The 71,940-nt window shown below is 43.6% G+C and overlaps 2 protein-coding genes across 2 annotated transcripts; both read left to right on the top strand.

The window, feature by feature from the left end:
* The first annotated feature begins 18,388 nt into the window (after positions 1 to 18,388).
* On the top strand, positions 18,389 to 29,257 carry LOC116516344 (TLC domain-containing protein 5-like). Its single transcript, XM_032228772.1, has 2 exons — positions 18,389 to 18,584; positions 28,668 to 29,257. The coding sequence occupies exons 1-2, from the start codon at positions 18,389 to 18,391 to the stop codon at positions 29,255 to 29,257; spliced, it is 786 nt and encodes a 261-aa protein (XP_032084663.1).
* A 7,176-nt stretch (positions 29,258 to 36,433) lies between these two features.
* Positions 36,434 to 37,477, top strand: LOC116516370 (TLC domain-containing protein 5-like). Its single transcript, XM_032228801.1, has 2 exons — positions 36,434 to 36,629; positions 36,939 to 37,477. Exons 1-2 carry the CDS (start codon positions 36,434 to 36,436, stop codon positions 37,475 to 37,477), a joined length of 735 nt encoding a protein of 244 aa, XP_032084692.1.
* Positions 37,478 to 71,940: the final 34,463 nt, after the last annotated feature.

The raw sequence follows: 71,940 nt of genomic DNA, 5'->3' as shown, positions 1-71,940 counted from the left end.
CTATCCAGAGCCCCTGAGTAGCTGTTTGTAAAAGCTTCAGAAATATTTGTTTTGGGTGTGAGAAGGGATGGAGGCTTAGACATGCATCTCGTCATGAAGACATCTTCCTTCCTTTTTGAGCCTCGATAGCGCAGTGGTTAGAATGCAGTACTTCAGGCTACTTCTGCTGACTGCCGGCTGCCTGCAATTTGGCAGTTCGAATCCCACCAGGCTCCATGTTGACTCAGCCGTCCATCCTTCCGAGGTGGGTAAAATGAGGACCCAGACTGTTGGGGGGCAAGAAGCTGACTCTGTAAACCGCTTAGAGAGGGCTATAAAAAGCACTGTAAAGTGGTATATAAATCTAAGTGCTATTGCTACCTTCCTTCTTTCTTTCTTTTTTCCTTCCTTCCTTCCTTCCTTCCTTCCCTCCTTCCTTCCTTTCTTCCTTCCTCCCTTCCTTCCTTCCCAGTGGCTAGAGTGCAGTATGGCAGTCTACTTCTGCTGACTGCCAGCTGCCTGCAATTTGGCAGTTCAAATCTCACCAGGCTCAAGGTTGACTCAGCCTTCCATCCTTCCAAGGTGGGTAAAATGAGGTCCCAGATTGTTGGGGGCAAATAGGCTGACTCTGTAAACCACTCAGTGAGGGCTGTAAAAGCACTGTGAAGCGGGATATAAATCTAAGTGCTATTGCTATCTTCCTTCTTTCCTTCCCAGTGGTTAGAGTGCAGTAGTGCAGGCTACTTCTGCTGACTGCCATGCTAGCTAAGGAATTCTGGGAGTTGAAGTCCATCCTGACTCAGAAATTCTGGGAGTTGAACTCAATGCTAGCTCAGAAATTCTGGGAGTTGAAATCTATGCTGGTTCAGGAATTCTGGGAGTTGAAGTTCATCCTGGCTTAGAAATTCTGGGAGTTGAAGTTCATCCTGACTTAGAAATTCTGGGAGTTGAAGTTCATCCTGGCTGAGAAATTTGGGGAGTTGAAGTTCATCCTGACTTAGAAATTCTGGGAGTTGAAGTTCATCCTGGCTCAGAAACCTTAGGAGTTGAAGTCCATGCTAGCTCAGGAATTCTGGGAGTTGAAGAAAAGTTGCCCAAGTTGCCCTGGGAAAGACGCCTTGGTGAAGCCAACCAGAAGGGATCTGGAAGTTCTCCTTAGAATGCTAATTTCTTTCCTTGCGGGGGTCCCTCACCCTTCTCAAGTTTTCAAAAGGCCGCTTTAGAGTGAGATGCTTCTGGTGAGGTCTTGAAGAATGGAAAAGAGGTGGGGAAGCTGCAGGGAAGGCGGGGTGGGGAGGGGAAGGAGAGAAGGAACATGAATTCTTTAAAAATAGCTCAAGGGGAAGACTTCAGCAGCTGCTTATCTTCCTGTCTCCTGTAGTTGCTATTCATTAAAACTTCATCCGTCTGCCCCCTGCCGTATCAACCTAGCAGGAGATTGCTAAAGGCAAGCCTTCTCTGACTTCATACCTTTCAAACATCCCGGCCATGCATTAGTGTTTCTGTAAAGTTAGATACAGATTAACAGAGTTGGAAGGGACCTTGCAGGTCATCTAGTCCAACCCCCTGCCCAAGCAGGAGACCCTATACCATTTCTGGACAGATGGCAGTCCAATCTTGTCTTGAAAGCTTCCAGGGATCAAGCTCCCACAACTTCTGAAGGCACCTTCTGCTCCATTGGTTGATTGTTCTCACTTGTCAGAAAATTCCTCCTTATTTCCAGGTCGAATCTCTCCTTGATCAGTTTCCATCCATGATTCCTTATCTGGCCTTCAGGTGCTTTGGAAAATAGCTTGAACCCCCTCCTCTTTGTGGCATCCCCTCAAATATTGGAAGATTGTTATCATGTCTCCCCTGGTCCTCCTCTTCATTAGACTAGCCATGCCCAGTTCCTGCAACCGTTCATTGTATGTTCATCCAGTCCCCTAACCATCCTGGTTGCTCTTCTCTGCACTCTTTCTAGCCGAGGTGGCACAGTGGTTAAGGTGCAGTACTGCAGCCACTTCAGCTGACTGCTAGTTCTGCAGCTCGACAGTTCAAATCTCACCGGCTCAAGGTTGACTCAGCCTTCCATCCTTCCGAGGTGGGTAAAATGAGGACCCGGATTGTTGGGGGCAATTTGCCGACTCTGTAAACCGCTTAGAGAGGGCTGAAAGCCCTATGAAGCGGTATATAAGTCTAACTGCTATTGCTATTGCTATTCTAGAGTCTCAAGATCTTTTTTATAGTGTGGTGACCAAAACTAGATGCAGGATGCAGGATGCAGAAGGCAGCTTCTGTTCCATGGGTTGATTGTTCTCACTGTCAGAAAATTCCTCCTTATTTCCAGGTCGAATCTCTCCTTGTTCACTTTCCATCCATTGTTCCTTGTCTGGCCTTCAGGTAAGGTTGGAAAATAGCTTGACCCCCCTCTTCTTTGTGGCAGTCCCCTAAATATTGGAACACTGCTGTTGGCTCCTCTGTAGGGTGACTGGGAGGGGGGAAAGAAGGGTCCCAACCCACACCCAAAATTCCCTTGGTTGTTTCTTGAAGAAGGAAAGCTGAGTTGGACGATTCTCACTATATAAGGGTTTTTGTTGTTGTTGATTTTTATTTGAGCTAGCTCTTTGCCGGGGAGGGAAATGAGGGTGGGCTGGAAAATTATGCATTCTTCTCCCCACCCCACCCCAAAAATAAATTGTTGATTGATTCAGATGGCTTTTCAGCCCCTACTTTCAGGATTTGTTTAAAAGGAGGGAGGAAATTTGGATCCTGTGGGAAGAAATGTCATTCTGCGTTCAGTTCCAAGTGGGGGGAAAAGACACTGGAAACATGGAGGCTGTTTGGAAAGATGGTTTAATGGTGGACAGGATCACATGGCCTTGGAGGTCCTGGGGGTGGGGGAAGGGAAGAGATGCTGAGAGTCCCTGGATTTTATGCCCTCTCTGGGCTTTGAACTTCCTGGGCCACAGGAAGACTATCCTGATTGGTTGCTGCCAGAGGTCATAGCTACCTTTGTAGGTTGTGTGCTAAGTTGGGTTGAAACTTGGTGGGTGGTGCAATGAAGGGCAATGAAATGGCTCTGCCTGAAGGGGGTAGATCTTTGTTATGTAGAGTAGACTGACAAAGGTGGGGGGGCTATTATGAGTGAGTCTGTTTCCTGCCTAAAAACATGTTTCTCCATTTCTCATCTAGGGAAATACTCTGTTTCCCCCAAAATAAGCCCTCCCCGGATAATAAGCCCTCCCTGAAAACATTGCAACACAGCAGCAGCCAGGAGGTGACCACGTTGGCCACCTCCTGTACCTCAAAAATAATAAGACAGACCCCCCCCTCCCCCAAAAATAAGGCCAAGCGCTTATTTCACGGGTCCAAAGAAAAAAAAAGTTCCTGTCTTATTTTCGGGAAAACACAGGATAATATTCTGCCTTTTTAATAATTCCTAGGATATTTCATTTTCCTACGAGAAAAACCTGCCTATGGGGCTGAGTGTGAACTTCCTACAATACCTAAAAATGTAGATAAAGTGTGAAGGTCGGGCATCCTGGTTTGTGAAGGAGGGAGCCAGATCTGTGTGTGTCTGTGTCTGTGTCTGTGTGTCTGTGTGTGTGTGTCACTGAGTGTGAATGCCCTGCCTTTCGGCACACAGATCCTTGCCCAGAACTCTGAACCCTTCCTGACACTGGAGTGTCACTAATTTGCTGCCAATATCCGGTGGCATGATCTCAGGGTAGCTGGGAGGGGTGTAAATGGGAAGATGGACCTTTATGGATTCATGGTTGCCTTCTCTTGATTAGCAAGAAAGCTTTGCAAGAGGGCTCCGTTTAACGCTACCAATCCGTGTAATTTTAACATAAGCAGATTAATAAATTTCTGCACTTGCATATAATTGGACTATTTTATCAACCTTGGACTATTTTATCAACACTTCCAATTGAAGTCTTCCTCTCTCTTTTTTTTTTTAGGTTCAGGTTCGAGGTTCATTTTATTTATATGCCGCCCTATTCCCAGCGGGACTCAGGGCGGCGCACAAACCCAAAGGAGGGGAAGGGAAACACAAGGACTACAACAAAAAGTACAGGGAATTTAAAACAACCAACAGCCACACGATTCGAGAGGGGAAGGGAAACTCATCGACCCCAGGCCTGCCGACACAGCCAGGTTTTAACGGCTTTTCGGAAGGCCTGGAGAGAGGTGAGGGTCCGAATCTCTGCGGGGAGCTCGTTCCAAAGGGCTGGAGCCGCCACAGAGAAGGCCCTCCCCCGGGTAGTGGCCAGATGGCATTGGCTAGTAGACGGAACCCGGAAGAGGCCTAATCTGTGTGATCTAATGGGTCTTTGGGAGGTAATTGGCAGCAGGCGGTCTCTCAAGTACTGCCCTTTAATGGAGGGCAGACCATAAACAGGCGTGCCACCCTGTCAAGGACCTTGGCGTACTCATCTCTAATGATCTAAGTGCCAGAGTTCACTGTAAAAGCATTGCCCCAAAGGCATTAAGAGTTGTTAACCCTAATCTTGCTTCTTCTCCGGGAATATTGTATTGCAAACTAGGGCATGCAAAACCTTTGCTAGACCAATCCTCGAATACAGCTCATCTGCCTGGAACCTGCACTGCATATCGGACATTAATACAATTGAGCGAGTCCAGAGATATTTCACCAGAAGAGGCCTCCACTCCTCTGCTCGCAACAGAATCCCTTATGCCGCTAGGCTCGAAATCTTGGGCTTGGACAACTTAGAACCACACCACCTTCAGTCTGACCTGAGTGTAATGCGTAAAATTATCTGCTACAATGTCCTACCTGTCAATAACTACTGTATTTTTCGGAGTATAAGAAACATCTTTCCCCCCCCCACCCAAAAAAGAGCGTGGAAATGTTGGTGCATCTTATTCACTAAATGCAGCCATTTTTGGCCCCCCCCAAACCCCGCCCCCGCATCTCATTTTTGAGAAAAACGGGGGGGATGGGTCATTTTTTGCAAAAATAGAGGCCTTTTGGTCTTACCCAGCCCCCAGAAGCAGTCTGCAGGCTTCAGCAGGGCTGGGACAAGGCAAAAATGCCCCCATTTCTGCGAAAAATGAGTAAAAATGGGCCAATTTTTATTTTATTTTATTTATTTATTTTGCAAAAATGAAGGCGTTTTGCCTTTCTGCAGCCCCCAGCAGCACTATGCAAGGCTGGGGGAAGACAAACTGCCTCAATTTTCACAAAAAAAGTTTGTGTGGGGGGGTGTTTTTGTCTTCCCCCAGTCTTGCTGAAGCCTGCAGAGGGCTCCTGGGGGCCGGGGAGGACAAAACCTTTTTCTTACTTTCTTACTTCTTCAAAATCTTGGGGCGTCTTATATACAGTGTGTCTTATAGTCTGAAAAATACAGTACTTCAGCTTCAACAACAACAATACATGAGCACAATAGAGATACAAACTCAAGGTAAACCGTACCAAACTCGATTGCAGAAAATACGACTTCAGCAACAGAGTGGTCAACGCCTGGAATGCACTTCCTGATTCTGTGGCTTCTTCCCCAAACCCCCAAAACTTTAACCTTAGACTGTCTATTGTTGACCTCACCCCAGTCCTTAGAAGTCTGTAAGGGGGCATGCATAAGTGCACCAATGTGCCCACCGTCCCTGTCCTAATGTCCCCATTTATTCCTATCCATTTCATGTATTCATAATCTTGCATTTACTTATATTTATTACCTTATGCACGCTTGACAAACCAAACAAATAAAATAAAATAAATATTTGGGCTGGAGAAATCCCAGCAATGACACTAGAGGGCAGCGAAGAGCTACAAAGGACTCTAACCCTTTCTGCTTCCTTAGCAATGGTGAAGATTGAAAGAAGAGAAGATTTGCAGTTCAGGACTGAACTGTGAAGTCATTGGCGAGCTTGTTGAAGTTGGTTGTTTTCTTGCAGGCATTTCATGACCCAGCTAGGGAACGCCATCAGGGCTAAAAGAGAGTGGGGATTATGGGGGGGGGGGATTTCTCCCAGCACAGGATAACCATCACCGTAAGACAATCGCTTTGAGCTCCAAATGCAGAAGGGGTTCCAGATTCCAGAGTATACCTGAAACCAATCCATAATTTGACTTCAAATTAGTAACTCAGATTAAAATATAAACGTGAAGAAACATTTCAGCATTTCTTTACATCTTGTACTGAGTGGATCACTTAATTTACTAGATTAAAGTGGGGGGGGGTAATATAACCACAGAGGAACAAGGGTAACGAAATGAATTATGGATCTACTAATGCTCTGGCTCAAACCTGTTTTCCATTTTGCTTAGAAAAATATTGCAAAGGTGTTTTAGGGATATGTTCTACCACCTTTTCCCGAAAATAAGACCGGGTCTTGTTTTCTTTCGCCCACCCCCCCCATAAGCACTTGGCTTTATTTTGGGGGAGGTCTTATTATTTTTGAGGTGCAGGAGACCCCTTAATCTCAGCCCACAGCCCGTGGATCAGCTGATCCAGAGATGGCCAGAAGTTCTGTCTCTGTTTCCTGCACACTATTGCCAGCCCTAGCGTCACACTTTTTGCGACCGCCACTAAGAGAAGAGTTGCGGGAGCTAGGATTTGCAGGAGCCGCCTCCGTGAAGCCATTTGCATGCATGGCAGCTGCATGTGGGATGCGTGGAGCATGCTCCCTCCCTTCCTCCCCAGAAAATGGCGGGGACCAGCTGCGCATGTGTTTAAATGTTTTACGGGAGGGCTTATTTTAAGGGAAGGGCTTATTTTAGCGCATGCACTCAAAAGCCCATATGGGCTTATTGTCGGGGAGGGCTTATTTTCGGGAAAACAGGATAGGAGTGCAGATACCTGCACTCATAGGAGTCAGATACCTGCCCTCGTCCAAGTTTTGAAACCCCAAAGTGGGAGAGAAGGAATTAAAACTCATCTGAGCTGAAACTTAATCCTGCGCAATCTTACCCTCCCACACACCCACCTAAGACTTGAGGAGGTGGAGCTGGTGGTAAGATGACCTGTTCCAGATGGATCAGGATGTGACATGACCTGTGACATGACAAGATGCTGCCTCGATGCACTGGAAGCCTCTGTGCTTGCTTTTGAAGGTGTGCAAATACTTTGCAGAGGAGAGGGGCTATATGAGTCTAGCAATGGATTAGTGGGAGATGTGAGCCCACATCACTGAGCTGCAAAGCATGCTGGCTGGGGAATTCTGGGAGCTGAAGTCCACACATCTTAAAGTTTCCAAGTTTGGAAACTACTCATTTAGAGCTAGGAGAAAGACAATAGCAATAGCAGTTAGACTTATATACCGCTTCATAAGGCTTTCAGCCCTCTCTAAGTGGTTTACAGAGTCAGCATATTGCCCCCAACAACAATCCGGGTCCTCATTTTACCCACCTCGGAAGGATGGAAGGCTGAGTCAACCCTGAGCCGGTGAGATTTGAACAGCCGAACTGCAGAACTGCAGTCAGCTGAAGTAGCCCGCAGTGCTGCATTTAACCACTGCGCCACCTCGGCTGACATGAGCTTCACTCGTACGTGCTAAGCCTAGTTAGTAGATACCAGAGGTGATATTCAGCAGGTTCTGACCAGTTCTGGAGAACCAGTAGCGGAAATTTTAAATAGTTCGGAGAACCAGTAAATACCACCTTTGGCTGGCCCCGCCCCCACCTATTCTCTGCCTCCCGAGTCCCAGCTGATCAGGAGGGAATGGGGAGTTTGCAGTATCCTTCCTCTGCCATGCCCACCAAGCCACGGCCATCTTCAAGAAACCTACAGCAGCAAATGTCCACAGTCTGCTGGGTCATTTTCTAGAATCTGCAAAAAACTAAACTAAAAAATAAATTAGCACATAGACTTGTAAATCATGAATATTTGCTATAATTGTGAATGGACAATCTCTGCAGTAGAAATGTGGAGGCTTAATTGACCAGAATAAACTGGTAGTGGGCCATGCTATGTCCACAGAACTGGTAGTAAAAATGTTTGAAACCCACCACTGGCAGATACACCAATTGTCTGCTTTTGACAGCGAGTCCGTAAATTAGTGAAGTAAATGGAGCTAACCCTGCACATTCTCCCCCATCTCCCTCTCTCTCTCTCTCTCTCTCTCTCTCTCTCTCTCTCTCTCTCTCTCTCTCTCTCTCTCTCTCTCTCTCAATTCATAAACATTTTGAATACAGCATATTGTCAGGGTATATCATTTACAAAAGAAAGACAAAGAAAGAACAAAACAAAATATTAACACATATATACTAGAAGCAATAGTAATAATACAGCAGAATAATTTTGGCTCACTTTCCCTTTATATTAACTTATTTGTAATTCCGTTAATTATATTGGCATATTTATAATTATAAACCACCTTCATATTTAATTCATACATAGCAATAATCTTTCTTCATCTAATTTCTACCTCTTATCTCTAACCACTCTTAAAATCTATTCCACATCAAGTAATATTCTGTGTCTGTCTTTTACACTCTCTGTGTCTGTCAATACACTCTCCCCAGTGGTGGGATTCAAACATTTTTACTACTGGTTCTGTGGCCATGGCTTTGTGGGCGTGGTGTGGCTTTGTGAGCGTGGCTTTGTGGGTCTCTCAGGGGAAGGATACTACAAAATCCCCATTCCCTCCCCACCCCACTAACCTGCTTTCCAGCTCCGTTCTCCTGTTCAGGGCAACAAAAGAAGATCAGCTGGGAGGCTGGGAGGCAGCATGGGCATGGCCAGCCTATTTGCCGGTTCTCCGTACTACTCAAAATTTCTACCGCCGGTTCTCCAGAACCAGTCAGAACTGGCTGAATACCACCTCTGACTCTCCCCGTCTCAACCATAGCAAAATCCAAGTCTAACACAATACATTTAGACACTGTAGCCCCTTCTTTTGGTGGAGCATTGTATTATTACCGCCAAAGAAGGTGAAGGAAGAAGATGAAATTGACATTGGACATTCAAGAGAAGATGGTAAACGAATTGACCATTGACCAAAATTGACCAAAATGTGGTGTTTGGAATGATTCGACGCAATGGTGGGATTCAGCCAGTTCGCACCTATTCGGGAGAACCGGTTGGTAACTTTCTAAGCAGTTCGGAGAACCGGTTGTTGGAAGAAATCTCATTTTGTTTTTTTCCACTTTACAGGGCTAATCCTGTAAGGAAGGCAGGAAGGAAACATTCTGGTGGTGTTTCTAGCCTCATCTTTATTGCCCTCCTTACAGAAACTGCCTCTCCGGTTACCCTTATGACATTGTAACAGCTAAGGTGAAGCGCCCATCAACCTGAGTGATGTTGAGTTGGCCACAGCCACCCAGTCACATGACCACCAAGCCCCACCTACCCTGCTGGTCATTAGGGCAGAGAACCGGTTGTTAAATTATTTGAATCCCACCACTGATTCAACGTGTCTAATGTTGGTTTAGTAGTCATGTGAAGTTTAGTCTTACATTGCCGGCTGTTTTCTCACAACACACTGACATGCAAACATTAGCCAACTAGACTTGAGTGTAATCGTTTACTAGTGTGCTGTAAACGTAGCCCAGGTGACTTATTAACGGCTCACTGGATTATGCAAATGCAGAAAATTGGGTTACTTGAGTAAACTTTGGCCGGGCTCCTACAAGTCATTAAATATGGATTAATAAACCACAATTATTACAGTATAAAAAGTGATTATCCCTTTGGTCACATGCTCTGAACAACAGGCAGAGATGATGGTTGAAGGTCCACTACAAATCAAGGACCATGAATGGTAGCTCCAGGCAGGCAATCCTGGCCCATGATTCCATCCATCGGGGCTATACGTCCTTCAGATCTGCTTTCTTCTTTTTTCCAGACCAAACCAATCCAAGTTCTTTCAACTTTCTCTGTAGCAGCTTTTGCCACCATGAATTAACCCACCTTTGAAACACTTCTCTGTCTAAAATCTAGAATAGGGATATATCACTTATTGATTAAAGAAAATGTATATGGCCACCCAACTCATCCAGGGTAACTCTGAGTGACTTACAAAAGATAAAATTTCAGCACAAAATTCAGTAACCTCGCCTGGTGACAATAATCTGGCCAACCACTTGATGGGGTTCATATCACTCTAGGGCTGTCATGCTCAACCTATGGCACACGTGTCACAGGTGGCACACAGAGCCCTTTCTGTGGGCACTCCAGCTGACGCCCCAGCTCAGCTCCACAGCGCATGTGTGCGCCTCTCCCACGGGCAAGCTGATTTTTGGGTCTCTGCCCTGCATGCACGGGAGGGAGCGCATGTAGGAGATGCACGCACATGTGTGGGGGAGAGCACACACATGAGTGGGGGGGACATGGGGTGTGTGGCCCCCTCACACCCTGTTTTGCATCCCAGAAGGCTTCATGGAGGCCCGCTAGACCCAGAACGGGTCACGGGGGCCACGTGTGCATGCATGGGGGGAGCTTGTTGGGCAGTGGTGGGTTGCAGGCATTACACCCTGGTACGGGCATATCGGAGCCTGCCCAGAACACCGGATACCGTTCCGGTATGGTGCTCCGGAGGGTCCGCCCACCTGCCCAAGCTTCTTACCGTGTTTTAAAGCTTTTGGTGCTTCCGAGCACGTGCATGGCACATACAGCCCCTGCGCGACACTCCGCCGAGCAGCTGGAGCTTCACAGAGGCTTGCAGAAGTGTCGTTTGCAGCTACAACACATGCGTACACCACACGCACACATGTGGGCGACGCTGAGCCCGTTCCAACCATACTGGTTGGAACAGGATCCGGAACCCACCACTGGTGTTGGGGGGGCGGTCATGCATGCATGCACAGGGGAAGGGCATGTGGGGGGTGGCACGCATTGCATTATGGGTGTGGGCACATGTGCGTGCATTATCGCATGTGCGTGCTTTTGGCACATGAGGCGAAAAAGGTTAGCCATCCCTGCTCTAGGGTCCCCAGGTCCATTGACAGATCCATGTCTTCAGGGCTTTTCAAAAGACTGTCAAGGTGGAAGCCAATCTGATGTTCCACAGGGAGGGAGCCACCACAGAAAAGGCCCTTCTTCTGCATCCCAACAGACGGACCTCCTTAAGAGGGTGGGTGGGGTAAATGCCACTGGCTAAAGACAGTCCTTCAAATAACCTGGCCATAAGCCATGAGGGACACGGTGGCTCAGTGGCTAAGACGCTGAGCTTGTCGATCAGAAAGGTTGGCAGTTCAGCGGTTCGAATTCCTAGTGCTGCGTAACGGAGTGAGCTCCTGTTACTTAGCAATAGCAATAGCAGTTAGACGTATATACCGCTTCATAGGGCTTTCAGCCCTCTCTAAGCGGTTTACAGAGTCAGCATATTGCCCCCAACAACAATCCGGGTCCTCATTTTACCCACCTCGGAAGGATGGAAGGCCGAGTCAACCCTGAGCCGGTGAGATTTGAACAGCTGAACTGCAGAACTGCAGTGAGCTGAAGTAGCCTGCAGTGCTGCATTTAACCACTGCGCCACCTCGGCTCTTACTTGTCCCAGCTTCTGCCAACCTAGCAGTTTGAAAGCATGTACAAAATGCGAGTAGATAGATAAAAATTCAAATAGGAACCACCTTTGGTGGGAAGGTAAACAGCGTTCCGTGCGCCTTCAGTGTTGAGTCATGCCGGCTACGTGACCACGGAGACGTCTTCGGACAGTGCTGGCTCTTCGGCTTTGAAACGGAGATGAGCACTGCCCCCTAGATTTGGGAAGGACTAGCACATATGTGCGAGGGGACCCTTTACCTTACTTTACCTTTAAGCCACGGAGGGCTTCAAAGATGACAACTAACACCTTGAATTGGACCCAAAAGCGAATCAACAACCAATGCAGCGATCACAAGGGAGGAGAGGCATTGTGCAAATCTACACCTACACAAAACAACGTGGGCGGCCACATTAAGAACCCGTGGAAGATTCCAGGTATTTTTTAAAGGCAGCTCCGTATAAAACATATTGCGACTGTCAAGACAGGAGGTGACTAAGGCATCGGTGACTCTGAGCATGACTTGCTCTGGAGGAATTCTGACAAGAATCAGAATCAGCTGGGCATCTTATTTCTCGCACCTTGGAGATGAAGCTACTTATCAACCTCAAACAGGAGTAACGTTTTGATCAGCAGCAGCAATCTTATGAACTCATAACACATTGCAAAGGTTCACCGACAAATGCGTGCCCGACAAATGCACGCCGACGAAACCGTGGCGACAAAACCGCGACGTCGAAACCGCGCCCACTAAAGCGCGTCGACAAATGGGCGCTGACAAAAGCTTTTTCCCATTGTGTGCCAAAAGAAAGGAGAGTGCGGGGGGGTCATTCACGGGCATGCCCACACCCCTAATTCTATGCCTACATGACCCCTCCTGCTTTTGGCACACGATGGTCCCATTTTTCACCCTTCTCAGGCTCCAGAGGCTTTCTAGAAGCCTGGGGAGGGCAAAAACAGCCTCCCCACCCTGGAGGCCCCCCGGAGGCTTCAGGAGGCTTCCCTAAAGACTCCAGAGGGAGAAAAACAGCCCTACGGGCAAACAGGAAGTCAGTTCCCGAACTTCCGGTTTACACGTTGGGTTGTTTTTCACCTTCCGGAGTCTTCGGGAGGCTTCCCTAAAGCCGCTGGAGGGAGAAAAACGCCCCTACGGGCAAACAGGAAGTCAGTTTCATTTTTATATATGTTACTGCAGGGATGGCCTGCAGTAAATGAAATGTGTATTAGAGAACTCCTGGGGCATTCATTAGCCAAGGCTTAGGAATAGGGTCAGCTAGAGACCAATAGAACAAATTGTAGAATTACTACTGAAATGTTTATTAGAGGATGTTTCTTGTTATCTCACCTTGTCCCGCTTTCTCCTTTTGTGAAAATGGATAAAGCTCACTTAATCCTTTGTTCTTGGTTTTCTTGGCCTTTTGACCAGGAACCCTTTTCCTAGGAGTGCTCCAATAAAAAGCAATCAGAAAACCTGCACCTTGTGTCTGGCGTCCATCATTGGCTTTGGCATCGGGCTCAGACCCGAATTGGGGACATATATACACACATATACATATACTCCATGAAACGCAACCCCCCAACCAATCAGGACACACCTCCACCCAATCAGAACACAGCCAAGCTCCCACCCAATCAGCTCAAACCCCCACTGGCAGTTAAAAGGAAGAAACAGCCGAGATCTCACATTGCTCCTGGAAGCACGAAGCCTGAAGATGATGAATGAGACTTCGTCGAAACGTCGCCAAGACACCTCCAATTTTACGCGGGAGAAAACCCGAATAACCAAAGACCTACATACTAACACCCGCGAAAACCTCAGAAAACACATATACATATACATACATACATACATACATACATACATACATACATAATCTTAAAAAAAAAGAAATTTCAGGTTGCACTGGAATATTCGTCTGCTTCAAAAGGAACTTTCCTTTTAACTGGATGCAAATCTGATGCTTTAAATCTGATGCATCTCAGTTAATCCACAGGACACAACTTCACAACATGTTTGCAAGTTATTTATTTTTTAAAATTGTAATATAACTACCTCTGGCATAGTCGAAAGAGCGACATGGAGGTTTATTGTCTGCACTACACAATGGCAGCATTATTAAGTAGGATATATTTGGATAAAGATAACCATAATTAAGGACTATATGTGTGAACCCCAGCAGTTTAACAAGCTTGGCTTCCTTTCTTTAAGTTTTGCTGTCGTAGAAGTGATCCAGAGATAGTGTGTGGGTTGTAGAAGAAGCCATGGGATCAAGCTATCCTTCTGCTGGTTGGAAGGACACGAATCTCCCTCCAGCCCTGGACTCTTCGCCGTGACTATCTTGGCTGGGAAGGCTGTGTTTTGTAGTCCATGGCATGGAAGATGATGGGGATCACTTTACAGGAAACATGGGGCAGGATGTTCTGTCTGTGCGAGAGAAACAGAAACATCGACTTGATCCTGAATGGGAGGAAGGAGTGAAAAAGACACGAAGGTTGGGAGACTTTCACTGCCTTGGATAAAAACAACAGAATAAGGGAATAACAAGAGTTGAAAGGGACCTTGGAGGACTTCTAGTCCAACCCCCTGCTCAAGCAGGAAACCCATTTCAGACAAATGGTTATCCAATCTCTTCTTAAAAACCTCCGGTGAGGATCACCCACAACTTCTGAAGGCAAGTTGTTCCACTGATTAATTGTTCTAACTGTCAGGAAATTACTCCTTAATTCCAGGTTGCTTCTCTCCTTGATTAGTTTCCACCCATTGCTTCTTGTTCTGCCCTCAGGTGCTTTGGGGAATAGTTTGACCCCCTCTTCTTTGTGGCAGCCCCTGAGATACTGGAAGACTGCCATGATGTCACCCCCCCCCCCGTTCTTCTTTGCATTAAGCTAGACATACCCAATTCTTGTAATGGTTATTCATATGTTTTAGCTTTCAGTCCTCTAAAGAAGGAAGGAAGGAAGGAAGGAAGGAGTAAGGAGGGGAGGGAGGAAAAGAAAAAAGAAAGGAAGGAAGGAAGGAAGGAGGGAGGGAGGGAGGAATGGAGGGGGAGGAGAAGGAAGGAAGGAAGGAAGGAAGGAAGGAAGGAAGGAAGGAAGGAAGGAAGAAAGAAAGAAAGAAAGAAAGAAAGAAAGAAAGAAAGAAAGAGGGGATGGGGAGGGAGGAAAGAAAGAAAAAACGAAGGAAGGAGGGGGAGGAGGGAACAAGAAAAGAAAAAAGAAAGAAAGAAAGAAAGAAAGAAAGAGGGAGGGAGGAGGGACGGGGAAGGAGGAAAAGAAAGTAATAAGGAAGGAAGGAAGGAAGGAAGGAAGGAAGGAAGGAAGGAAGGAAGGAAGGAAGGAAGGGGGGAGGGAGGAATGAAAAAAGGAAAAAAGAAAGAGGGAGGGGAAAGGAGGAAAAGAAAGAAGGAAGGAAGGAAGGAGTGGGGAGGGGGAAATGAGGAAAAGAAAAAAGAAAGAGGGAGGAAGGGAGGAGGGAGGGGGAAGGAGGAAAAGAAAGAAAGAAATAGAAGGAAGAAAAGAAGGAAGGAAACCAGATGAAGGGAAAGGAGGGAGGAGGAGGGAGGGAGGGAGGAAAGGAGGGAGGGAGGGGGGGAAGGAAGGAAGGAAGGAAGGAAGGAAGGAAGGAAGGAAGGAAGGAAGGATTCTGTCAAGAGGGAACAGCTGTGCCATAACCATCTCAGGACAACTATAATTCTAACTAGACATCCTGCCTTTTCCAGAAATATTTTGAGTATTCAGCACCTGGTCCTGCACTAACTCTTGCAAAGTGCTTTCCCGGGAGTGTCATGGGAAAGCTATGGGGCCACCGATTCCTCAGCCGAGAAGGAAGGAACCTCCTATCACCAGAGAAACAGTCACAGCCAATCTGAAGACTCAACTCAGATGCTTCTGAAGTGTCATTAGGAAAGAATCTGGTTGGTTTGGACTGGTGATGGAGACAGATAGTCATTATATAAAGGAAAACAAGACAGCAGAGATAGCAACCCTCCAGTTTTCATTTCCAGAAGCTGATATCCTCCTCGTGAAGGGCATTCCACCTTTGTAGCAACTAGTTTGGAGGCTCAGCTGTTCTTGGGGTTGTGGAGGAAGGAAGAGGAGGGAAGATTTCCAGACAGACGGGTGTTCGGGAATTCCACAACTTTGTTCCCAATCAGCAACAGAAGAGACCACCGTACCTGACTGCTAAACCTTTTCCTGGATTTGTCATCTTTCTTCCGTTTCAAGGATTTGGGGTTTTGCTGGTGAGTACCTGGATGGAGGTACACGGTGGCTCAGTGGCTAAGGCGCTGAGCTCGTCGATTAGAAAGGCCGGCAGTTCTGCGGTTCGAATCCCTAGCGCCGCGCAACAGAGTGAGCTCCCGTGACTCGTCCCAGCTTCTGCCAACCTAGCAGTTCGAAATCATATAAAAACGCAAGTAGGAAAATAGGGACCACCTTTGGCGGGAAGGTAACGGCGTTCCGTGCGCCTTTGGCGTTTAGTCACGCCGATCACATGACCACAGAGATGTCTTTGGACAGCGCTGGCTCTTCGGCTTTGAAGTGGAGATGAACACCGCCCCCTAGAGTTGGGAACGACCAGCACGTATGTGGGAGAGGAAGCTGTACCTTTACTCCCCTGACCTGTTAATTGTGTATAACATTTTTAAACAATGATGTAGGTTTTTGAAAATTAAGAAATTAAAGTCATAGGAGGGAAGTCTTAGAACAGAGGACCTAGAGTAAAGTCATTGAATAGAAGAGAGTAAAGTTGTTGACTGGCCATAGAGATTCGGAGGCCTTGATTGCTCACTTTACTGGTTTCTAGCTGATGGACTGAAGTTCCAGGATGTCTGCATTTCTAGCAAAAAAAAAAACTTGTCATGTGGGCCAGTTTTCCTTGTCCTTCCTGGACCAGGAAAGGATTTGAGATTGCCCGTGACCCGTCAAAACCGCACTCGACTAAGCCGCGCCCGATTAAACCGCGTCGCTGACGTCATCAACAGGGCGACAACAGCCAGCGCGGAGAAAGAAGGGCGCTTTAAATAGCGCTTTGAAAGCAAGCCGATTCAATTTAAGGTAAAGGTTAGGTTTAGGGTTAGCTTTAGGGTTAGCTTTAGGGTTAGGTTAAGGGTTAGGGTTAGGGTTAGGGTTAGGTTAAGGGTTAGGGTTAGGGTTAGGGTTAGGGTTAGGGTTAGGGTTAGGGTTAGGGTTAGGGTTAGGGTTAGGGTTAGGGTTAGGGTTAGGGTTAGGATTAGGTTTAGGGTTAGGTTAAGGGTTAGGTTAAGGGTTAGGTTTAGGGTTAGGTTTAGGGTTAGGTTTAGGGTTAGGTTTAGGATTAGGTTTAGGGGGGTTAGGTTTAGGTTTAGGGGTTAATTTTAGGTTTAGCGTTTACAGCGTGCTTCTGTCTCCGTGCTGTTGTCGCCCTGTTGATGACGTCAGCTACGCGGTTTCGTCGAGCGCCCTTTAGTCGAACGCGGTTTTGTGGTGGAACCGAGATTGCCCACTAGTCCTCCGTGCAGCTGCTCATCAGGAAGAGACTGCAAGACAGATTTTTCCACTGGGTTTAGCGTTCTGGGAGATAATAACTATCTTGCTCAACCCACAAGGAACTAAATATTATAATTGAAGGAGAATAACACTTAAATCTTGCTAGATGTTATAAAAGAGAAGCAAGACTGACCCAGAACTGAAAATGGATGTTAAAATGACAGATTACAAGAATGTAATGGAAGAAGATGCTGCACAGGGTGTACAAAAAAATGGATACATAATTAAAATAGATGTATAAATAACAAAGAAAGCAACCTCAATATTTTTTTCTATATTGGATTTTCAGAAGAGGCTTGCTAAAACTTTGAAGAATTTGGTAACAGGGGACAAAGAAAAAAATGGAGGAAAAAAATCAAATTCTCTAGGACATTATTTGAAAGGACTAATGGTCAAGATCGTTAAAAGTGAATGTAAATAATATAAAATTGGTTTATTTGATCAAGGTTAAATTAGATATGTTCTTAACCCATAATGGACTTCTGCTAATTAGGACCAAACAAGGAGATATTAAGACTTTGTTTATAGATATAGAAAGAAGAGATCACTTGTTTTAATTTAAGAGGAGGAGATGTTAATTGTTTATAGTTGTTGTGATGAAGGAGGAAATGATTTCTTTCTATATTTCTTTTTCCTTACTGAATTCTTAATTTCTTTTCTGTTGTTGTTCTGTTTTTTCTAACTCCGCTTCCTACTTTTACTATTTATTCTTTTTTTTAGTTTGCATTAGCTTTTTTAGCTTTTTAATTTTTTATCAGACTACCATAAAACTGGCTTCTCTTACTATCTATCTATCAATCATCTAACTATTTCGGCTAAGTATTGCAGAAAAAAAAGAGGGAGAAGATGAGAGAAATAGGAAGAGACAAAGACAATGGGAGGAAAGCAGGAAGACATAATTGTCTAGATCAGTGCTTCATAACCTTGCCCATTTTAAAATGTGTAGACTTCAACTCCCAGAATTCCCCAGTCAGCTTGAATGGACTTCAACTCCCAGAATTCTCCAGTCAGCTTGAGTGGACTTCAACTCTCAGAATTCCCCAATCAGCTTGTCTGCACTTCAACTCACAGAATTCCCCAGTCAGCTTGAATGGACTTCAGTTCCCAGAATTCCCCAGTCAGCTTGAATGGACTTCAACTCCCAGAATTCTCCAGTCAGCTTGAATGGACTTCAACTCTCAGAATTCCCCAATCAGCTTGTCTGGACTTCAACTCCCAGAATTCCCCAGTCAGCTTGAATGGACTTCAGCTCCCAGAATTCCCCAGTCAGCTTGAATGGACTTCAACTCCCAGAGTTTCCCAGTCAGCTTGAATAAACTTCAACTCCCAGAATTCCTCAGTCAGCTTGTCTGGACTTCAACTCCCAGAATTCCCCAACCAGCAGCTTCATTGTCATTGGGCTAATGTGCATATTATTTCTCTCACTCTCTTTTTGCTTCTTCTTAGCTACAAGAACATGTCGCCCATCCTTCTCCAAATCATCATTAGCACCTGGGCTTGGCTTTTCCTCTACTGGGGTTTCTGGTATCGAAACAGGCATCGCGGTGCAGAATGGAGCTGTCGAGTGGTCACTTTCTTACACGGCTTGATGGTCACTTTCCTTTCTGGCTACGTGGTCTTCGTTGACGGTCCCTGGCCGCTGACTCATGCAGGTAGGAAGGTGTGTGTGAAGCTCCACCAGCGTATTGGAAGAAGCAAGGGGTATCAGACTGGCTTAATGGATCAGCCTCTTCCACCACAGACTGGCTTAATGGATCAGCCTCTTCCACCACAGTGCCAGTGGGTGATCTTAAGTTCCCACTGTCTCAGCCTTGAAACCAGGACTAGGCAAAGTTAGACCAGCAAAGGATACTCTTTGTAGCTCAGGGTTGAAATAACAATAGCACTTAAGACTTATATACCGCTTTACAGCCCTCTCTAAGCGGTTTACAGAGTCAGCCTATTGCCCCCAACCAACTGGGTCCTCATTTTACCCACTTCGGAAAGATGGAAGGCTGAGTCAACCTTGAGTTGGCCAGGATCGAACTGTTAGCACTTGGCAGATGTGAAGCAATAGCACTTAGACTTATATACTGCTTCACAGTGCTTTACAGCCCTCTCTAAGGGGTTTGCAGAGTCAACCTCTTGCCGCCAACAATCTGGGTCCTCATTTTACCCACCTTGGAAGCATGGAAGGCTGAGTCAACCTTGAGCCTGGCGAGATTCGAACTACCAAATTGCAGTCAGTCGGCGGTCAGCAGAAGTTGCCTGCTGTACTGCACTCTCACCGCTGTGCCGCTGAGGCTCATGGGTCCTTGGTACTCTCTGAGCTGGATTGTTTTCTTGCAGATGTTTCATTACTCAAATTAGGTAACATCCTGGTGAGGGTATCTCGCTTGGGTAATGAATTGTCTGCAAGAAAAAAATAACAAGCTCAGAGAGCACCAAGGACCCGTCAAAGTTACGAAACCATGAAATGGTCAAATCTGGTCCTTGAAGCATTGTGGCCACCAGTCTTCTCCAGGGCCCAATGTCACTGTTTGCAGATCCCTACTCGTCAATGGCATGTACAGATATCATTCTTGCAACCCAACCTGACAGATGTGTCTTATGACCGTGTCCAAGCAGCTGGGCTGAGCTTTCCAGAAGATACAGCGCCTCTGTGCTTCAAGCCACAGATTCAGAGGGACGCTTCCCAGCTTGGTCCTCCAGTTTGGCCCAGCTGAAGCTTTCGTTGGGTTCTCCAATGTCCTACAATTCTTGTCCTCAGAGGTCACCCTACGTTATTATCCTGGGGTGAGGGAGGAAGGAGAGGATGGGCTGATGATCCTAAGCTTTAAATTATGAACATCCCAACCTAAGGATCAAGTTCTTAGCCTTCTTGCCCATTTGTCGCTGCTTCTCCTAATCCAGGTGACTTTGTTGATCGCCACAAGTTCTCCTCCTGCACATTGTCAGCTGTCCATGCGCCACCATCCATTTTAGTTTCATCTTCCACCCAACTCATATGACTTCTCCAGCAACGGTCCACCAACATGGCTCTACCTATAGGAGAATAGGTACTTATAGAGAAACTCCCCACTTTTTTCCTCTCTTCCTCAACAGCTTCTCACTTCCTCCCATAATTAACACGCTCCATGATAGGTGCAAAACGGTTAGTTAGAAGTCTCTTTTATTTATTTATTTATTTTTAAATAATATCTATTACATTTTCCAACATTTAAAACAAAACAAAACACAAAACATATGTTTACACGTAACAGCTTTTCCATATCAGTACACATATTTTTGGTAATAATCCTGTTTACAAGAAATTCTATCCCTCTATGACTATCCTAATTTAAATACTCTCTATATATTCTACTTTTACCCTTTACACCTCAAGTTTTACATTTACTCTCAAGCCAGGAGTACCATCTATTCCAAATTTGATAATGCTCAGTGTCTTCCCTCTCCTTCATTTCCATAGATAGTCTATCCATTTCTGCACATTTGTAGATTTTCTTTCATATAATCGGATCTGGGGGAGATATCTGTTTGTTTCCAATTCTGTGCTAGTACAGTTCTACTTGCAGTTAATATGTATAATATTATGCATTGTAATTTTTTCTCCATTTTCCCATCAAAAATTCCCAGAGGAAACAGCTTCTCACTTCTTCCCATAATTAATACGCTCCATGATAAGTGCAAAACAGTTAGTTAGAACATTCTTTAGCTCCAGTTCCACCTGATGTTGACTCCATGGATTGTTCACGGGGGTCTCCGCAGCCAGTCTTAAAGACCTTGTGGTTGCCTTCTTCTACACGTTGAAGTCCATGTGACTTAAAGAAGCCAAGAGGGAAATCCTGGTTTAGAGCATGCAGGGCTCTCAAACAGAATAACAGAATTGGCAGGAACCTCGGGGGGAGGGGTCTTCTAGTCCAACCCCCTCCTTAAGCAGGAAACCCTAGACCAGGGTTGGCAAACCTTTTCGGCACTGAGTGCCAAAACAGAAGTGTGCGTGTGCGTGCTGAAAACTGGACAAGCAGCCACCCGATGCACATGTGCACGCCGGGAAAATGATCTTCCGGTTTCCAGCATACACATATGCACCGGCCACATGGCCTTCCAGTTTGTGGCAAGCATGTGCACGCAAAGATCAGCTGGCCAGTGTGCATGTGCATGCCGGAAACCGAAAGATAATCTCCCCGGCGTGTGCATCAGTGGTGGTTTCCGGGAGGTATGGCCCGGTAGGGGTGTACCGGTGGTAGCTGGGAGAAGCAGCCACCATACCGGAACAGTGGCTCATTTGGCCCGCCCACCTGCCCACATTCCTTACCAGGTTTTGATGCAAATGGGCTGATTGCACATGCACGCACAGCGTGTGGGGCCTGCGCAACCTCCACCAAGCAGCTGGGTGTCACAGGGTGGTGCCATGTGCATGCATGCGGAGTGCGAGTGCCCAACAAGGATGCCTGGCTGATGCGCTGTGTACCGGCTACGATGGGATCCATAACCCATTACTGATGTCCCTGCGCACTGGGTGGCTGCTCTTCTGTTTTTTGGTGCTCTCGTGTGCATGAAGACCAGCTGGCTGGCGCGCCGGAACTCAGAGTGGGCGACAGCTCACGGGCCTGGAGAGATGGCTCTGCGTGCCACTTCCACCATGTGTGCCACAGGCTCACCATCACGGCCCTAGACCATTTCAAACAAATTGTTGTCCAATCTCTTCTTTAAAAACCTCCAGTGTTGGAGCACCCACAACTTCTGGAGGCAAGTCGTTCCATTTATTACTGAATTTTTGAAGTATAAGACGCACCAAGGTTTTGAAGAGGCAATTTAAAAAAAGCAGGTAGGTAGATAAGAGGGAGGGGAGAGAGAGAGAGAGAGAGAGAGAGAGAGAGAGAGAGAGAGAGAAATGCAGTAGGTAGATAGGGAGAGAGAGAGTAGGGAGAGAGGGAGGGAGGGAGGGAGGTAGAGGGAGAGAGAGAGAGAAAGAGAGAAATACAGTAGGTAGGTAGGGAGAGAGTAGGTAGGTAGATGTTTCCAGGTGTATTTATCCATGTGCTGGAGAAGGAAATCGCTGACAATCTGCAGTCCCTAAGACTTTGTTTCTGTTGGCACAGCACTTGATCAATCTAATTCTCATCAATCAAAGAGTTTTCCAAAAGGAAAAAAAAAAAGTTTTTGCACTCTGCAAACCTCCCCAAAATGGTAATTATTCTTAACTGCCAGGAAATGTTAGATGTCCCTGCTCTATTCCCCACAACCCAGAAACCTCTCAGCTCACCTTGCAGGGTGGAGGAGACCGAGAGATTACAAGCGATCTTAGGCGATTCAGCAATCTGGGTTGTAAATAGGGATTTGAATGTTGCATTCGGGCGCTCTTAAGCCCTGTTGCTCACTGCATTGCACAGGCCTCGGTGACCCAATTAAACACCGAGATTTCTTTACAAGTTGCAGGTGGGTAGTGCAGAGCCAGGGACAAGTTGGACTCGCCCTGCAAGGATATTTCTGTCACTTCTGAAGCACGAATCCCGGGAGTTTCAGAGAAGATGGAGGCTCTTTGAGGTCACCACTGGACACCCCAGGTGTCAAGGTGGCAGGTATAAAGTCAGCCACCAACGAAGAGCTCTTAGCTTTATCCCAATCTTTACATAACTTTTGGGGGAGGCGGTGATGGTTTATGGAATTCTGAGCCTTTTGCTAGCAGAGTGGCCACCCAGTTTCAGTCATAAGGACTAGAAACTTCCTTCTGCAAGTGAAAACAGTGCACCCCAGGAGGACATGCCAAAAGCATGTGAGGCAAGTTGAGGGAGTAACATGCTCATTTTCTTCTTTTCCTTCCTCCCTCCCTCCTTCTGTTCTTTTCTCCCTTCTTTTTCTTCCCTCAACCCCCTCCTTTTCTTCCTCCCTTCTTTTCTTCCTCCCCCTCCTTCTGTTCTTTCCTCCCTCCCCTTTCTTCCTTCCGCGCTCCCTTCTTTTTTTCCTTGCTCTTTCCTTCTGTTCTTTTTTCCCTTCATTTTCCTCCCTCCTTTTTCCTTCTTCCTCCCTTTTTTCCTCCCTCCCTCCTTCCTTCTCTTCTTTCCTCCCTTCTTTTTCCTCCCTCCCTTTTCTTCCTTCCTTTCTCCCTCTGTTCTTCTCTTCTTTCTCTTTTTCCTCCCTCCCTCCCTCCTTCTGTTCTTTTCTCCCTTCTTTTTCTTCCCTCAACCCCCTCCTTTTCTTCCTCCCTCCCTCCTTCTGTTCTTTCCACCCTCCCCTTTCTTCCTTCCTTCCGCTCTCCCTTCTTTTCTTCCTTGCTCTTTCCTTCTGTTCTTTTTTCCCTTCTTTTTCCTCCCTCCCTTTTTTCCTTCTTCCTCCTTTTCCTTCCTCCCTCCTTCCTTCTGTTCTTTCCTCCCTTCTTTTTCCTCCCTTTTCTTCCTTCCTTTCTCCCTTCTGTCTGTTCTTCCCTTCTCTCTTTTTTCTTCCTCCCCCCTCCCTCAGTTCCCTTCCTTCCGTTCCCTCTTGACAGAATCCTTCCTTCCTTATTTCTTTCTTTTCCTCCTTCCCCCTCCCTCCTCCCTCCCTCTTTCTTTCTTTCTTTCTTTCTTTCTTTTACTTTTTTCTTTTGTCCCCCCCCCTCCGCAATCATCCATTTTGCATCTCTGTCTCTGTGTGTGTGTGTCTCATCCACTGCTTCCTGTCTTTAACGCTGGGACTTAGATGTGGATTCAGTTGTGCTGGCTGCATGTGGCCTCCTCCGTTGTGTCCTCACAAGCCCTCTCCTGCCTTTAGTTTAGCTCTCGTTCTCTGGGATTAGATCTTGAACCCTTTTCACGCAGCACCTGCCAGCCTTGTGTGTCAAATAATTCCTTGGAGGAAAGTCTTATTCTAAGCTTTTGGCTCTCGGCCTCCTACAACAGGGGCAGCATTTACAAGCCCTGCTCCTTATTAGCCATGTGGGAGACCTGTAATTACTCTGAGGGTGATAACAGCGAAGCAGCAGCAACAAAAATAATATCCTGTATTTTGAGGAGTATTCAATGAATAGTAAGCCGTGGCATTCCGCCCTTTCACCATAGAAAAACCCAGTATGTTTACCGGGAGAATTAGAGAGAAAACAAGGAGGAGAATCAGGAATGTGATCCCAGCTGGAGGAGTTGTGATCTACGCAGGGTTTCCGCACAAAGAGAATTTCGAGTTTCAGCTTTAATACCCTCCCATAAACATCTTTCATTTGCTCCAGGGAGAGTTTTTGGTGTGTAGATTTAGGTTCAAGGTCTCATAGGTGCTTCCCCCCCCCCCAAAAAAAAAGGCAACTGAACTTTGTTTTTCCTTGAAGAGGTTTCGCTTCTCATCCCAGAAGCTTCTTCAGTTCTGATGGAAGGGTGGAGGGTGGAAATGTTTATAGACTTTACAGTCCTCTGGTTGTTAGGGCTCCCACTGAGAGTCTTTGAAGCCACTTGGAGGTTTATCTGTGCCCTCGGGGTCACCTGAGTAGCGCAAAAGGTGTGGAGCCCTTTGAAAAAGCACATTTGGGACAACCGTGACCTGGATGATGGAGAAACTGTGTAGGCCAGTGTTTCTCAACCTTGGCAACTTGAAGATGTCTGGACTTCAACTCCTAGAATTCCCCAGCCAGCGAATGCTGGCTGGGGAATTCTGGGAGTTGAAGTCCAGACATCTTCAAGTTGCCAAGGTTGAGAAACACTGGTGTAGGCATTTAGGATCAAGGATGAAGGTTTAGGTTTGTTTTTTTTGTTTAATGCGCCTTTACAACACCTGTCCAACTCCGAAGGAACTGCGAAGGAAAGACAGACACTGCTCAAGCATGGAGAATAAGCAGCCTATGGAAGTGTCATGTGCACAAATTGGGGGGGGGGGCGGGAAGAGACCGAACAACAATACAGATTACAGATTAACAGAGCTGGAAGGGACCTTGGAGGTCATCTAGTCCAACCCCCTACCCGAGCAGGAGAACTGACACCATTTCTGACAAATGGTAGTCCAGTCTTTTCTTGAAACTGCTCCCACAACTTCTGAAGGCAACTTCTGTTCCATCGGTTGATTGTTCTCACTGTCAGAAAGTTCCTCCTTATTTCCAGGTTGAATCTCTCCTTGTTCAGTTTCCATCCATTATTCCTTGTCTGCCCTTCGGGTTCCTTGGAGAATAGCTTGACTCCTTCCTCTCTGTGGTAGCCCCTCAAATATTGGAAGATGCTCTCCTGTCTCCCCTGGTCCTTCTCTTCACTAGACTAGCCAGGCCCAGTTCCTGCAACTGTTCATCGTATGTTTTAGCCTCCAGTCAGATAATCTTAGATAGGTTCAGATGAACAGAGTTGGAAGGGACCTTGTAGGTCATCTAGTCCAACCCCCCGCACAAACAGGAGACCATTCCCACACCATTTCCAACAGACGGCAGTCCAATCTCTTCTTGAAAGCTTCCAGTGATGAAGCTCCCACAACCTCTGAAGGCCAAAGGAGGAGAAAATTCCTCCTTATTTCTATCTTGAATCTCTCCTTGGTCAGTTTCCATCCATTATTCCTTGTCTGGCCTTCAGGTGCTTTGGAAAATAGCTTGACCTCCCCTCCTCTCTGTGGCAGCCCCTCAAATATTGGAAGATGCTCTCCTGTCTCCCCTGGTCCTTCACTAGACTAGCCATGCCCAGTTCCTGCAACCGTTCTTCATATGCTTTAGCCTCCAGTCCCCTAATCATCCTGGTTGCTCTTCTCTGCACTCTTTCCAGAGTCTCCACATCTTTTTTTATAGTATGGTGTCCAAAACTGGAAGCAGAATTCTACGTGTGGCATTGACTTACAGCCATTTATTTAAGAGCCGAGGTGGCGCAGTGGTTAGGGTGCAGTATTGCAGGCCACTTCAGCTGACTGTTATCTGCAGTTCAGCGGTTCTAATCTCACCGGCTCAGGGTTGACTCAGCCTTCCATCCTTCCGAGGTGGGTGAAATGAGGACCCAGACTGTGGGGGGCGATGTGCTGACTCTGTAAACCGCTTAGAGAGGGCTGAAAGCCCTATAAAGCGGTATATAAGTCTAACTGCTATTACTATATAGAGCCGAGGTGGCGCAGTGGTTAGGGTGCAGTACTGCAGGCCACTTCAGCTGACTGTTATCTGCAGTTCAGCGGTTCTAATCTCACCGGCTCAAGGTTGACTCAGCCTTCCATCCTTCCGAGGTGGGTGAAATGAGGACCCAGACTGTGGGGGCGATATGCTGACTCTGTAAACCGCTTAGAGAGGGCTGAAAGCCCTATAAAGCGGTATATAAGTCTAACTGCTATTGCTATTAATGACCATTCATTGTTTCAACAGCACTGCTTATGACTTATGACCATTTTTCACACATTAAGACCACTGCAGCACAGGGTCAGATTTTGGATGCTTGACAACCGGTTCATATTCATGCGGTTTTCTCGGCTCTGACTTAGCGTGCTGCAGTAGATGAAGCCAGTAGTTATGGACGGCAAAGTGTGGTTTTCCCCCTTGATATGCTGTTTAAACCCGAACGCTGCAATTTGTCAAATTATAAGTTACAGCTCAGCAAGTGGGCCAAAGCCAGCCAGTTATGGCTTGTATAACCCATGATTAAAACAAGCCTTCTCTTAGAAAAAGTTAACGCTGAGGGAGTGGTGGGGAGACACGTCAAACCCCACTGAGAATGGAACTCAAGGTATAGCAATAGCAGTTAGACTTATATACCGCTTCATAGGGCTTTCAGCCCTCTCTAAGCGCTTTACAGAGTCAGCATATCGCCCCCAACAACAATCCGGCTCCTCATTTTACGCACCTCGGAAGGATGGAAGGCTGAGTCAACCCTGAGCCGGTGAGATTAGCAATAGCAATAGCAGTTAGACTTATATACCGCTTCATAGGGCTTTCAGCCCTCTCTAAGCGCTTTACAGAGTCAGCATATTGCCCCCAACAACAATCCGGCTCCTCATTTTACGCACCTCGGAAGGATGGAAGGCTGAGTCAACCCTGAGCCGGTGAGATTTGAACCGCCGAACTGCAGAACTGCAGTCAGCTGAAGTAGCCTACAGTGCTGCATTTAACCACTGCGCCACCTCGGCTCTTGGTATGGCAAACTCCCTCACCTATTATGCAGTACTGGCTGCCCTGATATCATTTTTTTTTTTAAAAAAGAGAGATTTTGAAGTCTAGACTAAAACATTTTGATTCCCACAGGCGATGTTTGATGCCGTTCCCCTATAATTTTCTTTGAGCAACGTAGGATATTTTCTTGGCAGAAGGTTGATTCGGGTGACAGCAGGGAGGTAAAAGGAATGTGTATCAAAGCTCAGCTGGCAAATTTATTAAACCTTCAAGACAGCGGTGGGTTCCGCATCCTGGTGCAACAGGTACGGTGCAACGGGGGCCGGCATTTACCACATGAATGCATGCAGCACGCACGCGCGCATGTGTCCTTACCTCCTGCGATGCTGCAGCTGCTCAGCAGAGCATCGTGCAGGCCCCTTACGCTCCGAGCGCATGTGCAAAAGCGTCGGAGACTTCAAATACAGGTAAGGATGGCATGTGGGCACTCCGGAGCACCGTACAAGAACGGTACCCGGTGCTCCCAGAAGGCACTGGTACGGCCATACCAGGGCGTACCACTGCAACCCACCACTGCTTCAGGATGCCAGACGATGATCCACATTATAAGAGCCGAGGTGGCGCAGTGGTTAGAGTGCTGTACTGCAGCCACTTCAGCTGACTGCTATCTGCAGTTCAGCGGTTCTAATCTCACCGGCTCAAGGTTGACTCAGCCTTCCATCCTTCCAAGGTGGGTAAAATGAGGACCTAGACAGTGGGGGCGATATGCTGACTCTGTAAACCGCTTAGAGAGGGCTGAAAGCCCTATGAAGCGGTATATAAGTCTAACTGCTATTGCTATTGCTATTGCTAAACCAGCTTTAAAATCTATCATTTCAGTGCTTTGGACTGGGAACCCTTCCAATATTTGAGAAGCTGCCACAGAGAGGAGGGGGCGGGGTGTGTGGCCATCTCAACGTCCACTCATCGAGGCTCTGTTTTCAGCCACAACGGCCTCCTGTAGCCCTTTGCCAGGGAAAACAAAGCTTTGGGGGGGGCTTTGTGTGGTCTGCCCAGGCTCCGTTTTCAGCCGGAGTGGCCTCCTGCAGCCTTCTGCCCACAAAAATGGAGCTCGGCGAGGCTGCACACCGCCCTCCTGGACTCCGTTTTTGCTGGCAGAGGGCTGCAGGAGGACATTGTGGCTGAAAACGGAGCCTTGGAGGCAGTGGTGGGATTCAATTTTTTTTTACTAGAGGTTCTGTGGGCATGGCATGGCTTGGTGGGTGTGACAGAAGGAGGTCACTGCAAAATCCCCATTCCCTCCCCACTCCAGGGGAAGGATACTGCAAAATCCCCATTTCCTCCCGATCTGCTGGGACTTGTGGGGGCAGAGAATAGATGGGGGCAGGGCCAGCCAGAGATAGTATTTACTGGTTCTCTGAACTACTCAAAATTTCTGCTAGTAGTTCTCCAGAATTGGTCAGAACCTGCTGAATACCACCTCTGCCCTGAGCTCTGTTTTTGCTGGCAGAGGCACTGCGGGCTGGTCCTTTGCTGTTTCCAGGGCGGTCCCGCTTTGCCAGATCTAAGCACCCCATCTGTTGGATCCAGCCCACAGGCCTTGTGTTTGGCACCCCTGTCCTAGACCCTCACTGCTTTCAAATGTTCAGAATGGGATAAAATGCAAAATGGGAAGCGCAAAACTCAATTGCTTTTCTTTTCTTTTTTTTCTAATTTACCCCTTTTCTAGGCCACCCAAACACGCCGCTCCAAGAATTTATCCTCTGCCTGTCGCTGGGCTATTTCATCTTTGACTTCTGCTGGTGCGTCCTTTTGGACGGTGAGAGCGACCTGATGCTCACTCACCACCTGCTAAGCATGGGCGGCATGTCACTGGTCTTGGACACCGGGAAGTCGGGCCCCGAATTGAACGCCCTCATCTTCGTGAGCGAGATCACCAACCCGTTTCTGCAAATGCGCTGGTTCCTGCGAGACAGTGGGGGCTACCACAGCTTGGCCGGCGATGTGGTGGACATCTTGTTCGTGGCTCTCTTCCTGGGGCTGCGGATCGTCGGCGGTGCCTGGATTATGCACTCCGTGATGAAGTCCCCCGAGACGTACGGGACGCTCAAGGGTGGAATCCTAGCGATGTACGGCGTGTCCTTCATGTTTTTGGTGGAGATCTTCAGTTTCGCCAAGAGGAAGATCAACAAGAAACTCCAGGCTTGGAGAAACGAAAGAAGCCAAGGAGATCACACCAAGGTTAGCCGACATCTTCCTAGCTTGGGTATCCGGGGATCTGTTGAACCCAACCTACAAAGAGCAAATAGATCTTGTTGAATTTGGAAACTACTTTCCGCGCCGGATCTGGATTCATCACCCAGCTCCAGAGCCATGCATAGAATTCAAGATGATGGTCAAAACACGGCCAAAGTCAGTAGGGATGGCCTGAGGAAAAAAACGGTTTGCAAGAGGAAGAGGTTTACTTCTGAAATCAGCCAATCCAGTCGAAGGCTACATGCCCAAGGGGGCTGCTCAGATGGATTACAGTGAAGTAAGAGCAACAAAGATGATTAGGGGACTGGAGACTAAAACATAGGAAGAACGGTTGCAGGAACTGGGTATGTCTGGTTTGATGAAAAGAAGGACCAAGGGAGACATGATAGCAGTCTTCCAATATCTCGGGGGCTGCCACAAAGAGGAGGAAGTCAAACTATTCTCCAAAGCACCTGAGGGCAGAACAAGAAGCAATGGATAGAAACTAATCAAGGAGAGAAGCAACTTAGAACTGAGGAGAAATTTCCTGACAGTTAGAACAATTAATCAGTGGAACAACTTGCCTCCAGAAGTTGCGAATGCTCCAACACTGGAAGCTTTTAAGAAGATGTTGGATAGCCATTTGTCTGAAATGGTGTAGGGTTTCCTGCCTAGCCAGGGGGCTGGACTAGAAGTCCTCCAAGGTCCCTTCCAACTCTGCTATTGTATTGTATTAAATATGGATCTGAGATAAGAAATGTTGGGTTGTTTTGTTCCGGGGATCAAGCCAGGGGACAGTCCCACCAGATTTAGAGGATCACTGCAGGTGCTAAAGAGGAGATGCTTGCCAGTTGGTCAAGGACAGGATACGAAACCACATTTCTGGCTGTTCCAAAGATGCATTTTATTTATTCCCCCCCTCCCCCTACCACCCAAAGCAACTGGACTTTCTTGTTTTTTTCCTTGAAGATGTTTTGCTTCTCAACCCAGGTGCTTCTTCTGTTCTGACCGAACGGCGGAGAATGGAAGGGTTTATATGCCCTGCAGCCGTGGAGGTCTTAGCAGCCTGAAGGCCGCCCATTCGCTTTCTGAGAGTCTCAGAAAGAGTGCGCACTTGGGGGGGGTGTTATCTGCACCCTCAGGGTAGCCCGATTCAGGGTGCAAATGGGCGAGAAAACTTCACGGTGTTGTAAACAGGAGATAGGCGTATCCCACCCCACCACCCCTCAGTTGGGAGAGGGCTGTTCACTTTTAATGTGGATGGCTTCCGTGTGTGTGTGTGTGTGTGTGTGTGCGCGCGTGTGTGTAGCTGGGGGTCCGCACAGGTTCGGGCGATCCTCTAGCTAGAATTTTGCTCAGTTTGGTGAATCCCCAAATGCTACCCCTGGCTGGCCACGCCCATCCCATCCCATTCCCCCCCACCCTTCCCAGGAGTCTCCACGTGGCCCATTCATCATGCAGTGCAGGGCACATGCAGAGGGTCGGGGATAAGGGGGGAAATGGGCCTACTGGAAATTCCAGACATCCAGAAACAAGCCTGTTTCCAGCCTCCGGAGGGCCTCCAGAAAAATTCAGTTTTCACCCTCCCGGAGGTGCGAGAAAAGCCTCCCGAGCCTGGGGAAGGAGAAAAACGCCTCTCCTTCTGCCATGGTGCAGGAGGCTGACTAGGCCACGCCCACCATGGCCACACCCACTCAGCAATGGGGCAGCGAACCTGTTGGTGAAATTTTTGAAGCCCACCCCTGCTTCCTTGACCCCTCTTTCAAACCAGCGGTCAGTCCAGAATGTGGACTCTTTCCAGAATGTGGGATTCCCCCTAGACAGATTTCTGGTACTGTTATCCTACCTGGTTAAGCTAGAGGCTGGGTACCTACCAATCACAGGCCACTAATTTTGGGTAAATCTACACAATGTTTTAAGGGATGCGGTGGCTCAGTGGCTAAGACAGTGAGGTTGTCGATCAGAAAGGTTCGGCGATTCGAATCCCTAGCACCACGTAACGGAGTGAGCTCCCAGCTTCTGCCAGCTTCTGCCAACCTAGCAGTTCAAAAGCACATAAAAAAGGAAGTAAAAAAATTTGGTGGGGAGGTAACAACGTTCCATGCGCCTTCATTGTTTAGTCAAACTGGCCACATGACCACGGAGACATCTTCGGACAGCGCTGGTGCTTTGGCTTAGAAATGAAGAGGAGCACCGCCCCCTAGAGTCGGGAACGACTAGCACATATGTGCGAGGGGAACCTTTATCTTTATCTTTTATGCAATGTTTGCGCCTCCAGAGGGTGCAATTTCACAACTCACTCAAGCCCGTGTCTGCTCATCCTGAGAGCAGCCATTCCAGTCAAGCATTCCCACTACGACATCCTACTCATGGTTTGCTCTGGGTCTATTTCTTCCCAGCGCAAATCCCCGGGGGATTCGAATAGTTTTTGAACTCCCTGCTCCAGAGTGGATTTGAGGATCTGGAAAAAACAACAACATTCCAGCTCTTAAGTTTGCTTACAACTACAAAGGAAAATATTTCGAAGGACTTGCAAATACAAGTCAAACAAACAGATCCGTGAAATCAAATGAACAGGATCGGCCAAGGGAACAATGTTCTTGGCGGTTGGGTTTTTCCCCCCTACTTTTTTTGCAATATGGACAGAATAATTGCATCGATATAAAAATAGCTACAGTTTTTAAATAAACCATTAAACTTGAACTGCATGGAATCAGACTGTTTGGTGCTTGTTTTATGACAATTAAGGACCAATTCAAAGAGGGGAGAATGGACCGTTTGTGGTCTGTGACACACAAGGGTCCTTCCAGGAATATAAAACAATATTTTCAGCAATGGAGTGTGCAGGATGTATCCCAAGCTCTTTGCAAATGAACCCCTAGGACAATAAGGAACTAATCGTGAAAATGATCCAAATATTGATGATGATATCAAAAATGACTCTAACAGGAAAGGAATAATCCAATTTTCCTCTTTAGGAGACCAATCAACCCGAAAAAGAATTTTTGTGGCATGCTTCTTTTTAGATCCTAACAAATATATTTCATATTCCTTGAGACCTGAAAGTATTTTGTAATAGAAGAATCTCTGTTTTTCCAAATTTCTTGTATGGTGTTCGAAATTATTGTAGTATTTTTTTTTTAATGTTGATAGTATTGTTGTTTAGCCTCCTATATAAAAACTTCTTGTGTAAATATATTTGGAGGTACAAGGTTTTCAGAAGAACTGGACGAAACACAGAACATGTTTTCACATATTATGAATAGTTTTCTAGATGTAGAGAAGAGATTGGTTCTTCTTACTACAGTAAGCCTGTAGGGATCTTCCTTCCTTCCTCCTTTCCTTTCCTTCCTTCTTCATATTCTATTCCTACTTCCTTCCTTTCCCTTTCTCATACTCTATTCCTCCCTCCTTCCTTCCTTCCTTCCTTCCTTCCTCATACTATATTCCTTCCTTCCTTCTTCCCTTCCTCATACTCTATTCCTCCCTCCTTCCTTCCTTCCTTCCTCATACTATATTCCTTCCTTCCTTCTTCCCTTCCTCATACTCTATTCTTCCTTCCTTCCTTCTTTCCTTCCTTCCTCCTTTCCTTTCCTTCCTTCTTCCCTTCCTCATACTCTATTCTTCCTTACTTCTTTCCTTCCTTCCTCTTTTCCTTTCCTTCCTTCTTCCCTTTCTCATATTCTATTCCTCCTTCCTTCCTTTCCCTTCCTCATACTCTATTCCTCCTTCCTTCCTCATACTATATTCCTTCCTTCCTTCTTCCCTTCCTCATACTCTATCCTTCCTTCCTTCCTTCCTTCCTTCCTATCCCACCTTTATTATTTTCACAAATAACTGATGGCAGCAAATAGATCAAAGACAGCTTCCCCTTCCTATTCCTCCCAACAACAACCCTGTGAGGTGAGCTGGGCTGAAAGAGAATAACTGTCTTAAAGTCTCCCAGATGGGTTTTGTGGCTAAGGAGAGTTTTGAACTCCTGGTCTCTTGCTTTCTAGCCTGGCGTATTAACCATTGGACCAAATCTTCCCAAAACTCCATGAACCAAGAAGCGTGTGGACATTTAACAAGCAGTGATTTCCCCTTGCTTCTCTACTCCTGACATTGTTCTCCTGTACTCAGGGGAATAATTAGTGCTAACCTCACAATGCTCCAGAAAGCTGCCCTTAATCCTTCTCTTCAAACGTCCCACGGGATTGCTTGCGGAGTTTAACTGGGTCATATTTGCGGCAAGGAAAACTCGAACGAATCCACAGTCTAACCAATTTAGGCGAATACGGGAAACGGGGGTCTAACGTGTGAATCACGACATGGCAATTCACAGATTTCTTGATATCCGTGTGGGACGTGGGAATCTGCGACGAAGGGAGAAGGTTCAAGGATTTGTTCAATTATATCCTGAGATATTTGGAATTTGTCACATCAATAATACGTTTGCTAAGCGAGAACAGAGCTACTCGAAGGAGTTTAGGCTGAATGAATGTGATTTAATAAATGTGCTTATTCAGTTATAAATTATGCTGTGTTTACTGATTCATAAACAGACAGCTTTCTTTTTGTATAAAACTATTTGGGGGGGGGGTATAAGATTTGGACGCAGCGGGAATTCCCAAGCAACTAATAAAGAGCTAATAAAGCATCAGCCAGGATTCCTGGTCAGATGGAGGCTGCTTGTTGGGAAAAATCAAAGGTTACAAAAGCAATATCTGTCTGTCTGTCTTATTCTCTATCCATCCATCCATCCATCCATCCATCCATCATCTATGGAATCCATCCATCATCTGTCTATCTGTCTGTCCATCTGTCTGTCTATCTATTGGCCGGTCTATCTAGGTTTCTATCTAATATCCATCCATTATCTATGATATTCATCCGCTGTCTGTCTGTCTGTCTGTCTGTCTGTCTGTCTATCTATCTATCTATCTATCTATCTATCTATCTATCTATCTATCTATCTATCTATCTAGATTTTACAACCCCCGGTATGCCCAAATATGGGAGGAAGATCACTACTTCCATTCTCTGTCCTTCGGCTCGTCACAAGAGACCATCCAGACAGAACCCAATATTTTTTTTACTGTTGCCTTTTTGTTACATTTGTTATATTTGTGCTGATAAATAAATAAAGGGAGACTAGTATAGATCTATTTCAAGCTATTTAGCTCTCATCAGCTAGCCATACCCTTGCTGGGAATCGAGCCTGTGCTGTATTGCCTCTAAGGCAGATGTGTTAACCATTGAGCCACAGAGCTCGACTCCTTATCAGCCAGCCAGGGTGAAAGGTGTCTATTTAGATACCTACCTACCTACCTACCTACCTATCATCCATCCATCCATCCATCCATCCATCCATCCATCCATCATCTATCTACAATATCCATCCATCATTGTCTCTGTCTGTCTGTCTATCTATCTTTTGTAACATTTGATTTTTCCCAGTAAGCAGTCAGCATTGTCACCCCTGAAGATTTTACATACATTGTAACATACAGGAATCCTCTAGACTTAACCCATTAAAACTTGCCCAATTGCCAGTCCTTAAATGGACGTGAGCCTTCCCAAATATTTCAATTGGCCTCGTACATCTTCTTTATACCCAACAAGATTTTGAAAGGATTGCATTCTGACCAGGGACTGACCAGCTGCCTTGCCAACTGTAACCCGACAGCTGTTGGCCTTGGATCAGATTTCTGGCTGCTTCCTGCCCTGTTGCCAACTGGCCAAGCTGCAGATAGTTACAGGTATTTAACTTCAGCGTTACCTGTTTGCAAACTAAGCGTAGGCGCCTCCTTCTAGGGCATCTATCTACTGTACCTGCGGAACCGACGCGCTCCTTCGCCTTCTCAGTTTCGCTGCTTTCCTTCAACGACCGTCGGAAAAGGGTTTTCTAACCTTAAACCTAGTTTAATTTAACCGTGGTCTGCCTACCAAGTAAGCCCCTGGCCGCGTTCTCCCAGCAAGCCGAGGCCTCAAGCGATCCAGCGAGGCGCCTCCTTCCCCTCATTGCGCGTTGGGACTCCTGCGCGCAATCGGCGGGCGGCGCGGTGCCCGCGGGCGCTGCCATCCGTCCTCCCCACCAGCAGGTGACCCTAAGCTGGCTTCCGTTCTCTGCCTGCCCGGACGAAGCTCGGTGATCTCGGTCACCGGGAGACGCCTCGCCGCCGGGGGCGACCAGGAGAAGAAAGCCCGGGGCCTGGCTTGGCCAGGTGAGCTCCGACAGGTGCGCCCGCTCGCGCGCTCTCCTCGGCCGGAGGGACTGGCTGGCTGGCTGGCCTTGGCTTGGGTGGGGCGGTGGGCGAAGGGTCCGGGCGATTGCAGTGGGGAGCGCTCCAGCTCACCGGGAACGCGCTTCGGCCGGTGTGCGATGCTGCGGGGAAAAAAGGCTGGAGGAAGCGGCAGGGGCGCGCAAGGAACGCGCCACAGGTTGTGCTTGGGCACAAAAGTGAGCCTGGGGCTCCGTTCCGCCCATGTGCGGCATTGCAACCATGCGCCACGGCCGGGGGCGTGGAGGAGGAGGAGGAGGAGAGGGTCTCCGCAGAGTTAGTTCCCGCGGTGCGCTTGCTCTAAGTCTAAGGAATATATGCTTGATGGCTTGGAGATTTGCACAGCTTGGGATGTATGGGGTGAGCTCTGGTTAAGGGAGGGAGGGAGGGCTTGTCCCGTGTGGGAGGAACCCAACCATAGATCCCATGTGGCTTGGCCAGGGAAGGACCAGAAGGACCCTCTAGTGTTGTGTTTTTAACCTTTGGCAGCTTTGAGATGGGTGGGCTTCAAATCCAGTTTTGAGTGTTGAAGTAGGGCCATGTGGGGCTGAGAGAATCTAGGTGGTTGCTAAGATTGGACAACAACTTGATGCACATCATCCATCTATCCATGCATCCATCCAATCAATCATCCATCCGTCCATCCATCCATCTATCCATGCATCCATCCAATCAATCATCCATCCATCCAATCATCCATCCATCCATCCATCCATCCATCCATCCATCCATCCATCCATCCATCCATCCATCCATGCATTCATCCAATCAACCATCCGTCCATCTATCCATGCATCCATCCATCCAATAAATCATCCACCCATCCATCCAATCATCCATGCATCCATCCAATCAACCATCCATCCATCCATCCATCCATCCAATCAACCATCCATCCATCCATTCAACCATCCATCCATCCATCCATCCAATCAACCATCCATCCATCCATCCATCCATCTTTTTCCACATTTCCCTTCTATTCCACTGCAGAAGGATGGTGGCCATGATGCTGTGGGTGGCCCTCAGCCTGTGTGGCTGGCTCTCCCTCTACGCCTGGTCCTGCCATCACTACCGAGAGCGCCCCTGTGAATGGAGCTGCCGACTGGTCACGTTGACTCATGGCGTCTTCGCCACCTGCCTCTCCGGCTACATTGGGTTTATTGACGGCCCCTGGCCAATGACTTACCCAGGTATGTCTGGTTCATTTCCATAGAAGCAAACCTTGCAGAGGTGCAGAGACAAAGGATGACCTTGGCTTTCTAGAAAGGAATTTTGCTTTGACTACATAGCATCTGCTCCGTACAATCCCCCCTCCCATCTTCCCACAGTAGAAAAGACATAGTAGAATATTAGAAAGTATGGCAGGCCAAGGTTCGAAGAAGAATATGACTGCAGGCCTGACATTAGAAGCAGAAGTCGCCTGCAGTACTGCACTCCTAACCACTGCGCCACCGTGGCGTACTTGTATCTTTGATTTTCCTCTCTTCCTTGTCCTCTAGGGTACCCAAACACGGTACTTCAAGTCTACGCGTTGTGCATCAGTTTGGGTTACTTCCTGTTTGACCTGGGATGGTGCGTCTACTTTAAGGCTGAAGGACCTTTGATGTTGGTCCACCATTCTGTCAGCATCCTGGGCATCAGCGCCTCCCTGGCCTTGGGCGAGTCTGCCGCCGAGGTCAACGCCGTCATCTTCGGCAGCGAACTCACCAACCCCTTCCTGCAGGCCCGCTGGTTTCTGCGGGAGAAGGGGCTGTACCCCAGCTTGATAGGAGACGTGGTGGACTTCCTCTTCGTGGTGCTCTTCGCAGGCGTGAGGATCGGGGTCGGGGCTTGGCTGATGTACAGCGTGCTGCTGTCACCCAGGCCCAGGGTCTTCATCAAAGTGGGAGGTTTCATCATGTACGCTGTGTCGTGTGTTTTCATGGTCAGCATTTTTAGGTTTGCCCGGCGTAAAACTGTGAAGAAATATCAAGCCTGGAGGGCTTGGTGGAACAAAGAGGTGGACTTGAACGCCAATGGGTATCTCAAGAGTCACTGACCCAATTGTGGGTTGTTCTCCAAGATTTAGCATCGATAATTAGTCTGGGCTGTACCTCCAAGATCTTGTTCGAATCATCAACAGAGTGAAGGGGGGGGGGGCAAGGCGGCGTTGTAGATAGATCATGGGACTACGTCTGGAGAAACCCAGGGTCCACCTCCCTGCTCAACCGTGAAACTCGGTTGGATGAGGGTGGACTTGCTGCAACCCTACTTCCCAGAACTGTTGGAGGACGAAACAAACAACTGTCACTGCTACTGTCCTAAGCAATGGGTGGGAAGGTGGAAGATATGTATGATCTAGGGAGATGCGTCAGATGTCGCAAGCCGGAATAGAGTTGATTCCTGTTTCAACCCAGTGCAAATGCTTGTGCTTAGTGGGAATGTGTTGCACACCCTCCTATTATGTGTTTGTATGGAGGGGGGGCGGGACCTTTTCTAACAATCTTTCTATTTTTCAAAATTAAGGCACGATCCCAAGTAAGCCAGGAGTATTTCTAAAGAATCTCCTGGTTGGGTTGGTTTTCCTGGTTTGGATTTTTCCCCCCTCTTGTTATCTGAACTAAGGGGACTAGATGCAAAATGAGTAAGATATAGAAGAGCACAGTCTGTACTGTTAAATAATGTAGAATGGGTTCTTCCTAGGTCTTCTTTGGAGGATGGTTAAGTTATAGGCCATCAATCCTTAGCTTCCCTGGCATTAAATAGATAGAGGACTGTCTGTCTGTCTGTCTTTGTCTGTCTGTCTACCTCTATCTTTCCATCCATCCCTCAATTTTCCATCCATCCACCTTTTCATCCATCTATGCTTTCTACCTTCTTTCCATCTTTCCAACTATCTATTCATCTATCCTTCCTATCTTCTATCCATCCACCCACCCACCTACCCATCCACCCACCCATTCTATCTTCTATCCATCCATCTATGCATCCATCCACTCACTCACCCATCCATCCATCCACTCACTCACCCACCAACCCACTCACCCACCCACCCCTCCATCAATCCATCCATCCATCTATCTTCTATCCATCCACTCATCCACCCACCCACCCATCCTATCTTGTATCCATCCATCTATGCATCCATCCACTCACTCACCCATCCATCCATCCACTCACTCACCCACCAACCCACTCACCCACCCACCCCTCCATCAATCCATCCATCCATCTATCTTCTATCCATCCACTCATCCACCCACCCACCCATCCTATCTTGTATCCATCCATCTATGCATCCATCCACTCACTCACCCATCCATCCACTCATCCACCCACCCACTCACCTACCCACCCCTCCATCAATCCATCCACTCATCCAACCACCCACTCACCCACCCACCCCTCCATCAATCCATCCATCCATTCTGTCTTATATCCAGCCACTCATCCACCCACCCACCCATCCTATCTTGTATCCATCCATCTATGCATCCATCCACTCACTCACCCATCCATCCACTCATCCACTCACCCACCCACCCCTCCATCAATCCATCCACTCATCCACCCACCCACCCACTCACCCACCCACCCCTCCATCAATCCATCCATCCTATCTTCTATCCATCCACTCATCCACCCATCAACCCACCCACCCATCCATCTTCTATCCATCCATCTATGCATCCATCCATCCATCCACTCATTCACCATCCATCCACTCATCCATCCTTTCTATCTTCTATCCATCCACTCATTCGCCCACCCATCTTCATGCATATCTCCTTCCCGGCCCCCTCCAGAACCCTTTCTCCATAGCTGCCCCCTTCCAGAAGACAAGCTGGGAGATCTTCTGCATTACTCTCTTTTCCTTGCCAATCCTATTGCTGAATTACCACAAAACAATTTCCGTTATCATCTGTGCTAAGCAAAGGAGAGTCAACTAAGACCAAGAAAAAAAGACGTTTAGAGAGCAGCCTGGATTCCCACGGTGAGATTGCAGAATTTAGAGAGCCTGCACCTCTGCAGACAATGCAACCCAATTCCCTTTCCCATGCCAGGCTGATTTTCATGTAGGGGAGAAAAGGGAGGTAAAAGGGTCTCTCTTTGGTGTGCTAGATTTCCCATGGTCAAGGAATCTGCTTGGCTTTCCAAACAGAGGAACCTGTGAATATTCATCACATCTGCACATTCCAGGTTTCGAAGTAGGCTTGTTTCCTTGGCTCACCTGGCCCCTCATCCATCTCTTCCGGGTTCAAAAGACAGGGAAGCAAGAGAGTCCAAAAGAGATGAGCTGTTTATTTATTTTTATTTATTTATTGACAAACGGATGGACTGACAAAGGGTTTCCTTTACTACGGTTTCTACGCTGCTCTGTTTCCCCAAACTCTTCCTTTCCGGAGGGTGAAGGGTCTTTGAAAAGGCACTAAGAGTTGTCACTCAGAGGCCAACAACATATATCCGTCCTTGGCATTACCATGTAACAATGATTCCAATGTCCCACCAGTGATGGGCACAGCAAAACTTGTATTATGTTTTTATAACAAATAATAAAAAGAAATGATTTTATGGACATAAAATTGGCAGAGTGTATGTCTGGGGCAGGCATGTAGAAGAGGCAGCCCGGATGGTCATGATTTGGAGTTGTTATGACCGAGGCTTCCCAAGAGCATGAAGCAAACTCCTTGTCCCAACAAAAAGCCCTTTTATTAATTTGCTGTGAATTCTGCTCATTCACTTCCAGCAAAGCCTTTCAAGGGAGGATTTACGGTCGCAGACCATATCTGGCTTGGAGAGCTGCCAGGCCGATGTCTGGAAAATTTGGCCAGGAGTCTCGGAGAGTCATGAACCAATTAAGTGAACTAATTATCTCCTGCAAACTACACTCCCCTTTCGCTCCACTTTTATCTCCTCTGGGAGGGGCCATTTGTTGTCCACCTGTGGCCTTACTCCCAAGTCGACCCCTGTTCTTTAGCTGTTCCCTTCATCTGGCAACTCTGTACATGCACACACTGGGAACAGGCTCCAGCTGTTCCTCTGCCTCACTGCTATCTGACTCCGAAGGCAATCGAGAACTGGCATATGGCCCTGGCCCCCTCTCTGCCTCCGACACAGAGCCCTCATCAGAGCCTTCCCCAGACTCCAGGACTGGCCCAGGTTTCCTCCCCAACCTCCTCACTGTCCGAATCTGATGTCAGCTCTGCTGGCTATTGGCAGGCCACAAGAGGAATGTTGTTACATCTCTGCTCCACCATTATACGCATACACAAAAATAAAAGCTGTTTCCATTGTTAAAAAGCTAACAGTAAATAGGTGTTCTTTTTATTAACGCGTATAAGGATAGAGCAGAGATGTGATACACACCATTGGCAGGATTTTTCTCATCTTTCTCAAATTTGTCCAGTCCCCTTAAAAACACTAAAGCTTCTGGCTATCGTGTTTTTTGACAGTTTGGAAAAAAAAACACATACTAACAACTCTCCAATACTGGAGGTTTTTGAGAAGAGATTGGACAGCCATTTGTCTGAAATGGTATAGGCTTTCCTGCCTGAGCAGGGGGTCGGACTAGAAGACCTCGAAAATCCCTTCCACCTCTGTTACTCTAACTGCTTCTCCAGACTGAGGGAGGGAGTCAAGAGCATCACGAGTCTCAAAACTCTCCGCACCCACAAAGATCTAAGTTAGTCCATCCGTTCACCTTATCTACCGCCAATTCACTTTGACCGTTAGTAGCTCAGATTCTTGTAGAGAATCTGATTTTGTTCTGTTATCCTAACAAATGAAAACGCAGCTCACCATCCGGCTTTTTTCGAGCCTTTATCGGCACACCAGAGTTCCCCATCTTCCCTCAAATGTTTCAAGCCTCCAGGAGTCGATCTGTCTATAAGGCAGAACGGGAAGGGGAGTTTGGAAGAAAGATTCATGAAGAAAAATTCGGAAAATCTGCTGCATTCTAAGACATGTTTCACTTAACTATGTACTGCTGGATTTAGTTTGCTAAATGTGCACATCCCTCAAAATCCAAAACTGAACAAGCCATGCTTGGTGAAGGGGGAATCAAGCATCATGGTTTATGCTTTGATAGATAAATCAAACCTAGCCTGCGGTTTTATTTAGTGTAATAAATTTGAGGCTTTGTGTAGTGCGTGAAGGAGGTCGCTGTTTCTGGAGCAAATTCATTTTCCACAAACCAGGCGCTGTACATAATAATAATAATAATCCTAATTGTTTCTTGAAACGCTGCGGTTGAAATGCTCCATTTTCATAGCCTTCATATTTTATAACCTGCCACAGTTTTTTCTATTTTTCTCTTGCCAATTCTCTCTACAAGAGACACAATAATTTTAAAAGGAGGTTTCTGCAAATTTTTTTTAATTAAAAGCAACAACAGCTGTCTAATGGCGTACAAAAATTCAGTTTTTCTTCCTGTATATCTGTGGCATGAATGTTGATTAGCACACTAAAGCTTTTTCCTCTGGGGTCTCTATAAAATTGTAGCAGGTTCTAGAAACTTCCTTCTTAGAAATGAAAAATGAGAGAATATTTAAAATCCCAGAAAGCTATCTATTTTGTGCAGTATAACAGCTCGTTATACTGCACACGGCAATGGTGTTTCTCAGCCTTGGCAGTGGACTTCAACTCCCAGAATTCCCAGTCTTTCTCCCTGGGAATTCTGGGAGTTGAAGTCCACCCATCGTAAAGCGATCAGGGTTGAGAAACACTGCATTAGAGGAGCCTGCTTGTTTTGTATGAGTGTGTAAATTGTATTTATTACATTGCTTCGCAATGAAACTATGTGAGTTGTCGGAGACAAATCATGGTTCGTAATCCTTTGGCTCAGTGGTGGTCGGTGAATGAAACACATAAGGGATTATCACTCCCGCTGCCTTGAATCCGGAAGCAGTTCCATAGGTGGAAGGCGTAGACATTTTGATAAGGTACCGACATTTAGTACTGTAAGGCGCCCCAGACCACTCCTGAGTGAAGGAGTGGAACGTCTGCCAGTTTGAATTGAGGTAACGGAATGTGAGGCAACTGGCAGTTGGAACAGACTTCTTTTCAGATGGGGAGGGGGAGTAGAATGTCCAACTCCTTAGCATCAGAGCGTGTCAATATGAGGCAAATGGCAGTTGGAACAGAGTTCTTTTCAGGTGGGCAGGGGGAGTAGACCTCCTTAGCAACAGAGCTAGTGTGTTAATTACTGCATAAGAAATACTAATGATCTAATGGTCATTTCGAAAAATCCTTTCTTACCGAGCACTTAGAAGCCAAGAGGAACATACGTGCCAAATTTCAACTTTGTAGGTTTTACGATTCTGGAGATTTCGTGATGACTGAGTGGTATTAGCCTTTTATATATAGCTAGCTAGCTAGCTAGTATTGGGTTGCTTCAATCATGCAACGCAGCCATCTTTAATCTCAATTGCTATTTTCATCTTTCCGTTCTCCCTCTGAGAACGTTTCCTGGAAATTTAGAGCCTCTTTCAAATGTTCCTGACATCACCAATGGATGTTGTGCAGGCTGTTCATTTGGCCCCGAATCTGTGAATTAAAAGGAACTTGTGGGGCAATAAAGCTTTAATGGTGACAGATTGCAGCATTAGAGAATGAACTGAATTCAGGTTGCCCATGGATTTCCTGGCAAGTGGAAATAAATGAGGCAGGACTCCTGACATAGAAACCTTGCTTAGCCCAGCCAAACTGTTCCCCCCACCCTCCAGAGGGCCGTGGATCTAAAAGAGAGCTGCAAAAGTCAATAAAAAGTTTGCCGTCTTTTTATTCCGAGTAGACAGTTTCTCAGAAACCGTTTGGAAGCTGGAGTTTTCAGCTCAGCTATTCTTTTTCCCTGAGTCAATACATTGAGCGATGTCCCCTTCGGTGAAGTATATAGGAGTCGTTGCCCAGCAAATGTAAGGAGGAAAAAATTCCTCTCTCTTTTTTTTTTGGGGGGGGACTCTTTCTTAAAGTCTACACCAGTGGTTTTTCAGCTTTGGCAACTTTAAGATGTGTGGACTTCAACTCCCAGAATTCCCCAGCCAGCAACCTTGAGAAATAGTGGTCTAAACCAGAGGTGTCGAACTTGATTTCATTGAGTGCTGCACCAGGGTTGTGTTTGGCTTCAGGAGGGTGGGGGGCAGAGTGGGCGTGGGTGGAATGTGCATGGCCAGCTCGACGTCACTTGTGTCGGGAGCGCCTGTGGTGGCCCGAGAACTCTGCCAGCGAAAATGGGCCCCAGAGCTCCGTTTTCAGCTGGGATGGCCTCCTGCAGACTTCTGCCAGCGAAAACGGCGTTTGGGAGGGGTGCACGCCAGTCCTTCATTGTTTCCATGATGTGACCCTTGCAGGATTCTGCAGGCTGGATCCGGTCCCCGGCCTTTGAGTTTGACACCCTTGGTGTGTAACAAAACTATGTGGGTAGTTTTGTTACACCGTTTTTATTTTTGAAAACCTCCCTATTTTAAACGTCACAAGGGGAAAGAAGATAACTTGTGTTTCAGTACTTAATTTTGCTTTTCATTCGTGAAGAACACAGGCCGCAGCTACAGCTGGAAGAAAAGTCTTGCTTCTGATATACAACTTTGGATTGTTTCTGCTATTTATGTTACCGAGCTGTAAGGCAAATGGCTGGGAATGGACTTAGACTTAAGAGTCTTTATTTATTGATTTGATTGGTCGCACCTTTTGCTTCAAGGAGATTCCTGCATCATTCCAGCTCTTAAATTGTGATTTGTTGACTAGCATTTTATGCAAACCTAGTGAACTTGAACCACTTCAAGTAAGGCTGTCAGTTTGAGCTCCGAGCTTGACAACTTGGCTGCAAACATTTCATCACCATTTGAGGAGACATTGTCCGTGCATTTTGAGTTGGGCTCGTCTGTCAGAGCACTGATCTTTAAATATCTTTTTATGAGATGCAAATTAATCCGGCTCAAACCAACTACTAATTAATCCGGCTCAAACCAACTACTAATATTTACACATTTCAGCTACTAAAGCTGAAACAAATTGTGGATAAATGCAATGAGAGAACCAATCCAACGGCGAGGGGCTGCCTCAGAATCAACTTCGTGCGTTAAAACTTCTAGCCCTCATGGTTGCAAAGGAAAGGACTTTAAAATAGTGGGATAAACAACAATCAAGAACCGAAAAGCAAGGCTTCTTTGTCATCCATCTTTCCCTTTCTCTCTATCCCACGGCAAGTCAAATACCAGCATGAAACCCACACAGATGCCACAGCTTCTTCGCCTGGCCTTCTGCAGCAGCTGGCTTTCATTCTGTAAGCAAGGACAGAAACACAAGCCCCAATCCATTGTTTCCATGCCATGAATAAATCTAAACATATCCTCATTATGCCTCTCACAATCACACACACACACACACATAATAAGAAATGGTACTTGCACACAGTATAGCATGTTCAACTCTGCAGAGTGTACAATAGCAATAGTACTTAGACTTATATACCGCTTCACAGTGTTTTAAAGCCCTCTCTAAGCGGTTTACAGAGTCAGCATATTGACCCTAATAATCTGGGTCCTTATTTTACTGACCTTGGAAGGATGGAAGGCCGAGTCAACCGGTCAGGATCGAACTACCAAATTGTAAGTTGTGATTAGTTGCGAAGTTGTGTCTGACCCATCGTGACCCCATGGACAATGTTCCTCCAGGCCTTCCTGTCCTCTACCATCCTCTGGAGTCCATTGAAGCTCACGCCGACTGTTTCAGTGACTCCATCCAGCCACCTCCTTCTCTGCCGTCCCCTTCTTCTTCTTTTGCCCTCCATCGTTCCCAGCATGAGGCTCTTCTCCAGGGAGTCCTTCCTTCTCATTAGGTGCCAAAGTCTTTTGAGTTTCCTCTTCAGGATCTGGCCTTCTAAAGAGCAGTCAGGGTTGATCTCCTCTAGGACTGACTGGTTTGATGGCCTTGCAGTCCAAGGGACTTGTAGGAGTCTTCTCCACCACCAGAGTTCAAAGGCCTCCATTCTTTGGCACTCAGCCTTCCTTATGGTCCAACTTTCACATCCATGCATTGCAACTGGGAAAAACCATAGCCTTGATTATAGTAAGTAGTCAAGGTATGTAAGTAGTAAGTGATCAAAAGTAAGTAGACTTTGTTTTTCCTGGAAGATGTTTCGCTTCTCATCCAAGAAGCGTCTTCAGTTCAGTTCAGAAGAAGCTTCTTAGATGAGAAGCAAAATGTTTTCAAGGAAAAAGAAAGTCCAGGTGCTTCTTGAAAAAGCACCTCTGGGACATGATATGGATGGCCGAGAATTTCCATAGACAGGTTGTCTCTAATGCAAGTCATTCTCCTTTGTGTAATGATCACTGGATTTAGACCCAAACGAGATGGAATCAGGGCAAAATAATGTAGAATGACCTCAATTTTTGATTCACATCAAATATCTTCTTAACCCTCATAGTTTCAATCTGAAACTGTCTACCATGGACCTCACCCCATTCTTAAGAGGTCTGTAAAGGGGGCGTGCATAAGCACACCAGTGTGTCTATTATCCCTGTCCTACTGTCCCCATTTATCTATATTTACTTCAGAGGTGGCATTCATAAGGTTCTGACCAGTTCTGGAGAACCGGTAGCGGAAATTTTGAGTACTTTGAAGAACCGCTAAATGCTATCTCTGATTGGCACCACCCCCATCTATTCTCTGTCTCTCCAGCTGATTGGAAGGGAATGGGGATTTTGCAGTAACCTTCCCCTGGAATGGGGAGGGAATGGAGACTTTACACTATACTTCCCTTGCCATGCCCACCAAACCAGGCCACGCCCACCAGGCCACGCCCACTGAACCGGTAGTAAAAGATTTTGAATCCCACCACTGATTTACTTCCTTTGTTCATGTTTATGTTCATACCTGCACTTATCATCTTATACATGTTTGACAAATGAATACAAATAAATCTTTGGGTTGTATAGCCAAGCTATGGAATCCACACTGGAAAAAATCCCCCAAGAAATTCAGGGTTTCCAACCAACTTTTTTTGCTTCTCTTCGTCCTGGACTTTCAAGTTTTAATTATCTTAAAAGACTGCAATTTTTTTTAAAAAACTACTGATCTTATTCAAACATGGCCAAGCAAAAACACTAGGAAAGTGGGGCGGGGGGGGAACACCAGAGATTTTAAAAATTCTGTATTTGTGAGCACGATGGTTCTCTTGATACATCCCTGGTTTTGCCAGCCCTCCTTTCCATGTCTCAACATTTTGCATATCATGTACGTACATGATGTATATTTGTATTTAAAGAACCGGTTTTGTTAGAGCGCAAGCTGGTAAGTATACACTCTGCTTAAAGCATTAAAGGCTGGGCCACATTTGGACTCTCTCTCCATTGGTCTTTTCTCACTCTCTGGAAGGAAATCCTTGTTCTTCTTCTTCTTTTTCTTCTTCTTCTTCTTCTCCTCCTCCTCCTTCTTCTTTTTCTTCTTCTTCTTCCTCCTCCTCCTGTTCCTCCTTTTCCTCCCCCTCTCCCCTCCCCTATCCATCACTGGACATTGGCAATCCTATTTTTATCAACAGCCGCACGAAAAAGTGCTGTGGAATTTTGTCCAAAATGGTCCCTTAGGTTTTGAAGCTATGATGTTGTTCTTCTGCTTGGACCTCATTTGCCTTCAATCTTTCCCTGGAGGATTAAGTGAAGGATGCTGTATTGCGTCACTTGTCCAAAATATTCTAACTTTTGCTTTTTTTAATGGCTTTGATGATTTCCCTTGGCTTTCCCAGGCCTCCTCATTTCTGATTTTGTCTGCCCATCGTATACGTAACAGCTCCCTGTAAATCCATCTTTCAAATGCTTCTAGTCTCTTGAAGTGGCTTTCTGTCAGAGACCAGCTTCCTGCTCCGTAGAGCAGGATGGAGAAGATGTAATATCTGACAAGGAAGGCCACAGGAAGGGAAAAATAACAAAATCACATCACCTCGGCTGTATGCAGATCTTCTCAAAAGCAGTTAGCGACCAAAAATGACGTTTCACACAGTTGGAAGTGTCCCTTAGGGCCAAAACTCCCCCCCCCCCCCGGGGTGGTGGTGTTCTTAGCTGCAGGAGATTCTGAGCAGTTATTGTCCATGTCTGTGTCCTAACTTTGAAATCTTTCTTTAAAAAAAAAGGAAGGAGATGAGCTCACTTGGTTAATTCACAGAAGTGGAAGCAACTTTGCAGCTCAGTCTCAACTTCACATTTTGTGGCTTTCCTCTTTCGCACACCATTCCAAAAACTGCTTCGTTGCACTTTAAAAGTCTCCTCTTTTGGGAACATTTGCATCTCTGCAACGGGAACTAAGTTAATACAAGAAACAGAAGAATTTGGAAAGGTGGCAGAAGAAATAATCTTATTCAAAATTATTCAAAAAGTTATTCAAAAGAAATAAGATAAGACAAAGATAATCACTAAAAACCTTACCTACAGCCAGAAAGAGGAATTAGAGTGGAAATTGGAAATAAAGGTAAAAAGGTTCCCCTCGCTAGTCATTCCCGACTCTAGGGGGTGGTGCTCATCTCCGTTTCAAAGCCCAAGAGCCAGCGCTGTCCGAAGACGTCTCCGTGGTCATGTGGCCGGCATGACTCAACACCAAAGGTGCATGGAACACTCTTACCTTCCCACCAAAGGTGGTCCCTGTTTTTTCTACTTGCATTTCTTAACGTGCTTTCGAACTGCTAGGTTGGCAGAAGCTGGGACAAGTCACGGGAGCTCACTCCGTTACGCGGCGCTAGGGATTCGAACCGACGAACTGCCAACCATTCTGGTCCACAAGCTCAGCGTCTTAGCCACTGAGCCACCGCATTCCCTTGCAGCTAGCTACTTGCAAATTATTGGCTTGAATATCAGCATTTTTTACGTTGCTGTAATTTATTCAATTTTTATACCGCAGGTAGTCCTTCATTTACGGTCACAATTGGGGACCGGACTTTCTATTGCTGAGCAGTTGGTTGTTAAGCGAGTCACGTGTGATTGTACCACCTTTTTCACCCTGAATCACTGCAGTCGCTAAGTGGGTCGCTTAAGTCGTTAAGAGAGTCTGCTGAGCCACCACGCCGCGTCTTTCCAAAAACTGGAAATACAGACAACTAAAAAAGTTTTTTTTTAAAAAAAAAATGGAAACCTGCACCTCTCTCCCCCTCCCCCGAGCCCACTTTATCCTTAAACCACGTGGCTCCTGCCTCCTAGCCCCCCCCCCTCCTTCAAGGGACTCCTTTTCCTCCCATCCCTTTCATTTATTTATTTTTGCCACCACGGCGGAGGGGACAAGCGTACGGAGGAGGGGAGAAAAAAACACAACCACGTCAGGCGAAGTCCCGGCGGAGGGATCTCGCGAGGTCGGGTGGAGGGAAGGGGAAAAAAAAGCTGGAGCGCGGAGGGAGGGGGGAGGAGGGAAGAGCGGAGGGAGGGGGGAGGAGGAGGAGGGAGTCGGAGTCCAGCGTCGCAAAGGGAAGCGGGAGAGCCGAGGCGGAGGAAAAACGAGTCCCGGGAGTGCCGGAAAAGGCCGAAGGTTGCCGAGGGGGAGCCGAGGCCTGGCTGAGGGAAGCCGGCGGGGACCGTTGGCCTGAGGTAAAAAAAAAAAAGATCTCCTCAGGAGCGGCGGCGGCGGGAGAAAAGGCGGACGACGGAGGCGGCGGCGGAGGAAGCAAAGCAGCGGCTCGCCAGGCAGCGGAGAGCCGCTTCTCCCCTCACCGGCCGCGGCGGACGCTCGTCGTTCCCAAATCTCCTCAGGCGGGACGGGCCGAGCGGGCCGGAAAGGGCCGCCGGTGGAGCGTCCGGAGGGAGGGGGGTCTCTCCCGCTTCAAGCCGCCCTGTCAGCAGCCCCCGAGGGCGGGATGAAGCCCGCCGAGGCCTAGGAAGCGGGCCGGGGGGCCAAGGTGGGCTCCTCCTCCGCCTCCGACCCGGCCCACAGGCGCGGGACTGTCGGGGGGGGGCCCTCTACAAGCCCCCTTCCCCCCTCGCCTATGTAGCAATTTGTATTTTATTTTAATTTTTATGTCTGTCTCAAGGTACGGTGTGAGCGTCTTCCCCCCCTTGGAAGGGGCAGCTCCACTTTTTTTGACACCCCCTTAAGGAAAAGGCCTGCCTGCCTTCTTTTCCCCCCTCCTTTGGGGTATTTTTGGGTGTTTGGGGGTGCTTCTTTCCCTGGAGGTTTGAAAAGCCGCCCCATAAAGACTTATTTTGGGGGGGGGGGAGTTGCTTTCTCAGCACCCAGACCTTGCAGAGATCCTGGACGTAAATCTTTTTTTTTTGTTGAAAGGGTGGAAGGAAGGAAGAAGCTGGAAAAAAAAACCCCACTTTTCCTGCTCCCCTGCCTTGAAAATATATACAACAAATCCACCCCCCTCCTGCACCCCCCCACCTCTAGTTCCTTTCCTGTTGTTTTTCTTGGGGGTCTTTCTGAAAGGGGGGGGGGGGCAGCCCCAGCCTATGGAGGAGGAGGACTCCTCTCTCTTTGACCTACCTGGCTGGACTTGGATGCCGTAAAAGACTGGAGAAGATCCTGGGGTTGTAATGAGGGAACTAAGGGCCGGGAAGGAGGAATTGAACCAGAGGCACCTTCGTTGTCTTCTTCGTCTTCTTCTTCGGGCGGTCAAGTGTCCTTCGACTGAGATGGGTCTCCCTTTCGGACCGAGGCGACAGCTGGGTCTCCAGAGGGGCGCATCATGGCTGTGACGGCCTTCCTTTCTTCCTGCCAGAAGATCCCGGTGGCTTTTCCTCGAGTGTCCTGGGAGGTGGATCTCTTGGAAGACTGAAAAACAAACTAAATAACAAACAAACCCCCGTGTATTGGCTTTTAATTCTGCTCTCCTTTTGGAATACGGCTGGATTCTGAACTCGGGTCTGGAGTGTGGGAAAGTGACAGTCGCTGGAGAATCGCCCGTAAGATGCAGATTGGCTAAAAAATCGTCCTGTTGCCGGGGGCTCCAATGAGTGGCACACAGTCCGCAATCACGGACAGGTCAGTGGGACCGGCGGCGGCTGCTGCTGCTGCTGTTTGCTTGGGATTTGGGTAAAAAAGAAAAAAGTTCAGTCCGGAGGCTTAAGCACAAAGGTGGTCAGGAGTGAGGGCTGGGCTGCACTTCTGGAAACGGCTTTGGATTTGCTGACCGAACGATCTGGATTTGCCTTTCCGAAATGTGTTGGCCTGGTAGTTTTCTAGGCCACCAGACTGGCAATTTCTCACGAAAGGAATTCCAATTGAGAACTTGATATAAATGCAATGAAGGTTTGGGCTGTGCAGAAGGTCCTTGTGTCTTAGGTGATGCTGTACCACTAGCAGTAAAGGTCATTCAGGGTGATGTTAGGTTGCCTACCTATGTCCCAAATGGTTTAGTGGCACGAATAGAATAGAATAGAGCTGGAAGGGACCTTGGAGGTCTTCTAGTCCAGCCCCCTACTCAAGCAGGAGAACCTATACAAGCTCAGACAAGTGGCTGTCCAGTCTCTTCTTAAAAAGAAGTGATGGAGCACTTTTGAGTGGTTTGTTTATCTCTACCTTTGGAGTCATTTTAGTAGGTGGACTTATTTGGCTCTCCAGGACTAAATACTAAAACGTTTCTTCGTGTAATAGAAGAGACATGTTATGGTTGGCCTATGGCCATGTTGTTTCCCCTCCCTTACCAATTTATATTTCTACCCACCCCATTTCCTCTCAGCAGTTGGAGACTTGGGAGTGATGTAGTCTTGGAATCTATAAGATACTCTTCCCCTGTAGAAAAAGGAACCTGTAACAACTTTGGTCTGGACTGCATTTCTCATTTTACATTATTGATTAAGTTTACTGGAACTGATCTGATGGGAATTGAACTACAATTGGAGAATCAACTTCCATTCTGTGGTAATTAGGGATGGGCCCAGTTAGCTCTGTCTCCTAATATACTGGATTTTGATCAGGGTCATGTGATAATTTTAAAGCATGAAATTTTCATCTAATATAAGTGCAAAATCTAGGGCTACCACAAGCCTGTATGATGATGAGGAGATTCAATATCATAAATAGGAATAGTGCACTAGTCACCACCACCCCCAAGCAGATAACCTATAACATTTTAGTTTGCCATTCAGTACTTAAATGTTACAAGAAATAAACGTTTGGTATGGGGATCACTGCAACAGTTCTGAAGAATACATATTATAAAAGAGTTATGGAATCAGTAGGAACATAGATTATTTAAGATACATGGGATCATTTTATGGATTCCAAAGCTGACTACAAAATAATGTGAATATGGTACATTCTTACATTTCTAAAATGCTGAATCTGGGGGATGGGAAGTGTTGAAATGAGGATAGATATCTGGTTCCTTTTAATATGATTTCATTGTGAATATTAGGAATTCTGGATGTTTTTCCTAACTAGATTCATCTTCTAAAATATAGTAGAGAACATTGCTGAAACATTGATTATTATTCTTCATAAAGACTTTTTGAAGGTTGTAATATAAACATGTTTACTTCTGTAGCTCAGCAGAAGATCTGCAAGACTATGTTATACTTTAATGCAATTAATAGTTAACATCAAAGTAGGTAGAAAGTATGTTGTAATAGTAGAATACATTTTTTTCCTGATTCGTTTTATAATCTTTTTATTCTGTAAGTTCTAAAATATTGCTAGTGATGGTGGTAACAACAACTCAGATGCAATAGCAACAGTGAATGTATAGGAAGCTGATAACTTTCCTTGCTATTGTCCTTGACCTATCCTAGTGGAGCTTCCTTTTCTAAGGTAAATATTTTGCTACTCTCTCCTTTGTAAGCCTTAATTGGAATATCAAGTTGTATATAATGGTCTCTGTAATGCAATGACAAGATTACCTGATTGCTACTTTTGGCAATTTGATATTTCTTCAGTCATGGATTGAGTCAATGTGCAATAGATAAAATTGTATCTGCCTAAACTACTTGCAGCTGTTCCAGATAACTTTGTAGTAGTGGCTTTGTGTTAAAATCATTAATTTCTCTGTGCCTTGAAGTCTTCCAGAAACTTGGTTTAGAAGTCAGATTGGTGGGATTGAATGAGAGTGCTTTTGCAGTTGCAGTACTTCCACTGAACTCTCCATCCCTTGACATCATGATCTGGGAAATATGTCCAGTTTGTTTCAGTAAAAATATATTCACTAAAGCAAATGTTGTTTACCAAACTGTGGATCAAAAGTGCACATTTTATTCTATAATTTTAATGAGGCTGATTGGATTAATGATATTATATTTTGAGAATCTGCTTATAACGTTTCTCATTTTGTAGATTGCTGAAATTCTGTTTTAAGCAGTGTGTCTTGAGAGGAGTAAAAAGGAAGTGTAGATGGAAATTTCTTTCGCTGTACATTTTATATTTTAAGTATGGTTTAGGCATATGTAGATGAGGCTTGAACTGCTCAGAAATGGGTTGTGGCACATTTTTGCTGATAACTGGAATACCCTCACAAATGATCTTCATCCATTTCCATCCAGTTCCTTCCATCCATTTCATCAAGTTTATTGGGATTTTCAGTATGCCTGTAATTTTTATGTAGATGAATCATATTATCCCTCTAATTTTATTGATCTTTTTAACAATAGGAAGGATGGCTCTCTTGGACATTACTTCTGTCATTAATATGAAGTGAGTTTAGTAGTCTTTATATGTTAAGGCAGGGTATTTGCTATTTCAGTGACATTAAAATATATAATATTATTGCTTCTTGAACTACACTTAATAAATTTCCTACTTGATATTTTCAAGGATATGAAATTTGTCTTCCTCTATTAGCTCAATCAATGTCTGTAGGATCTCATTCAACTCATTTAGAACACTTGAATTACTTCTTTTTAAAATATTTTATTCTCAGATTAAATAATAATACGCAATAATACAAAAGACTCCCTTTAAACATTTATCTGGTAATAAGGCCTACTGAAGTCAGTGTGGCTTATGCTTGAGTAGATGTGTAGAATTGAGTTGAAATTGAATTGTAACCAGATAAAAAGAATGTTTCTATTCCAGCCTGATTGCAGACAATCTTTGTACATTTTCTGTCTTGTGTCGTTTGTGATAGGGAATACATAGCTGAGGTGAGTTAGATGCAAGTTTTTATTCTTCATTACTGGGCAAGCTGGGGCTCGGATGGAATTTAGAAAAATCTTAAGATGTGAACTCTGGCATATTATGTTGCTGCAGCCTAGAAACATTGACTGCCTTTTTAAAATTTGCAACCTAGACATTCTTTTCATGCATTTTCCAAACTATGCTCTTTTAAACTTTTTATAGACATGGCATGTTTTATGTTTTTTATTTTATAGAAATAAAGACTAATCCTGGGGCAAATTTATGGGTACTTTTTTTTTTAAAAAAATGATACCAATTCTCTTGGTATTTTCTGTGAAATCTTCTTGAATGGAAAGGATTATATAATGACTTCCAGTGGATTTTTTAATTGTTGCTTTCTCCCCCTGCTTAGATGCTGAAATTGATTGAGGTTGTAGCTAGCCATCTCATATTCTCAATGAGCCCGCTGAGTTCTAGGGATTTTTTTCATAACAGACATGTATAGAATTATAGTGCAATTGTTATTAATTTACTTGATTAACTTATATTGTCTTCTGTCTGAGTGTATGCCATACACTATATATCATTTCTGATACTCAGCTGCACAGTCAGGAATCACACTCAATTCCAGAAGTTCAGTTTGTTGTTTTTATACTTCCACAAAGCGGACCAGCTTACTTTTTTCATCTGATCAATGGAGTGTTCAGGCAAGTAAATTATTGTTGACTGCTCTTTATTAGAACAGCGGGATAAAAGTGTTTTTAACCCAGATTATTAATCACAGTCTCTTGACTCATCAGAGAAACCCATGAAGACCAAAATATAAATCATATCATAAAGCAATTAATGCATTTTAGTTCCTTAAATTCAATTTTTCTAGGTAATACCTCAAAGTTCACATTAAAATATTAGTATAATCCATTTTTCTGAGCAGATAGTTCACAGTGTATATGTAGCTTCCTACCACACAATCTTGAGAGGAAGATGAAGCTATGACTGAGTGACCTGAAAAAAGACACATTTCTTAGACAAGGTCATTAAACAGCCCTGGGTTGGCTTCCAAGGGAGACAAAGTGTGTAATAATTTATGTTGCCTTAGAGCCACTTTTTAAAATTTAGGGAAGCATCAAGCTGGTTTGGAAACCAATTGGCAAGAAGAAATCTAAAGACTTCAATATAGTTTTTTCCACACAAAACTTTGGGTGAATATCTAGATAATTTGTTTTAATGGGGCATCAGATATTACAGAAAAGTTTGTTTTTTATCTAATGAACAGTTCACTTTTCTTTAGCAAAGTTTGAGGAATGCCATATGTGATGTAGAATAAACATCAAAAATATGAGCATAACCTTGATCTTTGCCTAGTTCTTCCTTCTCCTTTGTCTCCCCTTCCTTTTCCTTCCCTTTCCCCTTCCCTCCTTTCCTTTCCTTTCCTTTCCTTCTTATTAAATGTTTAAGTTTTCTGTTGGTTATAGCTGGATGGTTATGCTATGTCTAGGCTTCTGTCAGTAGCTGATGCTAGATCTTGCTTTTCTGGTTTTGAAGAAAGCTGAGATAATTGCTTAGGTGGAGACATGATACTTGCTGGCCCAATATATGTAATTGGTTGCATTGAACTTATGACATAAATTATTAATATCTACAGAGAACTAAAAGATTCAGAGAAATGATATACTGAGTTATTTTCATTGCATTCAGAACATCTTTTTGGATATATCACCATATGAAGGAAACTTATTCAATCTTCATATTTTAGATGGCTGCCGAATACCAGAGGGACAGATTTTGTACCAACAACCTGTATGTGAGAGCTGCTTAGAGTTATAGGGTTGGAAGGGATCTGGAGATCATCTAGCTCAACCCACTGCCAGGAAAGGGAATGCTGATCCCATCCCACTCAAATGCACTGTCCAGTTGAAAAAGCACCTTTGGGTGTCCACTCTTAAATAACTTTATATAAATATGATAGCAAGGGAGTTCTATCTATAAGAATTATAAGTAGTGATGTAGGGGTGATTCTTGTCAAAGGATTGCATAATGAAATTAAGGGCATTTTTCCCCACCCCCATGACTCATTTTGTCCTTCTGTAATGCTCTGTTCCTGCAACTCAGAATTGCAAGATGATACTGCACCTTTTAGCAAACTATCATTGAATTTCAGTGTGGACATGAAAAGCCATGAAAAAAATGGCTTTTGGTGAAGATTAAGCAAGGTGAATTTCCTATTAATGTTAAAATAATCCCAAGGACATACACTCTTTTCAAGGTAAATGTGAACCAAAATTTTTGAACTAGTCCTTTCCAATCATGGCCTTTTTCTATTAATGTATTTGGATACAATCTTAGATTTGTACTGTTGCTCAAACGGAAACTTCCCTGATATGTTTTCCCCAACCCAGTTAGCTAAGAATTTCAGGACTTGCAATCACTACATATTTCTAGATACCACATTAAGTGAAACACTTAAGAGATAGTGATACTGAGGCTATTCTATAACATGTTATTGAATGCTGGGACTTTTACTGTTCATAACCTCAGGGTGTTAGTTTTAATTTTTTACACAACTTTACCACACTTTTATGAAATATAATTCTCCTGATGCTTGGCTGTTTGCTTAGTATGATTTGTTAATAATACTATAAAACAACTTTAAACACTATGAAGCAATCTATAATTGCTTTTTTAGCTCCTCTTTCCTGATTGATGTTGGTTTTAATTTTGAAGTTAGCATTTGTTGAACGTATCTTGTGATATATGATGAACAATCTGTTTATGTTAATATGAAAATCAGTGTTAATAATAAAATACATAGCACACCCAGCCTACTTATTAACAGCTTCAGTATTGTTCAGATGAATTTAAAGGGGGGGAGGGGTATGTTAATTTTTTTTCCTCCCTCTCACCCAACACTTTTCCCCCCATGAAATCGTTTGCAGAGGATGTTGCATAAATAAACAATACATATTTGTTTATGAGAAGCAGCCAGAGGTTAAATAAAAAGATAGGAAGTTGTACATTCACTGTTTAAAGAATAAAATACAATGTATGAAAATGTGCATGGATCTGATGGAGGATGGTTTTCAAGATTAGAAAAGTGTATGGAAAGGTTATAATTTAACCTCAGATTTAACAAGTCTTTTTTTTTTTTAAAAAAACAACCTCATGCCTTTAATTTCTTTAGCTTATTATTTGTATTTACTTACCCTAAGGGGGTAGCCTAATTAGTATGTATATATGTACATTCATTACTTTTGTTTTGAAAGCACAATCTTTAATTAAAGTGGCAGAAGGAGGAGCAAATCCAGGGCAAATCAAGGAAAATACAAGTTTTGTATGGGACAAATTTCAGGGGGGGGGACACTGTTTAAAATTACTAAGGGAAAACAAGAGGGATTTTCATAATGTGTATTGTGAAGACAATTATAAAAAAAAAGAAAACAGGAAAAGGAAGTGGACTGTCTGATCTTAGGGGTGCTTTTTTGTTTGGATTTTTTTTTTTAAAATCCTTTGGAAATATTTTGCAAGAACTTGGCATCCGGTAAAGAAAAAGCTTATAGGAGTATGTTCTTGCAGACTTTTTAAGTTCTTGGCCAAACTATTGATCTTTATATGGCATTAATAGCCTATAAAGCTCCCATGGATTTGTAATAAAAATAAAGAGTTTAGGTATCCTAATTCCTGACAACAACAAAAGTTCCATGTACTCATTTCCACCAGTGGTGCGTTCCTAACGGTTTACTACCAGTTCGCTGAGTGCGCTCATGCACAATTGAACGAAAATTACTCAGAAAAAAGGAAAGCAGCTGAGAAGCGGCGTTTCAATCTGCGCCCCAGATCAGCTGGGCTTCGGAAGCTGGAATAAAGATAAGTATAACCCAGGGGTGGGCAGGCGGGCGCACTTTTTAAAAAACCCAGAGAACCGGTTCACTCTCTTGTTTGAAAGCAGCACTACTGGTTCGGGGAGAACCACTCTGAACCGGTAGGAATCCACCACTGATTTCCACTACAAGAATAAATATCCTCCATTTATAGGCAGATCATTTTATATTTCCCATTGTGTTGTTTGAATTGACCCCCTCACATGTGCTTCCCCTTCACATGTAAGTTTCTGTCCCAGTAGGTCAGAGGGACAGAAAACGAGTTGAGGACCACGTATAGCTTGTCAAACAATCTTTTTTTGTGGCTCACAGGGCCCCTTAGGATATGCAGGGTTTTTTTCATCCCACATTTTGGGGGGTTTGGAAAGCAAAATATATAGATTATGATTTACAGTTGCATGTGGTATCCAGTTTAGCTCTTAAAACTCGATGACTCCCACTCCCTTGCAAAATGCCTATGGTCCTACTGACATTTGAAGTACAGGCAATCCTAGACCTATGACCACAGTTGCACCGAAAATTTCGGTTGTTAAGTGAAACAGTTATTAAGTGAATTTTGTTCCATTTTATGCACTTTCTTGGCACAGTTTTTAAGTGAATTACTGCAGCTGTTACATTAGTAGCATGATTGTTAAGTGAATCTGGCTTCCCCATTGACTCTGCTTGTCAACATCGCAAAAGAGGATCACATGACCCCGGGACACTGCAACTGTCATAAATATGAACCAGTTGCCAAGCATCCAAATGTAAATCACGTGACCTGGGGAATGTTGCAGTGGTGATAAGTGTAAATAATGGTCATAAGTCACTTTTTTCAGCGGGCCTTATAACTTTGAATGGTCACTAAATGAACTGTTGTAAGTCAAGGACTACCTTTATAAAGTTTTTTATTTTTATCTTTATGTTTGCAACAGGATGTGCTGATTTTGGGATATTGCACTTTAAATCTCTGCTTGTTTAAACAACTCAGCAAAATTATGCTGTCTCTTTTATGATCTCATTGGGCGATGTGGCATGAAGCACAAGGTGTGAATTAACAATATGGGCCTCTCAGTGTGGATAAAGAAGCAAAGGGAAAACCACTTAGTTGTGTGCTTGTATCCACACGAATGAGGTGTGGCTTTTCAAGGGCAGTGTATTTGGAATAATTTAATTTGCTGCTTAGCCAAATGAAGACTACAAAGATGTGACTGACTTATTTGAGCAAATTCATTGTCATTCTGCACTGATTTGACCAAAAATTGAAGTTCTTTATCATGAAAAGAATATGCAACTCTCTCACTTAGTACGCTTCTACAATTTGATGAAAAAATGCAAAAAAAAAAGTGGTTAGTTTTGTGCAAGACATTGTGGTTTCAGAAGCGGAAGTGATTATCTAGATCTGGGTTTTATAAAACCCAAGTTCACAAAGTCATTAGTCTACTCTTGTTTAAACTGTTTTGCTTACTCTTAACCTATGCTAGCATCCTAGAAAGCTGATTTTCCTTGGAGGAGGAATATACATCAAATACTTGTTGCCTTTCAGTTTATGAGGGAATTATTTGTAAATTTTCTATTTTTAGAATATAAATTGTTAAGTTATTTGAAATGCTTTCATTTGTGAGAAGGGAAATAGCAAATGATAGCAGTGTTTCCAGCTATCACAACTTAGAGATCTCCCATGTAGTCTGAGAATTTTAGAGTTGTCTGAACTCTTTCTATTATTGTTCATTACTGGGGTTTTTCCAATTGTTGTTGTCAGGCATTAAGTAAAAGGAGCAGTTGATAATCCTTTTAAATATTATTTTTATATATGTAGCTAATGTACTGTCTCAATCCAACTGGATCCAACACAGTTTACTGTACCTGTAATACATATTGCAATAATGTAACTGTATAACTATAGCTTGTACTTGTACTTGTACTTGACGCCTCTTCACCCATCGTGGGTATAGGCGACTTCCATGGAAATTTGACGCCACTGTTGGATTACGGCGATCCATGGAAGCTGTTCGGCTGGATATACCCAAGGGGACGCCAGTCCCAAGGGTCGACAGAGCCCGATTGGTGGGAACGGGGGGCACCATGTGAAGGCCGGGTTGTCGTTTGATAGTTGAGAGGCTTTGCAATAAGCGTTGCAATGTATATTTTGCGCATCAACTATCCTTGCCCGCCCTACTATCCTTGCCCGCCCCTATCCTTGCCCGCCCTATAACTATAGCAATATAGATCATAATAATAATAATGTCAATATAGGATAGAAAAGTATTGGTGCTTTTGAAATTCGGTGTTGGAGGAAAACACCTGAGAATACTGTGGACAGCCAAGAAAACAAATAAATAGATCCTCAGACAAATCAACCCAAAATTCGTATTAGAAGCACAGCTGGTCATCAAATATTTGATGTATATTTCCTTGCATTGCTCCTACACTTTATGCTCCTTTGTGGTGGACAAATGGAGGCTTAAGTCTGTTGCCCTCTGTTGGCCAGATGTAGATGCCTCATTGATCACAACTGCACCTCAGGCCAAAGGTTTTTTCTGTGTGTATAGGACTATGGCCCTGGAATGCTTGTGCAATTATTCAACTGATTGTTGATAAAAGATGAGGTTAAATAAAGCGCATTGAAATGCTAGTAGTAAAATGTATGATGGTTTTGTTTCCCCAGATGTATATGTACCTTTCCATTTTACCTTCTATCATACTGAAATGTGCATGAGGCATGATGGACTAAAATATCTATGGATTCCTAATCATGGATGAGTAGAAAGTTTTGACAGTATTACCAAAATAAAGTATTTTTAGGTATATTGTTTCTTTGCTTTGAAAGAGCAGCTGATTCTTGAACATTGTACAATGTATTTAAAACTGTATCTTTGCTAGAAATCTGAGATTTGTCAATTTGTTCATAGTGCCAAAATATTTTTCCCTGACGTTGATTCATTGACACTAAAAACTTCCTGATGTGAATTTAATAGTTTTCCCTAGTGTTCTGAAGTGTGTCTGATTTAAATTGCACTCAGTATTTAAAAAATACAGGATTGTGTCCATTAATATTGAAAAAGTATAGATATGCCAACTGCTGATGAAATGGTTAGAATTAAGATTATTAGTATATGCACATATACAGTTGTATATTTGGACATGTTTTTTAAATAAACTATGTACGATCATTTATAAGGTGAATGTAGTGCAGTAATAGAAGAAAATAAAATACATATTTGAGGTACTATATTTTTAATCTTTTACATTTGGGTAATCTTGCAGTAGTATATAAGGGGATGATATGAGCATCAATACGTGAATGAATTGTAATTGAGTTAGAGCACTGGGCAATGAGATTTCCCTTTAAAAAGTATATGGATATAATGTCAGGAAAGTTTCAGAATCTCTTGAAGTCATTGCAGTTGAAAGCAGCCGTTTAAAATATTTATTTCCTAAGAATATTGGGTCCTGCCTTTCTACTGCAGTCCAGCAATGAAAAAACAATGGTATAAATTAGCTTTTCTGTTTCTGGAGCGAGTGTATGTTACTAGTTGCAAGGGAGATAGGGATAGAGTAAGCAGGGTTGCATAAGTCCTCTGGAAATTTTACTAATATTAACATGAAATAACTGAAAAGATGGCCAAGACTTGAAAGTGTATATTAACTTTTCCATTCTACGAAATAAATGTTATTTATTAAATAGCAAATAATTGGAATAAACACAACTGTTACTGCTGGGCTTAGAGATGTTTTAAAAGGTTCAGTCACTCAAGTTAAAACCGCCAACTTCCTTCTTAAACATTCCATTACTCTTCTTTTTTTCCTTTTACTATATAGACATTAACTTCAATTAGATTACTGTGTATGAATTTGTTGTATGTCAGCATATTTGCAATAAACTGTAGACCAGTTACCTAGTCTAGCAGCAGAGTATTTTAGAAAAATTGAGAAACATCAGAAATCCAGAATGTATATACTGATTCCAATTTGTATCCTCTCCTAAACTGGTTTTGTAAATTTTGTAGAGAAACCTTGTAGACTAGAAGTTTATATATTATTCTGTGGTGTATCATTTACATTCTTTTTCACATAACTACTGTATACAGAAGTATGTCAAGATTAATAAGCTTGTAACCAACTGATTTTCGTTTATTTAATGTTAGAGAACACCTGAGTGTCCTTTGTTTAAGAAATTATATAACTAACAGTGTTTAGATCTTACATTTTTATTTGCCACAATATTTATTTAACTACTATGTGGAAAATAATTCTACTTACCAAATTAATGAGGCAATATTGCAGAATTATTTTCTGGTAACAGCTGAACTTGGAAAAAATGTAGGAGATGGAGTCAATGTACTTGTACCTTCCAGACTCATTTTTTAAAATAGATATATACTTTTTCAAACAGAAATTGGTTCTGTTTGAACATCTGCAATATTTTTTTCCTCCCCTTCTGGCTGAATATATTCACCTTCTTCTCTGGTGATAAATTGTATTGAATATTAGCATTTAAACTCTTAGCCATAACTTTATTGTCAATCCCAAGGTATTGTTTTGCATTTCTCATTAAGAATTGAATTTTCTGTGAGCTCTTTGGTATTTCTCAAGGTGTTCATATATGTATCACTGATAATAATCTTGCCAAAGGGAAATCTAAGGCTAATTTAGTAGCACTGTATGTATTCATTGCCATTCAACTCCATTAGTGATGAGGCCTCAGTTCCTTGGAGATTTGTCCATATTCTTCTGTGCACAGCTCTGAGAATCTGCTCATTTTCCCATGCCTGACTTTCATTTGGGGTAAAGGTCTGTGATTCCATATAAATATTTACAGCTACTTTGTTGTTATGTCAGAAGGCTTTGATTGGTGAGTTCTTACAAAGAATATGTCCTCTATTAAACTGAAACAGAGAAGAATAAAGTAGGACCTTAAAAACTTAATGTGCATAGGCACCTGTGTTGGCATCTAGTGTTCTTCAAACTCAGCCTGATTTTTAAAAACGATTGAATTTAAATCAATAAACAAAAGGATATTAATTGTGTGACTAATACTCTAAAAACCTATAATATAAAACCAAGGTAATACTGGATTTCTTGTTGATAGGACACTTATATTTTCTGAAAGCCTGAAGCAATGAAGCAAAACAAATTGAGTTTGGGAAGGGAAGCCATTTTGAGGAAAACTTGAAATATATGCAGTATTGACTTTAGCAAACATTAGTGATGTAAAGTTACTTTGTGGCATTGTAAAATGAATTTGTTGCTCACAAAGGTATGTTTGATTTATAAAATTTAAAATATGATTTCTTTAATCTTAAACTAATTGACACAATTTACTTCAAAATATTCTTTATAAATAGAGATACAAGTTGTTGAACTAGGAATATAACAATTCATAATTAGGTTAAACAGGCAGGCAAAATGAAATGAAAAATAAAAAATGGCAATAAAACTAAATTATTTATTAATATATTTGCCTGTACCAAAGAACACTTTTTCAAGTTTCTTACGATCTTTTGTATTTATCATGTTCATAAACTCATGAACATTGAAGATTTGTTTATTTATTAATCTAATGTATGAATTCATTTCTGCAAATGTAGTACTTGACTATTTCTCGGTAATAATTGCTTCGTAGGTGGCCTGGCTGGTAAATGCGTAATTCAGGGGTGTTCAGATTTCTGCTAGCTTTGTTTTTAGAGCTGCAGAATATTTTATAAGTATTGTTTGCTTTATAGCAGAGTCAATATTAAAAGCAATAGCATTGATTAGCCCAAATCAGGCTTTATCAATAACTTAAAATTTACAGAAGATTTTAATTCTCTGGTATTTAATTATTATTTCTAGGTTCATTGTTTTTAACAATGTTTTACATTATGTTGCATGTTACATGTTCGTTAGTATATATTAAATAATATTTTATCCTAGAAAGACAAGAGGTAAGCTACCTTATCTCTTCTAAAATCTATGTGCTGCCTATTCTCATTTAAATATCTCAATTTAAAGGCAAAAATAAACATGGGCCCAACCTGGATAATGTCAGGTTCAACAAAAGTTAAGTAACACACCATATTTGTTTATGGAGAGGGACAAGAGGTGATTGGATTACTTAATACTTAAGAGAAATTTAAAGAATGAGGAACAGATCTTCCAGAATTGGTTGATGTTTTTCTTCCTCATCACAATATCTGTGTCATTCCATGCATTGAAACATTCAGAAATGAAGTGCTGAACTATATGCTGACACATATTGATGTATTTTCCAGTAAACTGAAATATAAACAAAATATCCATTATACTGTATAGTAATTGTTTCTAATATCATTTTGGTAACATTATTGGAACAAATTGGATCTTCTACCTTAGCATTGATTATGAAAATTGATATTTCTGTTCAAAATGTAATTATATTCTCCCTTAAATTACATCTTGTGAAATACATGAACATTGCAACAAACACTGTCTATTTTCTTCAGTTGCATAGATGCTGGTTAACAGAACTGCAGCCATCATACTGCCTAGGGCATGGTTAGAGTTGAGAAGATTTACATTAATCAAACACAAACAGACAGTGTAGCGTGAAGAAATGTCTCTCCTGCCAGCACTGCTCACAATCCTAATTAGGTTTATTGGGGCAGAAAAAGAAAACATGTCCCTCCACTGCTCTCTGTCTTCCGCACGTTGGTTAAGTTGCTAACTCCTCTTTGAACTGATCTCTTAACCTTTGTTCATTCCCTCCTGCCAGAGGAAGGCCTTGATTTCTGAATATTGTTCCTAATGTGGCTTATAGTTGGCAGGCGTTAATTTCAGAAAGACCTGGCAGACCAGAGGAAAGCAGCAATAGGCAAACAAATAAAATGTTCTTAACTTGGAAGCCATGTAAAAATATTCAACAGGGTTAAATGAGAGAAGTTGAGGGAAAAACAGCATTGGGAGCCTGGCAAAAATCTAGTTGAGCATAGAGTAGAATTGGAGTTATAACCAGGTAGAGCATGGACAGTGAAAAGAAAACATTGTGAAAATTGTATAATAGTGGGAGGTGAACTAGAGCATTAATTGTCATCTTAGTAAATGAGCCATATAGCAAGATAATTAGGAACCCTTTTAAAATAGAATAAAGCCTTTTGTGGTGAAATAATTGTACGTTTTTATAATGACAACCAGTTGCTGGAGACATGATAATAGATTCACTTTCCTACATATCATTTTGTTTTCTGTTTATGGATCAAGAAAATTAAAAACTAAGGTTGTGAAGGATAAAACGTCTAATGCGAAATTTGTTAAAAGTGTTTGTGAAAGTAATACTTTCAGTTTTGATGAAGTGGCAGCACGTCCATCATGTGCCAGAAAATGGAGAAGTAGCCAGACCTGAAGCTATTACAGTCACTGCATAGTCAATTATAATAGATCAATTCCCTTTTATCTAAAAAATAAGATATCGGAATGCCTGATCTTTCTTTAAAAAGTGAACACATAAAAATACTACAAAGCAAAAAACTGTGATTCAGTATTCCCTGTTCTAGTGCCTTCTACTTCTGCATTTTAGGATGATGGATGTTGTACTTCAGCTCTGGAGACAATTTGAGATAAGTTGTTTCATACCATTTCATGGCTTTGATATCAGTTATTTTCATGTTTACCTTTTGCTTTGTGCTGAAGCTATTTTGATTTTTAATTTAGTTGACCATTCAGGATAAATGAATGCCCAGATATAAAGCATACTAATTCTTTCTGGTAGGAATATTTCCAGAAGAGCAATATAAATAACTATTATAATCCATTTTGCTGCTCTCCTAACACCACACAGTTCAGCAAATACTGGGGGGAAAACTGATGAAACCCCACCTCCTTTTTCCTGCCTCCCAACTGATTAAAAGCCTTCAGTGATTTTAAAGCATCTCTTTAAAGAAACCTTCAAAACCAGATAGATAGCAGGTTTTTTTTTTCTTTTTAAGATTTGGCTTTTGAGTGGAATGACTTTTCCTGGATAATTTTTTTTAAACCCAGGTAATCTCCATGTCTTTGTTTCCTTATATCTGATGCAGTTAAAAAAGAAGAAGCTGGGAAATAGCTTACTATGAGAGTATATGGCAAGCAATATATATATATAATATAATACTAGTTAGTATATGTATTCTGTGCAGCTAGGTTATCGTTGTGCCCTGGCTTTCTGAGAGATGGTTTCTATTTTGTGAAAGCATATTTTGCTCTGGTTACCTCTGTTTGAGAACAAAGCTTTTGACAGCCAAGAAAGATGTCTTGCATGGAGGAAGCAGGCAGCAATACTGTCTTGATCAGAGATTCTGAGCTGAATGCAAACCCTTATCCTGCTTTGTAAGAAGTCGCTTGTGATTTACCCATACGCAAGGCTGGCTAATGTCTCTGTAGTAGTTATTGTTCAGTGTTAGTAAATGATTATAATGGTATTGAATATTATTTGCCTTTAACAACATTGTAAGAGGGAAACACTGTGTTTAGTAATCAAGGTGGCTAATTTAATAGGAATGAACCAGGGAATATGGGGCTTTTTGGAAAACAAATGTTATATAGACTGCAATCTATTTTAATTGACAATTTCAAATTGGATCAGTGGAGTTTTGCTGTAAACCCCTTTGAAATATGATTACTGGCTGGGTTACATTATTGTTGCTTTTTTTTAAAAAAACAGTCTGCGAATTAGGTTGTCAGTTTGTATATTTTATTAGGTTGTCAGTTTGAATATTCAATAATATCACCGGTCCAGAATTTGAACAACTAATTTGAAAGATTCTATTGTCAATATGTGTCAATATTGACACATATGCTGAATAATATGCTGATAAAAGGCTCTGTGGTGCTTTGTGACAACATGGGAAGTATCTATATCCATTTGCAATTATCACAGATAATGCATGTCTCAGCAGGTGGCAGCACCTCACTCACCTTATCTCAGAAATATTGGTCCTGGTAGTATGTGGATAGGAGATCACCAGCGAGTATATTCAAGGCTAGACAGGGAAATTGAAAAAAACTTCATGTAAGTAGACAGTAGTGAATCGCATCTATACATGAATGTTTCCATTAAGTTATCAGCAATCAACCTGACTTAAAAAAGACTTCACTTTTATCATCGCCTGTTAAAGCATTGAAGTGAATTAGATACACTGAGTAGAAGAAGGATGCTGTAAACTAATTTTATTTGAAGTATTTTTTTTTAGAAGAAACAGAGGAAGCATATTTTTTTCCTAGAAAAACATCATTCCAGTTACTCTTGTCTTTAGGCCACCTCATGTAATCGTTCACTAAAAAAGGCATTATAAATCTTCAGCTTTCTTTCAATTAGTAACAGCAAAGATTTTGTATTGCATAAGATGGTCTTTTTTTAGCTTTAGAAACTTTAGAGCTCAAATAAATTTGAGCTGAGTTAGAGATCATATGCTTTTTAAATGTCAGTTCCAGTATCTTCAGGCAAAGCTAGATAGGGTCCCTGTGTCGAATTTTAGAGAAGTTCCACTCAGGGCAGAAAATACTGATCTAAACAGACCAAGGATCAGACTTGATAGGAGCAAGATCCTGGTTGCTATTCAAATTAATAATATGCTCTTTATATCCTGACTATCCAGAAATTCTTAGCAAATTTTTTTCTTTAGGAGTTACTGTAGTAGATCCCGCAGTACAGCTGATCATAGCAACTAAATTGAAGATGAATGAAATGATCAATAGAATTTTATACCTCATTAATGTAAAGGCTCAGCCTGCTGGTCAAACCATAAAGATTATCCACCTTAGAAGAATAATTTATAAAATTATTATATGGAGAAGAGCCAGTAATTGTGGTTTATCCTTTGTTTTTAACAGGGTTATTTCACAGTCATACATTTTAAGCTATTGAGGGCCAGTCCTTGTTGCTATATGCCTCTATTTGATTGATCAAATATGTTGTGAGAATCGTATACAATGAAACATATGCCAATGTGTAATTCATATATTTTAACAAATGTACTCTTATTCCTTGCTTTCTGTGCTTATACAGCAAGAAATATAGTAAAAATAGAGACTAGGAATCTCAGAAATTTATTCTGTGAACTTCTAGTCATATTTATTGGATTTTAATTTTCAGTACCATTTAACATAGAAGATGAAAATATTTTGGATACTTGGGAAATCTAATTATTCAACTCCTTCAAGTACAGTCTAAAATTATCGTAATGTTCCTTGCACAGATTTGAAGTAGAAGATCTTAATAGCTGTTTAATGATGCAAAGCATGTGAAATGCAGCTAATAGATACAACCATTAAAATTGCTGTAAGCTTATTGGGCTTATTATAGTTATGACTGTGGTAGGTAAAATAAACAGGTGCTTTATATGAAAATCGACTCTTGATCCACCTAGCTCAGTGTTGCCTATTTTAGACACAGTTGTTTCCAACCCCTTGAAAGATGCTCGAAATTTCGAATCTCCTGCATCAGACATAGGTTTTCAGTCATTGAGTTATAAAGCCTTCCCTTGATTATTTAGATTATCTCTGCATGGAAATCTATATCTTATATTTTTGAAACAAAAGATTCCAGGTAGATCTTACATTAACATGCTTGAGTTTCAAATTATTAAATGTAATTGATTATATTCTTTACTTTGTCTTCCAGGTTCTCAAAGTCATAATTACAGAGCCAAACTTCTAGAATTATTTTGATTCGTTTAAAGTTATTAATAAAATGTTGTTTGCTTCCCATAATAGTTGTTTGTGCCACCCATAGTTGTCTTCAATGAGATGGGCAACTATACAAAGTTTATATATAAATAATAACATACTTTATAGACTCAGTTTATCAAATTGTATTCTCTGTTAATAGAAGAGGGATTTTTCTCAACTTAACTTTATTGTATTGGTTCAGAATTTCAGTTTTGCCCAATACAACAGAATCTTAGTGACTAGAAATCTATAAAATAGAACTCTTCAATGCCATGCTGTTTACCAGTAATTATTTGCAAATTAAGAATAACTAGTGGTGTTAGATGTGTTAAATCTCAGTGCAATGTGACTTCACATGTATACTGTTTTTCTTTATTTTTTCTTTAAAAATAGGATAAGCCAAGTACATTAACATATAGTGGAAATACACCAAGGGGAGGAGGAGTAGGGAAGAATAAAGATGGGTAGAGAGGGATGGGAGAGAGGGTGGGGGGGAAGGCGAAAAGGAAGGGGGGGAGCGGATCTGGAGAGAGGAGTGGTAGAGGGCGAGGGGAAGTAGGGTAGAGGAGGAGGATGGAGGGAAGATAGAAAGTTGGAGGGTGGGGGAAGAAAGAGGTGTATGAAGAATGGAAGAGGTATATGGGCTTTTATTTTCTGGGGCATTGTTGACAAGCGGAATTGATGCAATTATTGTTTAATACTGTATGGTGTATACATGTGAGTGTATGAAAATGAAAATAAAATATATTAAACCGAAGAATAACTAGAAAAATGGAAGCCAGTTCTGATTGGCAGGTTCATTATGACTAAAGTAGTTTACTACCCTGTTTGTAGAATGAATTATCAATGGTAAAAAAGTGAATATTTTTGGGAAGAACAGTATTTGATAGGAGAAATATTTGACATTTTTTGTTGTAGTTAAAAATCCTTTTTCTTAAGTGAGCACAAGTTCGGCAGCAAGTTAAGCCTTTGACAACACTCTGGCTCCCACTTACAGTGCAGTACAATGGCTACATTGAGTATAGCTGCTGGGGAAGCCCTCCTTTCCTGCTGATTTTGTAAATGCAGTTCTTTCTCTGTGAAATATCCTGACATCAGCTTTTGGAAAAATCCAAGGACCAGTGTCATGGAACAGTGCTAAAGAGCTTGCTCCAACGAGGGCTGAATGGCTAGACTATAGCTGAAACTTTAGTAACTAAACTCTTACAGTTTCACTATATTTATACTTCAGTTGAGAACCATTTCAGGGTAGTGATTAAAGGACAAGGCTAGAAGCTTGGAAGCAGTGAGTTTCAGTCCTGAACCAGCTTTGTAAATTTGTTCGGTCTCGCTCTCTCAGCTCTAGGAAGAAGGTAGTGGCAAAAACCACTCCTGAAAATACCATCAAGATAGTCCTTGCTTAGTGACCAGTCACTTAACTATTATTTGAAGTTAAAAGGTAAAAGGTTCTCCTCAAACATAAGTGTTAGTTGTTCCCAATGCTAGGGGGCAGTGCTCATCTCCGTTTCAGAGCAGAAGAGCCAGTGCTGTCTGAAGACATCTCCATTATCATGTGGCCTGCATGACTAAATGCCAAAGGCGCACGGAACGCTGTTACCTTCCCATCAAAGTGGTCCCTATTTTTACATGCTCACTCCATTACGCGGCGCTAGGGATTCGAACTGCCAACCTTTCTGATCGACAAGCTCAGCGTCTTAGCCACTGAGCCACTGCTTCCCTTATTTGAAGTTACAACAGTCTAAAAAAATTTACAACCCATTCTTGAAGTAACAACTGTCCCCCTCCCACAGTCACATGATTGCATTCTGTGTCCTTGACTGCTGGCTCACATTTGTGACTAATTGCAGCATCCCGTGGCCAAAACCATTAATTAGGGAAAATGGATTTGCTTAACATCCACGTAATTCACTTAACAGCCATGTGATTTCCTTAATGGCTGTTGCGACAATCAGTCGCAAAAATGGTTCTAAAATCAAGTGAAAGGATATGGTGATCCACTTAATAGCCATGATATCTTGACCAGAATTACAGGCCCTACCCCACTTAATTGAGTGCTACTTATATGTTCAAGAGTCAAGACTGGCTCAAATTTTGAAAACAAAACAAAACAAAAAAACTTCAGCTGTTGCATAACACTTTTTCTAATATAGACATTAATTCATTACTTAAGGGTGGGATTCAGAGAGGCCCAACTTTGCATTTGATATGGCATTCTATGTATGATAGTGTGGTATATGTTTGAAAAACATACTGTTTTTATAATTTGCTGAGTAAGACCTAATGTTTGAAATGGGCTGAAAAGTTAGTGGAATATATTGTGCCAGTTTTGAACCCCTTTCAGACATCATACAATAATGCCTCCAGTGTTAGTCCTCCCTGAAGAAAAAATAAATACTGTACACATACTTTGGATGAGTCATACAATATCATCTGATGTGGTCATCTCAAGATAATTTGTAAGGATTGTCAGTTGGCTGCCCCTCTCTGATTTCCTGTTTTGATAGTGCTGACTATCTCTGCCTCTTCAGTACATTGTTATAAGCAATACAATAGCAGTTGCAATTTTTAACTCAGCGCAGCCCTTTTTTTTTTTACTTTTTGTAAGAATCATCACACAATATCAGTGCAGTAGAGCTTATTTTGTAGAACTTCTCTTGAATAAACACAAAGCCTCATTCTAAGAGGAGTGGGATGATACAGTATTCACACAGGTGTAGTATAGTTTTAAAATAAGACTGTCCTCTTGTTCAAAACATGCCTGACATAACAGTTATTGAAAAGACGAAAGTATACCATATTTTCTGGACTATAAGACACACTGGAGTATAAGACACATGAAGATTTTGAAGAGGTAATTTTTTTTAAAAAGTATTTGTCCTCCAGGAGTACTGTGCAGGCATCCCAAATCCTCTGCCTGCCCCATTTTTTGTGAAATGACACGTGGGAGGGTTTGGAGGCAAAAAACAGGATGTGCAGAGAGTTTGGGAGGCCTGTAAAGTGCTCCTGGGGCAGGGAAGGCGAAAACACCCCCATTTTTGTGAAAAACAGGCCCGTTTTCACTCATTTTTGCCCTCTGCAGCCCCCAGGAATACTCTGCAGACTTCCCAAACCTTCTGCATGCCTTGCTTTTTGCAAAAAATGGGATAAGCAGGGCGGTGTTTCGGAAGGTCAAAAATGGCTGCATTCAGTGTATAAGATGCACCCAGATTTTCACCCTCTTTTTTGGGGGGGAACGGTGTGTCATACTCTGAAAAATATGGTGGTTCATCATTGTTGCTATACCAGATGCTAGTGTCGAAGCATGGAAAAAATTATGACATACCGGTGCTTGAAGTTGATCTTGAACACTTATGGAAAAAGAAATCTGTTGATATTAAAGCCCTTGGAGTGATATCTAAAGGATTTCCTTGATATCCGGAACTATTTAATTTATTGAACCCGAACACCCTAATTTTACATAAAAACACGCTGCAGGGAACGGCCTAAATTCTTAGATGCTGCCTAAATAATTCTTAGTGTGGTATGTTGGAAAGATAGTTTTACCTCCATGGTAATTTTGGTATTAAACCATGTATTCAGCATATAATCATCTTCTGTGAAATATCTAATTCATACGAGTCAAAATATTCCCCTTGTATATGCTTTGTTTGTGATGGCATATTAAAGTTAGCGTTGGCTTTTTTTGAATTATACAGAAAAGAGCAGGATTTTAATAAAGACAGGACATTTCTCTAAATTAATTTGTTATCTTGATCTTTTATGCATACTATCGGTAAGAGATAACATTTCACAGTGGAAGGGAAAGACTAACATTCTAAGGTCCCAGTCTCTAAGGAGTGGCAGTGCATAATAGCAATATATCAGATTATTTGTGGTTTTCTCTGTCTGTTTTGCTATCATTACTCTATTTGCTCCTCCCTCCCCTTCAGGATGGATGAAAGGAGGGAAAACCGGGAATCTGGCTTGCAGCCGATAAGGTTCT

This window comes from Thamnophis elegans, chromosome 13, assembly GCF_009769535.1.
Source record: "Thamnophis elegans isolate rThaEle1 chromosome 13, rThaEle1.pri, whole genome shotgun sequence".
NCBI lineage: Eukaryota > Metazoa > Chordata > Lepidosauria > Squamata > Colubridae > Thamnophis > Thamnophis elegans.
This window is presented reverse-complemented; position numbering and strand designations above follow the sequence as displayed.

Bases quoted from the DNA above. Each gene is read 5' to 3' on its own strand.
- LOC116516370 (XM_032228801.1), top strand. From the start codon at position 36,434: ATGGTGGCCATGATGCTGTGGGTGGCCCTCAGCCTGTGTGGCTGGCTC. The intron at 36,630-36,938 runs GTATGTCTGGTT...CTTGTCCTCTAG, and splicing joins CTGGCCAATGACTTACCCAG to GGTACCCAAACACGGTACTT.
- LOC116516344 (XM_032228772.1), top strand. From the start codon at position 18,389: ATGTCGCCCATCCTTCTCCAAATCATCATTAGCACCTGGGCTTGGCTT. The intron at 18,585-28,667 runs GTAGGAAGGTGT...CCCCTTTTCTAG, and splicing joins CTGGCCGCTGACTCATGCAG to GCCACCCAAACACGCCGCTC.